At 54.5% G+C, this 70518-nt stretch overlaps 1 protein-coding gene across 1 annotated transcript; it reads right to left on the minus strand.

Moving 5' to 3' along the window:
• Positions 1-20217: 20217 nt before the first annotated feature.
• On the minus strand, positions 20218-36671 carry LINGO1 (leucine rich repeat and Ig domain containing 1). Its single transcript, XM_084213596.1, has 2 exons — positions 36562-36671; positions 20218-22278 (listed from the first exon to the last, which is right to left on the minus strand). Exons 1-2 carry the CDS (start codon positions 36565-36567, stop codon positions 20425-20427), a joined length of 1860 nt encoding a protein of 619 aa, XP_084069722.1. The 5' UTR covers positions 36568-36671; the 3' UTR covers positions 20218-20424.
• Positions 36672-70518: the final 33847 nt, after the last annotated feature.

The following is a 70518-nucleotide window of genomic DNA, read 5'->3' on the forward strand; positions in this document are numbered from 1 at the left end:
TTGAGGCTGTGAACATCCTTGCTCTTCTCGGGGATGCATTCCACTGGGAAGCTGCAGTTGGAGCAGTGAGGCCTGTGCAGGGGTAGAATTCAGGCCCAGGAGATGCTCGTCCTCATGCTGGTGTGTGTTCAAAACACGCCTTCAGGCACTGTGCAAAGCCAAAACCTGCTCAGTGACAGGTAAGTAACTTCCTCCCTGGCTATAATGCCCAATTTTTCATCTTTGTGCTGTTATTCTCCATTCTTTTGTACTGGCTTCTGTTTTCTCTGCTCAGCACCATGCTGCCTGATAGCTGCATGAAGCTGTGCTGTGGGCTGGGGGCAGGCAGAGAACAACTGTAGTGTCCCTTGGGATGGGGCTAGGGAGCTGTGTGCCACATCCTCCACTGCTACCCAGTAAATCTGGGCCCTGGCTCTCCTCTGCTCCCTGCCTGAGAGGCTGGTTCGCTGCTCTGATAGCTGCTGTGTGCCCCAGGCTGCCCAAGGGATTGATGGGGACTGTGGAGTGATCTCATAAATATGGGATTGGGAGGAAAGAACAAGTGAGGGAGCTCAGCTTGTAGCGGGTGTGTGACGGGGAGCAGGTTCACCCAGTCAGCAGTAGCCTGAGGAAGGCGTCCAAGTGTCAATTCCAGCAGCAGGGCAGCTGTGATAAGCCACAGAGATAGGAGCAGAGGAGGAAAGCTCTGAATCTCACCAGGCTTTACTGAAACAGAGGTAGCAGGGCCAAGGCTTTAAGATCCTGAAAAGCTCTGGGAAATGCTCCCCAATTTGGATAGCCTTAAATTTTGGCATTTCTATCAGAGGCCCATCCTAGCAATGCATGCTGAGTGAGACCTGCACATGTGCCACCTGCCCTGAGGATAGGATGTCATGTACCCTGCTCTGAGCAGCCACGGTGGCACCAGGAGAGCTGCTGACACTGCTGGGTACCTGAGGGACTGACTAAGGGGAGCTCTGGTAGATATAAAGTGCCTCAAGTGGGAGGCTGCTGGAAAAAGAGCCCCAGCCCCTTGGCATGTATTGTGTGTATTACTGCCTCCATAATCCTGAGGTGATGCTGTGCAGGATGTGGGGCTGGGCTGGCTGTGATCATTCTAGTGATGGCACCTTTCCTCTAAGGTGTTTTTAAACATCTCCTCCTTCCTCATGAAAAGTCTTTCCTTATAATCTATTCCTGTCCTTCTCTTATTTAAGTTCATTCCTTCTTGTAATGCATCATCCTTGGTCAGCCTTAAAGGTTGGCAAAGCCTGAGGGAAGAGAGGAAAGAGTTATAATGTCTGAGGGACTAAAGGTTTGATTTGGATGCAACCACATTTATTCAGCAGCAAATTACATCTTCAATCAAACCAATGCAAATCAGGCTCCCAGTTCAGTCTATTTGTTTGGACTTAGTGAGTGCAGGGGAAATAATTATTTCCTGTGCTTCCCCCATCCCTTTAAGTTCCCGTGTGCTTGTCCAGACCTGTGCACACTTGCCTGTAAAACCCTCTGGCCCCAGGGTGCTGTGCTGTTGGGAATAGGTACATGATGATCTCTGGGTTTGGTAGAGCCTGTATCCCTTGGGAAAGCAGTCGAAAAACAGCAGTTTGCACCCAGTGTGGTGCTGTACCAGGGAAGGGAAGGGTGCCTCGGAGCTGCAATTAGAGCTCTCTGAATAATTCAGTTTTTCAGTGTGGTGTCTGAAGTAGAACAGTTAAAAGAATGTCTCTGGGAGACTGACAGTGATCCCTTTCTCCTCACACACACCCTGAGGAAGAAACAAACCATGAAAATCCATTTCATTTGTTTGGGGTCATTTCATTTTCCTTCTTGTTTGTGCATGTCTGCTCACTTCCTCAGTGAAAAGTCCTCTATTTTAGAAACGTCCAGGAAAAATAAGTCAGGGCTGAAATTTTCATTTTCACTTCTTTTTTCTGAAGTTTGTCTCCAAATTTGACCTGTATGTCTTTGTTTGAAACCTGCATTTTAAGGTGGAGAGGTGAGAAAAGGTAAATCCATCGCTTTTATGAACAATTTCCCTTGCTTTCATCTTAGTCTGCCCTGGACATCAATGTGTCTGTTCCTGCCTGAGTCTGCTGAGCCACCCCTGTAAGTCCTTCTTGTGCACTTCATGCCCTACAAAAGGGATGGGGACTTGTCCAAGCCCTGAGTGGGGCCATGGGCAAGCCATCCATGCCATGGGCAAGCCTTCCATGCCATGGGCAAGCCGTCCATGCCATGGGCAAGCCACCCATGCCATGGGCAAGCCATCCATGCTATGGGCAAGCCTTCCATGCCATGGGCAAGCCTTCCATGCCATGGGCAAGCCATCCATGCTATGGGCAAGCCTTCCATGCCATGGGCAAGCCTTCCATGCCATGGGCAAGCCACCCATGCCATGGGCAAGCCTTCCATGCCATGGGCAAGCCTTCCATGCCATGGGCAAGCCATCCATGCCATGCTGCAGCTATGCTGACTTGGGAGGCATGGGCTCCCAGGATGTGGGTAGGACACAACCCAAATGTGAAACAGTGATCTGATTTCCCCTGGGAGGCTTCTTCCCTTGTAATTGTCCCTTGTTTCTGGAAAGGCCATGGCAAGTGTTTTCAGAGAAGAACCCATTTGTGGGTTTGTGCTAGATCTGCCCCAACCCACCAGGGGAGGTGAGCTGGGTGCCTGCTGTGTCCTGCAGTGCTCCCCAGCTCCTGGGTGTATGTGTTCCTCTCCAAAGCCCTAATCCTGTACTGGCCCACGCTGCCAGATTCAACAAAACTTGACCAGGAAGGCTCAGGAGAAGGCTGCAAGGTCTGCACTGAAAGTGGTAAATCCTTTGAGGCTGGGGGTGTCTTTATGCTGTATGTGTGTCATGAGGGATTTTTGTTCCTGCTTGCAGCCTCCTGTTATCCTTGCCTACCAAGTCCAATCTGGATTCACTGCACAGAACGTTTTGAGCTGAAAACAGCTCAAAGCACCTCCTGGAAATGCTAGGAAAAATTTCCATACGGGGGATAATGAGCGGTGAGTGCAGAGGAGGGACACAGCGGGAATTCCTTACTCCTAGAAAGTTGCTCTGAGCCTGAATTTCAGTGCCACAGAAACCTTGGAGGATTTAATACATGGGTCTGGGTTTGTTGTTTTTGTTCACTCCTGAAATGGGTCAAAAAGCTTTGCATTTTTTCACGGATCCAAAATCACGCTCTGTATTCTCTGAGAAACACTGCAGCTGCTGTGTGCCTGGTGCTTTCCCGGCTGCCAGGGCTGCTCACGGCTTTGAGACCGGTTCCTTGGGGTTGGTGTTGTCTGGCAACGACGAGTTTCTCCAAGATGTGCTCAAGTAGTGCCAGGGAGGCTGGAGGCAGGGACACTCCTAACAAGTACAGCACACATGAGGCTGAGATGTTTGCCCTCTCCTGCAGCTGAAGCCTGCTGGTACGAGCAGGGTGGTGGGTTGATCAAGCCTGGCTTTCATGGGTGAGCACAGAGCTCCAGCTGCTGCACCTTGGTTCCTCCATCATCGCCAGGTTGTCTCCTGGCAGAAGCAGAGCTGAGGTCACCCCCTGACTGTCAGCAAAGCCCACTGTGAACATCAGGTCCTGCATGCAGCCAGCTCCAAGCTGGCCTGTGGCAGCAGAGAAAAGATCTCAAAAGCACCAAATGAGTGCCTGTGCTTTCAGAGGGGCACGTGGCTCCCAGTGTCAGCTGGTTGTCCAAGTCCCTGGACCCATCCATCTTTCCCAGGGACCTTGCTTACGCTGGGCAGGAGGGGCTCTCCAAACGCCTTGTCTCTGTCCCAAGCAGCCTGGAAGTTGTTTATCTTTTGTAGATTCTCTGCCCTGTAAATATTTGCATGTAAAGCCGGAGTTATAGACCGTGTTATTTATGTGGAGGAAATGGATATTTAAGGCTGTTCCTCTTTGTTATTGCCCACATTATTTTCAGGATGCCAGACCCCTTTTTATAGGGGAGCTACTGCTGTGATCAGCATTTCAGAGCTGGCTGGTTTAGAGCTTTAGCTGCTGATGCCTCTCTCCTGGTGCCTGTGGGAGACCTGGCTGAGCTTGCAGAGGGGGTGCAGTGACTTTTTCCATTCACTGGAATTCCCTACCTCTTTTCCCTTTGATCTTCCCTTCCCAGACAGGCTTGGGTTTTTTCCCCTTTTACCTTACACCCTGTCAGCTCTCACACACCCCTTTTTTCCCCTCAGTTCCTGTAGGTTTTTGGATGTGCTGTCAGTGACTGGTGGCCATTTCTGGTTCTCTGGTTCCAGCACAGGGCTGGCCCTGTGCCCTGCTTTCCCTGATACTGATAAGCTCTCCTTGGCAACAGCTCCACACTGGCAAAATACTTCCCTCATCCTGCAGACCTCTTGAAGACCTGTCCTCCCTTGGTAACTCAGATCATCTTTCCTGGTTTTCTGTGTACCTCTTCCTTAGACTTGTCTGTCTGAGGACCCTTTTAAGGCCAGTAAGATGGTTTGGGGCAGGGGCTGAGAGCCCATCCTCTGCCTGGGCTGGGCTCTCAGCATCAGTGTGTGTTTATTTTCTGAGACCCCCGATGAAGGGAGGAATGATGCATCTGACTCCATGTTCTTAGAAGGCTAATTTATTATTTTATGATCTATATTGTATTAAAGAATACTAAACTAAACTATACTAAAGAATACAGAAAGGATACTGACAGAAGGCTAAAAAGATACTAATGAAAACTCATGGCTGTCTCCTCAGAGTCCTGACACAGCCTGACCGTGATTGGTCATTAAGTCAAAACAATTCACAGCAGAAACGAATGAAACAATCACCTGCTGGTAAACAATGCCCAAACACATTCCAAAGCAGCAAAACACAGGAGAAACAAATCAGATAATTACCGTTTTCATTTTTGTCTGAGGCTTCCCAGGAGAATATCCTGGGCAAAGAGATTTTTCAGAAAATATCATGGTGACACATGTGCAAGCACCCCGTGGGTACCTGAGGGTTACCCCTCTCCCAAGGGCCAGCAAAGTGTTGTCTGTGGAGGGGGCTGTGCTGGCCTGCCTCATTCCCTCACCTCAGGTTGCCAAGGTACAGCTAAAACTCTCATCCAGAGTGTCATCATCTCACGGCTCAATTCCTTCAACATCCTTTTCTCTGGCCTTGACAAATGCAATCTTCTCCCACTCCTGCCTGTTCAGAGCTCTGCTGCAAGGATCATTTTCTGCGCCTGTCATTTTGCTCATGTCACCCATGCTTTACTTGCTTTTGCTGATTCCTGCTGGCAAACAGCAGTTACCTGTATCTGCTCTCCAGCCCTTTCACAGCTTTCTTTGCTGTTAACCTTGTAGTCCCTTTCCACACGTGGTTTCTCACTGTCACTCACCCTCTGGTGACAGCCTCTGCCAGCACTCGCTGTTGTCTCCCAGCTCTCTGCTTTCTGCTCTGGTGCCTCTGGGAGCTCCTATTCGAGCAAGAAGAGCCCCTCATTTGCCAGCTTCTGTCCCAAACTGGTGACAATGGCTCAGATGCAGGTGTGGCAACCGCCTATCTAGGAGGCAGTGATCCTAGCTTTTTGTGCTGTTCTTCCATCACCTGCTTAGGCAGGACCTTTCTTTAGCGGTGTTTGCCTAAAGAAGTGCAAGCTTGCAAGACCCTTCTGGCTTTGTGCCTGTGTGAAGTGTGCCTGTCCTGCTGCTGTGTCCATGCTTGTGGAAGCAGTGGTGAATTCAAGCTGAGTTTGGCAGGCTGGGTGGAGATGTTATGTCCTTCCAGGTTATGTCTAGATACTGGAGAGGGACCTTCTCTGGGCAGGCAGGGTATGGAAGCTGGGTTGGTGCTGGGCTTGTACAGCTCAGTGCTGATGCAGAGCAGGCTGAGTCCCTGCCCCATCTTGCTTGATGCCTGCTCCACTGTGCTTGGTGGTGGCCCAGGGGAGCTTTCCTGGTCCTGAGCCTTGCTAGGGAGCCCTGTACACCTCAAGGCAGCATTTGCTGTTGCAGTCCAAGTCTGACCCCAGACACAATGTACCTGGACTGCTCTGGAGCAGGGGCAGGGTCAGGGTGATCCTGAGCAGCACACAAAGCCCTGCTCTGTACTGCAAGTGCAGGAGGGAGAAAAAAATGCATCAGTGCCTTCATCTGCCCTTATGGATTTTTCCACCATATTTTATAAATGTTCATTTTTATTTATGTGAGGTTAAAGTCAGTCCAATTTGGAAATCAACTTGTCTAAGGAGCTCCCCTCAGATCCTATTAGCTTCATGTTGTATTCCTATTCATTTTTGCTAATGCCATTCACCAGGCTGGCTGCGGTGGCGGCTGCAGGAGCTGATAACTCTCTCCTTGCCAAGCTGCTGGGGCCATGTGCTGGTGGCTTTGGGGACAGCAGGATCTGGCCATGCAGTGAAGGGCTGGAGCTCCCAGGTTTCCAGCTTATAATAGCATGGGGAGTCAGTTTCTGTCCTCTCCTTGCTGCACCCAGCATCGCCAGGAGCCCACCTATCACTGCAGGCATGGAGGGCACTTTACCTGAAAATCAGTGGCTGGTTTGGACAGAGAAGAGTTAAGAAGTGCTTGGGCTATCCTTGTAATTAGAGAAATTCCTGGAAGAAAATAAAAATAAATCCATTGAAAGCTTTTAAAGGAGAGATAGGATGCCTAACTCAGGAAGTCTGTCAGCCGCAGATTGCCGGCGGCTGGAGGAGCGTCCTGGGGAGGTATCAGTGCACGCTTGGCCAGCTTTCACACCCATCCCCTGGCATCCACTGCTGGCCCTTGCCAGGGAGGGATTGGCAGGATGGATCTCTGCACTGGAGCTGGATAAGCACCGTGTTCTTTCCAGAGGCCACATTCCGGTAACCCCAAATCAGCTGCCAGGATTGCAGCATGGAGGTGAGGGTCAGCACCCAGCAGGAGCAAGGGTGGCTGCCAGGATGGGATGCATCCCTTCTTTCCATTCCTATTTCTCCTTGCAGGTAGCACAGCCCACCTCTCCTGAAGCATCCTGTCTGCCCTGTCTCCCCCCTGCCTTTAATTATTTATTGAAGTGGTCTGATACCAGGCGACTGTAATTAAAAGAAGAAAAATACACACAATAAAATGATTTCTAAAATGGCAACACACTGGATGCAGTGAAGCAAGCAATGTATTAAATATTTATAGCCGCTGGTCTGCTGGGGGGTAAAATTAAAATTATTTAGCCTGAGAAAAACATTTTAATTATTTAATTTGAGGGGAAACCTCCCCCACAGCCCTCCTTAGTAGTAAGCCCCAGACAAATGACAGCATAATGTAAGGTTTGATTAAAATCTGGGTGGTATGAGGGCCTGGAGATTGGAACAAGGAGATAGGGAGCCACGTGGTTATCACAAGAGGCAGAGGTCTCCTTACTGTGCTGTGGCAGTTCTGTCTGTGTGATCCTGCATCTTGCAGGGGAATTCTTCCTCTCCAGCTGTGGGCCATGCTTGGCAGCAGTTAGCCAGGTGTTTGCTCTGTATGTGGGGCCTGGGAGCTGGGCAGGAGTGCAGGGGCAGGGTGAACCGTCATGGGGTAGGACATGGAAGTGAACTGCTGTGACCCACGCCTGCTGCAGGAACTCTGTGCCCATGGGTTGTTCTGAAATACCTTGCTGGGCCAGGAGCTCTGCTGTGCCTGTCCCAGCAGTCCAGCTGCACCAGGCAGGTTCTGCTGGGCTCACCCTACACCAGGCATGTGGCACAGGGCTGCCTGAATCCCCAGCTCTCGTGGCATTTTCACACTGCGTGTGTGCAGCTTTTCCTGGGAATCTCTGTGCCCCTCTGCAGGAATGCTGCTGGGGCTGGCATCCCTTTGGCACCTCCAGTCGAGGCTGGAGCAAAGGATCTCCCAGCTGCATATCAAACATTGAGAAGAGCAAAGCGTGGGGTCTGGCAGAGGCTGACTGTTTGCTGAGAGAGGAGGGGCTGCAATCTTTTCCCTTGTGCCTCCAGACTGACAGTCTCTCATTATTAGCCCCTTAGAAACAGGCACTTTGACTGAAAGAGCCATCCCAGCCTTCACTGTAACAATCAAAGCGGCTCAAGAATAAACATGGCTTGGCAAGAATAAACACAAATTGCTGTGCTTGCTGTGAACAGCGATATCCAAGGGAGCAAACATCAAATGAAGGATTATCCCTGTTTGCAAGGAAGCTCTTTGAGAAAGAGATTGAATAAGGACCATCTGCAGCCCAGAGCAAAGGGACTACCAGGAGAACCTGCTTGTGCCACCAGGAGCTCTCCCCTTTGAAGCCCACATGGTCTCCTTTAGGCACTGTCTGGTTTAACTTCATATGCTCTGTCAGCTGCTGGAGCCCTGAGCTCTTGCAGCTACCTCCAGCTTGCAGACAGTGTGGACAAGCCCAGAAAGCACAAGGAGGGGAGTTGAGAGCATCAGAGAGGACGAGGAGAGCTTCCCTGATGTGGGCAGGTACTGGACTTGACGGAGACAGCCTGTGGGAAAAATGCAAAGCACCTGTAGGAGCTGGAGGGAGATCACATCAGCCAAATCCTGTGGGAAGCTCTGCTCTCTGCCCTGACACTAATACTGCCAGTCTTAGAGGAGGAGCCCTAAAGGCAGCTCTCAAGCAGTGACTTTCCCCTCACTGCCCATGGGAAGTGAGCACGAGCAAGCCCTGCTCCCCAAACCCTTGCTGAGAGGCAGCCCGCATGGCATAAATCAAATTTGGAGGCACAGAGGTTCCATAAACAAGCTTATTTTCTGAAGCCGGGTCCCATTATGTTATCTGTCACTTTATTGGGGTTTCTGAGCCGTTTATTTTTATGTATATACATCAGAGCTGGTGAGCTGGCGTTGGCCTCAGAGTATAAAGCTGACAAGACACAGTAGCAGCGTGTGAAACCTGTCAGCAGAGCAGCCGCCTGTGAAATGAACACGGGAGCTGATGCAGATGATTTTATTTATGGGGATTCTTGGGTAGTGCATGCTGGAGTGCTGGTGCTGTCCCTGGCCCTCTGAGGGGGACCGGTACCAGACCCATTGCTGGCAGGAATAATGGCTCCAGGCAGCTGGAAATTAGATTTTCTTCTTAAGGAATGTCTTAAGCTGCTGAAATACTTTGGTAGCTCAGAATCTGTATAAACAGACAGATTTTCTTGGGATGGAAGGTTTTACAACACTTTATTTTCTGGTGTTGTTCATCTTGGTAATTGTTCTCTTAATGTTTTGTTTGTTTCCTTGTATTTAAGATAAACTCCAATTCAAGGTAAGGATTTGTTCTGAAATAGAAAAACTGAAGTTTCTATATCTTAAAAAAAAAAAAAAAAAAAAGAAGAAAAATGTAGGGTTTTGAATAGTTTTTGAAACTTTTTTCCCATTTTTTTGCCCCTGGAGCGACATTTTGCCAAACTCAATAGTCTTTGCAAAAGCCAAAATGAGTAATTGTTTCTGTCATGTTCCAGGAAAAAAGTATTTAGATCAGCAATTTTTCCTCTCAGTCAGAGCAAGCATTTCGGGTGTGAGATAGTTTTATGGGTCATTGAAAACCCTACAGAATTATCTGGATTGTTATCAGGGCGATGGTACAAAACACGGACCCTGCTCTCAGAGGCTGTTGTGACCTTGGTCTGAGTCCTCTACTTTAGCACAGAGAGGATGTTGCTGTCATGGTCTGGTCCTTCTGCAGGAAAGGAGGGCTCAGTGCACTTGGAAAAATCACCAGAGGTTGTCAGTGCTGTGTTGCACATGGAAGTTGGTGCTTCCTGCCTGCTCTTGCCAAATGTTCAGCCTGGATGAATAATTTGGGCTTGCCCTGTGCCACGTGCCAGCCCCACTGCCCAGGGAGAGCAGGGACCCTGTGGGGCTGCTCCTGCCTGAGGATGTCATAGGTGCATAAAACCTGGATACATTCCGTTTGGCAGGAATAATGCTTAAAATCTTAATCTAGACTCCAGTCTGTTGTCATGGTTCACAAGCAGTAGCAATGCTACTGGAGCAATTTCTAGAACTGTCCAGGGAAATACCTCTGGATTGGCTGTGTGTCCCATGGCTGCCCTTGGAGAAGGCATGGGTTAGATGGTGGCATGTTTCTTCCTAAAAGCTGCAACCCCTGACTCTTCAGTAGGAAAACTGAAACTTCAGTAGGAAGATTCTGGTACTGCTGTATTGCCTGCTGAAAAACAAGTGGTATTATTTTAATCCTCAGCTCTCTGCTTTGTGTGAGGAGCACGTTTCCTTCCCTGGTTTCACTCACAGCCTGTTTCACCAGCGTATCTCCTGCTGGCCAGATGCAGGAAAGGCCTCTTCACCCTTCTCCATGAGTGAGACAGGGAGCTCTGGCTGATTGATCTGCTGCCTTCCAGCCCGGATCATTCCTCTGCAGGTCTGTCTCTCACCTGCCTGGGCACTGCTAAATCTTCCCTGGAAGGAAGAACTATTTGTCAAGTGAAATAGGAAGGTTTGAGTCTCATGTTCCCCAAGGCCACTTAGCAGGGCTCTGGCTGCTCTCTGGACACTCTCTTTGCTGTGCTGGATTGGCATGAGCAGGAATGAATGCCAGAGGCTTTTCTGCCTGCTGTCAGCACTGCTCCTGTGAGCCCTCCTGGCGAGCACTGTGTGTGTCTTGTCTTCCCCAGCCTGTGAAGGTGCAGCATGCCTCGGCTTTGCCCACTGTGGAGCAACGTCTGTGGTCTGCACGTCATCCTTTGTGCTTCTCTGCACCATCCCACTTATTGACTAGGAGTGTAATTGTGCTGCATCATGTCTAATTGGTTTGCTCTGTCTCTCTCCATTTGCTTTCCCTGCTGCCCCCCCGCTCCCTCCGTCAGCGCAGCGAGCTGTGAGCGTGAGCAGGGCACAAGGCCACGCTCCTGATTGCTGCAGGAAAACAAGGCACCCAACTTCCTCCTTTCTTCTCCTAAATTCAAATGACAAGAAACAGAGGCAAACAATTTTGCCAACCCTTGGCAGAGGGCCAGCGCTGATAAAGAGCCGTAATTAATCTCCCCAGCTTTATTAGAATATCATTACAATTAACTCGGCAATCTTCTGTTGATCAAAGCCATTGTTCCCTGCAGAGCAGAAGAAGCCAGCGTGAGCCTGGATTGTGCTGTGCTTAAAAGCACCTAGAGCTGGATCATTCCTGCCAGGCCAACGGCAGCTCCATCCCTCTGGCTGGCAGCACAAGGGCCGGCAGAGCTGTGGGCACAGACCTCTGTCCTCAGCCGGCCCCTTGAGCCTCTTGCAGCTTTGATTTATTTTTTTTAGCTTCTCTCCTTTGTTGAGCTATTATAGCCCAGATCCTTTGCAGGCACCTGTGAGTCCCTGATTCCCTGTGTAGATGTTTTTGGGTCCAGCCTTCTAAGCACCAGGTTGATTCCTTTGTGTGTGTTCATAGAGCTCTTAGCATGCTTGCTTCTTAGGCTCAGCTGGAGCTACAGCGACTGCTGCAATAACAGAGGCAGAGCGGGCAAAGAAACCGGGGGAAACATTTGTAGAAGCCACATCTGAAGGAAAGGAGAGCTGTCAGAATGAAGCTCCATAAGCTCTACAGTTAAATAGCCCAAGATGTGTGCTGTAGAAAAGCAGGGGAAATGAGCACTGTTAAACTTTCCTCCCTTTCCAACTGTTCTTTTAATATCGGGTAGTTATCTGTAATTTAAGCCTGTGATTAGTTTTATCAAAAAGATAGTTCTGAGGCAGAGATCTTAAAAATGATTAGGTGTGTGTTTGAAAGACAAGAACAGCTCTGCTTGCACTGCAGGATAAAGATGTCTGTCTGTTTGCTGCCTTGAGTGTCCATCTGTGAGGGCCTTGTGCCAGAAGAAACCTCCGGTTCCACACAGATCCCAACTCATCTCAGACTTTCAGGGCACTTCTCATCCTCCTTAAAAGATGCCAGAGCAGGATCCTTCTGGCACTGGGCAAGATTGTCTCAGGTGATTTTATGTCTCTTCTTTCTCTCTTCAGCTTTTGAAGAATGCTCTCAGCTTTGGTGCTGTTGCTGTGGTCCTGACAGCACAACCTTGCTGAATGCTCAGTCCCCTGCACCTGGAGCCACCAGCAATGTGGAGACACTGGCAGGTTGGCTTCCAGAGCATCCTGTCAGAGGGGGCTACTCTAGAGGGGGCTGGAGCACCTGCAGCCCATTCCCCATCCACTCCTGCACCTGGGAGCCCTCTGCCAGGCTGGAACAATGCCCAGGGACTCCTCTGCTGCAGAACCAAGGGAGTTTGCTCCAGAGCAAACAGCCTGGCCCTGCCTCTGTGCTCAGCCTGATGTAAGATGGCTTGGGTGGAGGTTTTATCCCAAAACTGACTCTGCCACAGAGGATTTACATGCTGTGAGCAGTCTCAGTGGGTGTGAAAACATGCTATTCAGGTACACAGAGAGAAAAGCAGGGGAATTTAAAAAGCTCTGGGTCTCTTCCCCTGTGGTTTGTGGAGCAGTTTGCAGAGGGCCAGTGAGCTGTTGTGGAGCAGGCAATGCTGAGCTGCTTTGCCAGCCAGCCTGGGAAGCATTCTTAGGTGAAGGTGTTTGAATCTCTCTTGCTTTTTGTCCTGAATTCTCAGCCCTTTGAATAGTCAACACTTGTGGGCCCTTGGAAAAAGAGACCAGAAAGAAAAGGCAGGTCCAGGGTTGGGTCTAATTGACCTTGGCATTGTCCCTTTAAGCAGCCACCCAGGAGAAGGGAGCAGCTGCTCCAGTCCATTTGAAGGTGCAGATATAGCATATCCAACCTTGCCTGTACTGCCTGGCTTCACCTGCTCTCTGCAAATCCTTAACCCTTCAGGGCTGGAGAAAAGGGAGCTGTATTTGCAGTGTAATTTTATACTCACAGTGCTGGGTGTGCTGAGTAAATGCACCTCACTGGTGGCAGCAAGCAGGATCTGGGGGTGGCACCCACTGCCACAATTCCTGCTGCAGGCAGGGGCATGAGTACATTACAGAATGCAATCACATGAGGGTTGGTTTGATGTAGGCTGCCAAGTTAGAACCCTCTTCCCACTTCTCCTTCCCTGCCCCTTCTGTGGCTGGGGATCTGAGGCACTAGAAAACCCTAAGAAGAACAACCCAAACCCAAGAGGCCATAAGACCTCTGATGGAAGGGGTTGTGGCTCTGTGTGAAGTGCCAGAGTATTCATGAGGTACTTTGGTGGTTGGTCCCTAAGGAGAGAACTTGTTCTTTTGGCCACCTGCATTCCTCACCAGAGGTGAGGGCAGGAGGGGCTGCTCAGCCTGCATTGAGTAGGTTCAAAGGGAGCAGAAACTGGAGAGGCTCTTCCAAAGAAAGGGCTTAAAGCAAGGTTTGTCTCCCCATGCCCTGCTGCACCTTCCCCTGCTCCTCCACAAATGGCTGAGGATATTATCAGGTTCCCTCAGGTCTCTGGGTAAGATGCAGGGGCTGAGTGTCAGGTTGTTATTAAATGTCATTAGTAAGTGCCAAAATTGTGTGTAGCTCCTCAGGCACAGACAGTGACTGGAGGAGGGATGGTTCACGGTGCCAGGAGATGAGTGAATGCTGAAGGTCAGGGACACCTCAGTCTGGGCTGCCTTCAACTCATTACCTGCTCATTACCTGCTCGAGGCAGGAGGGAGGGTGTGTGTCACCAGGGACTTCCTTGTGCTCACATGGGGAATCCCCAGCATGGTCTGTGTGTGAGGAAGAAGGACCTGTGCTGATGGACCTGTGCAGCCCCCAAATCCTCCTCTTGCATCACCGTGGTCTGCAGGGGCTCCAATATGGGGCAGGGCAGGCTCTTGCCCATCACAGTGGAGCTGCCCAGGGGAAAGACTGTTTTAGCCTCTCTTCTACCAGCAGAGGCAACTAAAAGAGAAATTTTGCAAATGGTTTTCTTGCTATTTTCCATGCTTGGCTCTATCTTTTCCCCCAGAGAGAGCTGGAGCTGGTGCACTGTTGAGGAGGCAGCACCAGCATCGCCAGGAAAGCTGCCTGCTTGCTTTGGTGCCTGGCTAGCTGTGGAGATCTGGGGAGGAGCTGGCTTTAGGTGCAGGGACACGAGCCAAAAAACCCAGAAAGCACCTGCCTAAAGGGTGAGATGGAGGCAGAGGCAGCTCTGGTGAGCGTGCCTGGGGCGGGAGCCGAGGGACGGTGAGTCGGTAATCGTGTGCCCGCAGCAATCGCGGCCGTCAGCAGCACAGAGACGCTCGCTCGGTTTATTTAAGGCGGGATGCCCTAGTTCTGTGCTTGCCGTGGAGTCCCTAATTATTCCTCAATCTTTGTAGCGAGCTAATTAGTTTCTCAGCACTCAAGGCTGGGGAACACTGATAGGCTTGGAAAGCACAAGCTGAAGTGATGATGAGGAGAAGAGAGCTGGTGGGAAATGGCTGACTGGCAGATGGGAATGGCTGAGAGCAGGGCAGGGTTTGGAGAGCTGATGGAGGATGGTCTGGGAGGATGATGAGGAGGGAAGAGCCATAATCTCTCCAGGCAGGGTCTGCAGCATGACAATAGGGAAACAGTGATGAAATGCAGGGGGTAATTGAGGGGGGCTGGGGGTGGGCAGGGAGTGAGAGGGATGGCCTGGGCAGAGCAGCCACAAAGGGCAGGGTTCAGGGCTGTGGAGGGGAGCACGGCACGGCACCGGGCAGGGCAGCAGCTTCCCCCTTACCTGGGTACTTCCTTGGGCAGCTGCCTTTCCCAGGGAGCTGCCTGCAGGACCAGCAGCTTTTCCTGCCTGTCCCATAATTTTGCTAGCTTGGTGGTGACACCGAAGAGCTTTGCTGGGAGAGGCCAGCCTGGTCTCCAAGCTGGATGCTCACTGTTCTGCTTGATCAGAGCTGCTTCTTTCAGAGAGAGCCACCAGAGATAAGGTAGCCTGCACTGATACCCAGGTCCCCAATGTTTCTATGTAGGCATTCTCTGGCTGCTCTGTGTGCATGGATGCCTCGTTGCTCTGACACAGGGCTGTGCTCCAGAGCCCTACATCTGCACCCTGAGCCCCAGGAGCACAAAGGTCTCATTCCAGAGAATGGAACTTCCCAATGACTCTGACTGTCATTGGGAAGTTCCCAGTGGCCAGCGAGTGCTGTGTGTGACAACTCTGAAGTGCCCAGGTGGCCACAGATTTATTAGGGTATTATTCTACTAGTGCTGCAAATGGTGTCATCTGTCTTCTAAACTTTGCACTTTATTTCAGGGAGAGAATTTAGTATATCCAGGCAATATGCTGTAGCTATAGCATATGATAAAGCCCTGCTGGGAAGTGTAGTTTAATTGATTTTGTTATTAAAGTGCCACTGGAATAAATTTGCTCATTTGAATGAAATGTCTTATTACCTGGATTGTAACAGGCACATGATGAAATCTCCAGAGGGGCTGGAGCTACCACTGCCTCGTGGTAGAAGCTGACATGGAGCAGCTGATGGGGACCCACATCTGCCACCCTCTTCACTGCAGGCTGGTCACCCTGAGACCCTCAGCACCCACCCAAATCTGCAGGGAAACTCTGCTTGGAAACCTCAGGATGGGAACAAACCACAGTGGCAGGGCAAAGAGTGTTTTAGTCACAGTTTGTGTTGTTCCTCTAATCCTTTTCTCAGGTAAGGATGTTGTTTTAAAGGGACACGAGGAAAAAATCTCTTTCACAGGACAGTGTTTCTTCAGTACCACCAATAATGGGGGTGGATTGAGAAATGAACCATTCCCCATTACACTGGGACTAACAGCATAGCCCATGCTTTCCAGTTAAAATTTGATTGCCTTGAATCCTGAGGATTATGGAAAATAAGAAAAAGGCCTAGTAAAATTTATGGGTTTTAATCATAAACTGATAGAATCACAGTAAATCTATCATAAGCATGCAGATACAGATCCAGGAAAAAGAGGGGAAAGCAATAGGCTTTTTCTTAGAGGAGTTATGAGTACCTTGGCAGGGCCAGGGAGAGGGGAAGCAGAGCTGCTCCCCCAGCCATCTCCTCTGGGGCTTTGTGCCCCTGCACCTCAAATCCCTTCTCCTCTGCTGGGTCCTGCAAAAGCCTGGAAGCAGGGATTGCACTGCAGTGTCCCTGCCCTGTCTCATGGCAAACTGGCTGGGCAGGGCTGGAGAGCCCATGTGGAGGTGCAAAAAGAGGGACAAGGCAGGAGATGGAGGGAAAAGGAGAAAGGGAATCAAAGCCCAAAGATCTTTTTTCCCTCCACCTCTCTGTGTGCTGCTCGCTGTGGTGGAAGCAGGATGAGACCCTGCCAGGGGAGGAGGGAGGCAGAAGTGTGGGGGAGAAACCTGTGAGCAGAGGGGACTGAAGGAAGCACAGCCGTGGTGCAGACAGGAGAGCTCTTGACAGAGAGAAATGGCAGGAGAGCGAGGGAGCAGCACAGAAGGCAGAAAGTATTTAAAAAAAAAAAAAAAGACCGATAAGGAAGAAAAAGGGAGAGAGTAAAATATTGGCTCTGAAGCTGAGATAAGAGAGAGAGGGCAGTTAGTGAGAGAAGGAGTAAAATTAAGTGTGATAAGGTCTGATAGAAGTAGGGGAAGGCAGCAAGCCCAGGCAGAGAGCCAGGGGGCTGCAGGCAGAGCTGGGGGGCTGTGGGCAGGGCTGGGGGGCTGTGGGCAGAGCTGGGGGGCTGTGGGCAGGGCTGGGGGGCTGCGGGCAGAGCAGAGGGGCTGTGGGCAGAGCTGGGGGGCTGCGGGCAGGGCTGGGGGCTGTGGGCAGAGCAGAGGGGCTGTGGGCAGAGCAGAGGGGCTGTGGGCAGAGCTGGGGGGCTGTGGGCAGAGCTGGGGGGCTGCGGGCAGAGCAGAGGGGCTGTGGGCAGAGCTGGGGGGCTGTGGGCAGGGCAGAGGGGCTGTGGGCAGGGCTGGGGGGGCTGTGGGCAGAGCTGGGGGGCTGCGGGCAGAGCAGAGGGGGTTGTGGGTAGAGCTGGGGGGCTGTGGGCAGAGCTGGGGGGGCTGCGGGCAGAGCTGGGGGGCTCTGGGCAGGGCTGGGGGCTGTGAGCAGGGCTGGGGGGCTCTGGGCAGGGCTGGGGGGCTGCGGGCAGAGCTGTGGGCACAGGAAGGTGAAGGGCCAGCCTGACCCCTCTTCTCTGGTCACTCTTACCCCTGTACATCCTCTGTGTACCTCTGTTCATCCATGGAGAGGAGCTGATTGGGGGCAGAGATTGCTGGGGAGGGTCAGGGAGTCAGTGGGTGTGAATGTGTCCTGCAGGGTGCTCATAACCCTGCTCCTGCCTCGGAGGCAGGGGGGAGAGCTGTCACCTGCCTGCCAGGCACCTGCCAGCCACGGCCCCGCAGTGGGGGAACACATGGAGGGAAGGTGAGGAGGGAAGGACCGGGGTGGGTGATGTTCCCAGGCTGGAAGTGCTGTGTAACCACTCACCCTCCTCCCTGCTGTGTCCCCACACATGCTGCCTGTCAGGAAGATCCCCATGGGACTCCCAGTCTAGGAAGCAGAGGAGGTAAGGCACGTTTGCCCTCCATGCCCTAAGCACAACTCCCTGATTTTTTTGCTGCCTCTTTTAAACTGTTTTATAAAGTGCTTTGTATTTATTGTGATTCAGAAGAAGCAAGTGGAAACTGCTGTCTGGCTCTGACACATGGGCCATGGTTCCCTGAAGAGCAGTGATGGAATCCAGCCTCTGCTTTCTCTCCCCTGATTAAACTGCAATAGAAACAGACTGTAAATTTCAGCAAAGGAGAGAAAGAGAGTCTATTCTTTGGGTTTGGTTTTTTCCCTCGTTTTTACCAGCTATGAAAATGGCTGAGCTTAGTTGCTGGCCACTCTGAGATGCTTTTCTTCTGCTCCATCCATCTGTTTCAATCACATGGTGACTGGAAAAAAAATTATCTAGTTCACAAAGCATCGAAGATTAAAAAATCAGTGTGGGTAACAAAGTGTGTGGCAGTGCCACAGAGCATCAGGCATACTCACTAATGAGGGATTTGAGCTGCAGCTTGGGATTTAGGGCAGCAGTGGGGCCTCCCCCAGGAGGGTTTGGGCAGCACAGGTGGTGAGGCTGGGGACAGGTGTGGGGCTCTGTGACAGGGCTGGGCTGGGCAAGTTCCTGAGATGTTCTATGGAAAAGAAATCATTTGCTCTCTCTTTTTTTTTTTTTTTAAACTTTTTTTGACAGTGAAAGACTTGGTTCCCCCCTTTGATTGCTGGGGCTCTATAATGTGTTGCAAATTCCTCATTGGACTTGGTTATTAGTATTTTTTAAAATCTATGTGTGTTGAATCAACTCTTTTCATTACAGCAATAAAAGTGATAACTGGAGCCACTTAAGCAGCTCTTTTGGATGGCCAGTGCCTGTAGCTGTCCAGGGTCATGGAGACCCACCTTCCCCCTCTCTGCTGAGCCACTGGTTGAGTTTGTGTCAGTCCTGACAATCAGGCTCAGACTGAGCTTTCTGTTCCTGAAGTTCTTTCTTGCTTGGCTCCACTTGGCTTGGCATCATCCTCCAAGGGCTGAGCTCCTTGTGCATCCCTGCCTGTGCCAGGGGAGTGCTGCTCTGAGCCCCTGGAGCAGGATCTGCAGTCTCTGGAGCCTGCCTTCAGCTCACCCCTAGGTTTGTGTGTTGCTGTTGGCAGTTTTGTGTTTAGCTAGCTGGAAATATTGGTTAAACACTGGTGGGAGGGGATGCTCATGAAGAGCATTTTGCTTTGGCTCTTTTAAAAAGCAAAACAAAGCCAAAGGCTTTTTAAAAATGTATTGGTTTCAAAGTTACAAAGGAAGGATGTGTTGGAGATGAGGAAAGAACAAATCAAAGCTTCTGAAACTTGCTGGAGAAAGAAACATAAAATGTTTTGTTTGAAGATGAACAGAAAGCTGAAATCAGCAAAAACTCCCCCTCCCCGCAGCACAGATCTTCAGGTTGGTTCCTCAAGGATGGCAGAGTGCTGAAAGAAAAGCAAATCCATTCTTTCCCCTCTTAGGGCCCCAGGTTCCTGACACTTACATTTTACCATCTTGTAGTGACTTTAATTCCTGGAGACTCCTTAGGTGCCTTACAAATCAAGAATGAAAATCTGGGCTCTGCCTGAGAAGTGTCACTGAGGCTGGATGGGCCAGGGGCATCAGTGGGGTGCCACCCTCTTGGTGGCAGCTGGGAAGGTTGGGAAGCACCTGCTGATTGAGTAAGGATGATAAAACCTTCAGTGCCCATATTGACACCATATTTACAGGGATGTTTTGTGCTTCCAGCCCTGGAAGCCCAGTGGCCAATTTAACCCCTATTTCTCTCCCCTTTTCTTGTGGAGATGAGATGGTCCTTAAAGTCTTTTTCAACCCAACCCAATCCATGGTTCTGTGAGGGAGCACAGCCCTTCCAGACCTGATCCAAGTCCCAGAGCAGAGCAAAGGCAGGATGTGGCTGTGACCAGACCCCATGGTGATGGGCTCACTGCTGCTGGGCAAGGGCAGTGTGTCACAGCCTTTGCCTGTGTTTATAGACCTATGGAATTCCATTTTCAGACAAGATCTCCTGTGAGCCTGGAAGCTGAATTCCCTTGGATGTGCCTGAGGGTGCCTGAGAGTCTGGCTGCCAGTGATCAGGACCTGCACTACAGGCAGGGGGGGAGCAGTGCTGGAGCTGCTCTATGCACCAGTTGCTGGAGGCACCCAGTGGTGCTGCCAACGGATGTTTCACATCCCATGGGCACAGCTGTGCAGGGCACAGGAACCAGCTTGTCCCCTGTAGGAGAGGAGACACCCTGGTACTGCTGCAAAGGCTGGCAGAAGATCCTCTCCCATGGAAGAAGCAGTAGGATCCCCAGCCCTGCAGTGGGGCTCTGCATCTTCCTCCCACAGAGAGGGCAGGAAAGCACAGCCCTGCTCCATACTGCTTATGGACATCAGGGTCACAGTCCTGCTCCACAGGCTTTGGGGATGGGCAGGGGAACTGAGTATAAAACCAGGAAAAATAGTCAGATCTGCCTTGGTGCCACAGGGCACTGCGGGAAGTGCCTTTGATGTCAGCAGGAGACTCGCCCTGGCCTGGGGCTGCTCTTGGCAAGGCATCTGGGAAGTGCCTCTGAGGCAAGAAAGCAAGCACTTGCCAGGTACAGAACTGGACAGATCAAGAAGTCAAAATTTTTCATTCCAACTATCTATAGGAAATAGGGTTTTTTTATTATTTCAAGTTTTCATAAAAATCCATAATTATTGAAATCAAAGTTACAGAAGAAAGTTTGTAACTTTTTTATTGATTTTATTTCTTTTTTCTTTCTTTTTCCCACCCCCCCCTGTTGTTTTTCCCCTCTCAGAGTTATATCTGACACCAGAGTCCATCAGACAAAGTCCTTACAAACACAGGAGTCCTGAAGACATCGGCTGAATGTTTTCCTGGTATAAAGAAGAGGAGGAGGAGGTGGTGACAGTGCGGGCGCAGTGGGTTTGGACAGGGGCAGAGGGCACGGTGGAAGGAGAGAGGTCGGTATGTTTGTAGCAATGTTTGTTAATTATTTTTTATTTGTTCATTTGTTCTTTTTTTTTAAAAAAACAAAACAAAACAACACCATTATTATTTGCAAATTGTCGCCTGGTTAAATCATTTTCATATTAAACTTGCGCGGCGCGTCGGCGGAGCTGATGCCCGCGTCAGACTTCCGTGGCACGTACTCGATTTCAATATTGTGCTTGGTGTTGCCTTTCCCGCGGCTCCAGAGGAAGAGGAGCACCAGACAGAAGAGCACGACGCCCAGGAAGGAGATGAAGCCCATGGTGGTGGCGATGATGAGAGTCTTGATGTCAAAGGGGAAAGGCACGGTGGCGCGCGTGCTGTTGGCATCGCTCTCGTTGGGCTGGTTGGAGATGAACGCGAAGGTCTTGTTGGGCTGGTGGGGCCAGTCTGGGGAGTAGCTGCGCACGTGCAGGTGGGCCAGCATGGTGTCGTTGCCACCCGCGTTGCTGGCGATGCATAGGTAGGTGCCATTGTCCTGGATCTGGGCGTAGCGCACCTCCAGCGTGCCGTCAGGGAAGACAGTGAGCCGCCCGTTGGTTTTGGTAGAGATGAGGTGCTTCCGGGGAGACAGCCACATGATGGTGGGCGGCGGGTCCCCATCTGCCCGGCAGACAAAATGCACCGTGTGGCCTTCGTCCACGAAGATCTGCTGAGGTTTGCGGTCCCGTATCCGTGCTCGGCGGCAGGTGAAGTAGTTGGGCAGGAGGACGTCGGGGAAGTCCTTGAACTCCTTGCCCTGGACGAATTCGGGGGTGGAGCAGGTGGGCTGCTGCTTGTTGAAGTTCAACCTCCATCGCCGCCGGAAAACCCAGAGCAGCCGACAGTCGCAGGCTAAGGGGTTGTTGTCGAGGATGAGCGTCTCCAGGTTGCCCACCGAGTGGAAAGCCGACTCCTCCAGGGTGGTCAGCAGGTTCCCTGACACGTTCAGGATGCGCAGGTAATTGAGGCCGCGGAAGGCGAAGGGCTCGACCGTGGTGAGCTGCCCTCCCACCAGCTGGATCTCCTGGAGCCTGAGCAGGTCATGGAGCATTGAGCCCTCGATGGTGACGATGGGGTTGTAGGACAGGTTCAGGAACCGGAGGTAAACCAAGTGCCTCACCGACACGTACGGGATGGACGTCAGGTTGCAGTGGGTGATGGACAAGGAGGTCAGGTTCAACCCATAGAGGCAGTTGGATGTCATGGTATCCAGGTAGGGCCAGTGTGAGATCTCGAGGACCTTGAGCCGGTACAGCCTCTTGAATGAGTAATCCCGGATGGTGTTGATGTTCAGATGGCGCAGCCGCAGCACGATCAAGCCGTGAAGGTGAGACAGGGCCTCCGTGGGGATGGAGGTCAGGTTGCATTTCTCCAGGGTCAGCTGCTCCAGGCTGTTGAGGCCACTGAAGGCCCGGTGGGAGATGTAGACGAGGTCGTTGTCACCCACCTCCAAAGACTTCAGGTTGTACAAGTCCTGGAACATGTAATCTAGGAGGATCACAATTTTATTCTCACTAATGTCTAGCTTGGTAAGGTTGCTGAGTCCAGTAAACACCCCCAAAGGGATCAGCTTGAGTCTGTTACTCCTGAGCCCCAGCGTCCTGAGGTTGAAGAGGTTGTTGAAAGCCCCAGGTTCAATGGCACTGATAATGTTCTCGTTTAGCTCCAGCTCCTCCAGGTGAGGGTAGTTGGCAAATTCATCCTGGTTGAGCGTCTTGATGCGGTTCTTGCCCAAGTCCAGCAGCCTGGTCTCGGTGGGGATCCCCTCTGGCACGACCATGAATCGCTTGCGGTGGCACAGGACGGCGCGCTCCTGGGCAGAGCACTCGCAGCGCGGCGGGCAGCCCGTGGCGGAGCCGGACAGGATGGATCCCAGCATCAGGAGGAGAATCGGCTGCCAGCAGGCCAGGATTGGGCTGCGCATACTCGCCTCCCCAGCTACCATCCTATCTCTCACCTGCAGGTAACAGCGGGAGAAAGAGCAAGGGGCACGTGAGCAAACAACGGGCACAGCCAAGGCAAAAGGTCTGGTGTCCTGGCAGAGGTGACGGGAAGGCAAAAGGCACCCCCGATGCACAGCAGAGGGTCTCATTTTCCAGCCGAAATGCAGCCCTTTGCCTTCAAGACCCTCTCTCCTCCCCAGTCCCTGACTTTCCACTTGATGGTTGAACGTGCACAGACTTTTGAGTGGAAGGCCTTGAGGAATCTGTGTCATACAGCTTCCTCTGCTTCTTAAAAAAATAATTTAATACGAAACACATCTATCTACATCCTATTTTAAGCTCTTGAAATTATTCTGTTCCCTGTAGATGGAGCCTGAATATAAAGGCTGCTTTGCAAACAGAGGAGCTGAGCAGAGGATGGAGCATCTGGGGGAGCCCCACTTGGGGCGAGCAACACTGACAGCTCAGTGGAAGCCAGCTCCCTCCTTCTGTGCTCCCCCATGCCCCAGCTGCTCCCAGTGTGTCCCCAGGGCCAGTTCCTTGCCTCCCACCATGCCAGCCTGCAAGGGCAGACCTAAACCATTTTCCCCCCACCCAGAAACAGCAACTGGGCAGACACTGCCTACAAGAGCAAGCTGTAGCCTCAAGTCAGGTCCAGAGGGGCTCTGGATATTGAGGGAGCTGCCTGGTGTCAGCTGGGAAAGACCCAGACTCCTGCTGATGTCCCTAGGGAGGGCTGGGAGACCTCCCTGGGGGCTCATGGTCTGGGTGGTGCCCCAGCCCAGAGCCATCCTGGCCCGGCAGAAGCGGATGCTCCTTGTCACACTGCCTTTGTTGCATTTATTTCCTTGTTCAGGCTGTTAGGAGGAATCAAATCATATCAATATTGCATATTAGATCTCTGGCTACTCCAGCCCTTGTTTATATCTATTGTTATGTTACTCTCTGCACTACTCCCACTAATGCTATTTATGGCTATCACCAAACACACCCAATCCATTACTTCCATTGGCTCTGTTTGTATCCATCACTGTATATCCTGTCCATTACTTTCCCTGTCCTACCACTATTTATGGGGCTGGTACACGTTCTGCACATTCCTGCCATTGCATCTGCTCATATTCATCATTTCATACAGATATATGACCTAAGGATCACTTTTGTTCCCAAAAAATTATTCAAAATTTCTTTGTAAGATACAAGGGTGGGAGATGATGGACTGGCCATAAAAATGTCCGCCAGCACCATCTTGGAAACCACCAGCCTAGGCACAGCCAGTGCTGGGCCATGAGGGCTTAGAGTGTCCCCAGAGGAACCTCTGTGGTTTCCTCCCATCTCACTGTCCTCTTCCACCCCCCCCACCCCCCCTTTCCCTGCTCCCTCTGCAGTGGGGCTGCTCAATGGGGATCACACTGAACACATCCCCCCCCAGTGAAGGGGTGCAGGGATGGGAGCCGGTCCTGCTGAGCTCCCCTGGCTGTGATGCTGAGCTCCCTCCTGCTGGCCCTGGGCCAGCATGTCCTAGTCCAGTGGAAATATTTCCAGTGGGAGTGCCTGGGCCCCAGCCAGGCTGCAAAGAGCCATTTGCTGGGTATTTACAATCCATCATCTCCCATGTCAGCACCTCCCTGGTGCTGGGCAGCAGTACAGATACAAGGGGGCTGCTGCTACCACTGCCATGCTGCTGGGGTGGGGTTGGGACTGGGGCTGGTGGCCTGGAGCCAGGCTGGCCCCCAGGTTGGCATGGCCCAGGCTGCATATAGATTTTTTCCCCAGGCTCGTGGTGCAGCCCTGGCTGGGGCTGGGCTGCCAGTGGGTGCCCATGGCCAGGAGCCTCTTGGGCACTGCCCTCCCACCACACGCTCGTTACTGAGCGCTGCCTCGCCTGCAGCCTTTTTTCTCAGAAACCAATTCCTGCTCCTCAAAGCCGTGCTGAGAAAGCCATCAAAGACAGCAAAACACGGCATGCAAAACAAAATACAGTCTGAGGGGCTTAATTATAGCAGGACTGAAAACACTCAGCTCATTAAGAGTGCCAGGCACCAGCCTTGTTTGTGTGCCGGGCCAAAAGCTCCACTCTGCCTGCATGTGCTGCTCTGTTCTGGTCCCTGCTGGGCATGGGGAGGGGGCAGAGCTGAATCCTGCAGACCAACTTCCCCCAGGCTCAATCCTGCCTCTCCAGCAGCAGGGAGGGTTTGCACCTCCAAAGCACCTTGTCCAGCGCTGTCATCCCCAGTGCAGCCTCAGCAGAGCCAGAGCTGTGCGGTATCAATGAGTAAAAAATCAGCAAAGAGGCCAGAGATGAATGAAGCAGAATCTGTGTGGCGTTACCGATGAGCACAGCCCAGAATTAAAGTCTAGACACACCTCACATGTTATTAGTTCTCAGCTAAATTTAAATCCATGATAAATACAACCCCTGACAAAAACATCCGTAATCTTAATAGCCAGAGTCACAGAAGAGCTTTGGGAGAAAGACAATAAATAAGCTGGAAAATTCTGAGCTAAGATGAGCTTTAAATCACTTCTGGCTCCCATTTACCTCTGCCTGATTCGGAGAGAAATAGTTGTGCCTCAAGGTGATGTGGATATTAAGAGATGCCCTTCTAAAAACGACTCAAACTGTGATTTTTGTGTGAGCTGTGGGCCAGCAATGCATGCATGGCTTTACAGCCCCTGCACAACTGCTACCTGCAGGAAGGGCTTTCCACAAAGCCCTCCCAGATTTACTCTGAGGAAGACCCTGAAAAATGGCCAAGCTCCCCTCCAGGGTGCCAGCCATGGCACAGCAGGAGCTGCCAGGCAGGAGCAGAGGATCGGGCCATGGCCGTGATGCACAGCCTGGCCCTTGGCATGAGCGTGGTTCTCCTTCAACCACAAAAAAAGAATCGACAAAAAAAGCAGCAGCTGCCAGATTCGCTGCCTTTAGGTGACAGCAAACCCAGTGCAAGCCAAAGCAAAACTCATGCTCAGAGCCATGGCAGCCACTGACCCCTGTCCTCACCACCTGCTGCCCAGGGCTGAGGGCTCTCAGTACAGTCCCTTCCCGTGGGAAGGTCCCGGCCTCGGCCCAAGAGGCGCAGATGGACTCACCAGAGCACTGCCCTGGTGCTAAATACAGCAGGGCCTGCCCAGTGTCTCTGCCCGGGCTCAGTGCTGGGAGGAAAGATGCCATTCTGGGCCTGTGCCTGGAAATGCAGCCCGGGGCCAGACTGAAGCGCTGATGTGCGTGGGGTTTGCTCCAGTGTGACAGGCACAGGCTGCCCTGGAGGAACAGCCCCAGAAAGACAAACTTGGGCGATGACCCAAAAGGGAGCCCAGGCTCTGCCCCTGAGTGTGCTCCTGAGGATGCCCCAAGGGGTGGGCAGCTGCCTGGCCATGCCCACCACTGTCACCACTGTCCCTGGGCTGTCCCCCGCTCCCCACCCCGCCGAGCAGGGAGCGATCTGCTGTGCTGACAGGGAGTGAGCAGGAGGCAAAAATCCCCGAGTCAGCTCTAAGCCCACCTGGCAGCCATAAATTACGGGCTGGGAGATGTTCACCCTTGAACCAGATGCTTCTGAGAGCATCGAGCCACAACAGGCAATTTAGGAGACAAAGCGAGCCATACCCCAGCAGGGAGGGGGGCCCACGGTGCTCTGGGGGCACAGTGTCCCCCCCCTGTCTCTGCAGCAGCCAACCTGCTGCTCCCAGCTGTGCACAGAAGGGAGTTAGACAGTGCTGGGCATCCTCACTGGGCTGCAGTCGGGGGGTGAGTTCAGCCATGGGCTCACCCCATCTCTGCCATGATGGCTTCGTACAAAGCCAACAAGACACAGCTCCCTGAGTCCATGCTCCTGTCTCCTCTCGGCTGCTCCAGCTAAATCAAATTTTATTGAATTTCACTACATTTTAGAGACAAAGACTCCAGGTTTACAAATAAATATTTAACAATCTTTCCTGCTGCTTGAGGACTCTCTTACCCAGACCCCGGGCTCTGCACTGTTTCTGTAGCTATCTGCAAAGCAGCAAAACAAAGGGACCAGCTGTAATTTGCCAAACACGTTTGTGCCCATTTCCTCCTCTCATCATTTCCCCTGTGTTCAACGTGCATTTGTGGGCCCTTTTGCTTTGTCTCTCCCACCCTATCTGCTCTCTCCTCCTCCTCTTTTCCCACCCAGTTCCAGAGTGCAGGCATTGGCAGTAACCGCCCTTCTGCCCCCTGCTCAAGGATGGGCAGCAATGGGTGGGAGCATGAGGCTTCCCTTCTGGAATCACCATGCTTCACATGGGGAAGAAGAAATCGAAGAGGGAAAGCATAAAGTGATTCCTGAGTGCTGTAGGGCTGACTGGTGGGCACAGCCAGGGTGGCACAGCACTGGTCTGGGCGATGGAGACCTGCCACCACACTCCTCTGTACCTTCATTAATGGATGGACTGCTAACAAAGGGTTAGAGGGCTGTACTGTATCCTGGCCTGGCCCCAAAATCATCCAGGAGCAGCACAGGAGGGTGAAAGACTTGGGGAGAAACGGGCAGAGGACGAGAAGGACCCCTCAGGGTGGTGGGGACACACAAGCAAGTTGTGCCAGTTAAGCAAGTGAGCCAAGGCAGGTCAGCCAGAGGAGAGCCCACCCCCAGCCCACCAGGCACCAGCTGCCAGGGTCACCGCTCCCCTTCCCACAGGAAGGCACAGCTCTCCAGCTGGGAGCTCTTGCTCAGCCTCCTGGAGTATCTGCTTTCAGCAGCTCCGAGGTGGGAGCCTGGAATAGGTGTGAGGCAACCTGATCTGCTCTGGCAGCTGCTCTGGAGCTGTAAAAGAGCACGAAGAAGAATTGAAGATGCAAATCCCCTTCCGGCACTGACACCGCCCGGCTGGCACCAGATTTCAGCCATGGCTGGCCCATGGGAGCACCCTGCAAAGGCATTTCCTCACGGGAACAGGCCCTGCCACCCAAAATGTGGTGTCCCCAGCACTGCAGTCAGTCAGGAAAGCACCAAGCCAGAGAGCAAAAAGAGCAGAAAAAACAGAGATGCCCAGGGGAGGAGAACAGCTCTAACATGGGCTGAGGGGCTGGAATGCTGGAAAGGGGAGGCTTTGGCCCAGCTGCCTACTGGTTTAAAGCTGGGCTGTGGATCTACCTGACCCCATGCAGGGACAGCTGTGTACAGAGAGGGACAGCCAGCAGTGGCCCAGAGCCAACCTGGAGAGTGGCTTTTATTTTCAGTGGGTTATTGGAGCAGGATGACGGGAAGGAAATCCTGCTTGTCTCTGCAGGACACTGAAGCTCAGAGCAGTTTTTGCTGAGGCTGTTTCTTGCTGTGATCACATCTGTGCAAGAGCTCCTCACCCTCCTCCTACCTTCGTTTTGAACATCTTTTCTCTCTCTGGCTGCACATGCCTCAGCTCCCCATCAGCAGAGAAAACATCCTGACAAGGGATCAATAAGTAATTGCAAAGGCAGCTGTGGATGTCAGGGGGTGTAAAGCCCTGAGCCAGCATAAGATACAAACAAGGGGGGGTGAGGGTGCAGTGCAGAGTGGGGTTGGGGCTTAGGGCCAGCCATGCTCCACCCTCATAGGTGGAGGTGGCCAGGACATGGACTGGTCACTGCTGTCACAGCCACTGCCTGAACTGGTGGTCCTGTGAGGTGAGCCTGGAGAAGGCTCGTTTTTTATTACTTATGTAAGCCAAAGAGCAGGAGAGTTGTGTTTGCCAAGGGAATAGCTCCCAAGGGTTGGCTGGAGACTTCTACGGCTGGGTCAGGAAGAGATGGCTGGAGGCTGGTGGGCACTGGGAAGGACATGCACAATTTGAATGGGGATTCTCCTTCTTCTTCCTTTATTCCTTGGGATTGCTACCTCTGTGGATATGGGCTAGGTTACCAGGATGTTTTAAGTGCTCACGGAAGGCAGGCAGCTCACCTTGCACTCTGATCAGTGAGCACTGTGTACAGGAGGCTCCAGTGTAGCATGAGGGTCTCCCTAGATGGTTCTTTTTCCCTGTCTGTAGCTGGGAGAGGGGGATGGAAAAACCCCAGGCTCTTCTCTGGGCAATGGAAACACTTGCCCTGAAGAGGTGAAAGAAAGTCCAAGGAGTGTTCCTGCTGGGAGAGTGCCAGGGTCACAATGACATTGCAAAGGCATCCCCTGCGACGTGCCCATGGCCCAAACGTCTTCTGTGCTTCCTTGAGCTGCCCTGAGCTGCCCTGCACGGGCAGGCAGGGCTGGGGCTGGAGGATGGGCACAGCCCTCCCTCCCAGCACACCCCAGAGCTGCTGAATCAGCCAGAGCCCAGCTGCACAGAGCCTGAGCTGGACCCACGTGCAGGGCAGGACAGCACCTGACATGGCAGAAAAGCAGCTGGAACAAAGTCACCCCACTGCCAGAGCGCCTCTCGGCCCCGCCAGGAGCAGATGGCATCGCTGTGGGGGCTTGCCTTGAGGGCTGGGCAGGGGACAGGGGCTCCCTGCTCCCCCAGACCCAGGCTCCAGCCTGGGCCATGGGCAGTGCCCCAGCAGGGAGGAGGACACAGCTCTGCCAGCCTGAGACACAGCTCCTGGCCACCCACAAACCACGCCTGGGGGCACCAGGAAAGACGAGCTGCTCCCTCCTCTTGCTCCCTGCCTGGGAACACCCAATCCTCTCCAACTACCAAAAGGCAGCCCATGGCTCTACAGCTCCCTAGAGCTCTGCTCAGTGCCCACAGAAGGGCTGGGGCACCAGCAGCTCCAGCAGCACAAAGCCAGGCCTAGCAGGCAGAGCTGGGGGAGCCCCACCAGTGCCTCCTGCCCTCATTTACCCAGGGCTGCCTCAGCACAGCAGAGGCCAAACCAGCCCAACACCCTGGTCCTAGGCTTTGGGATGTGACCCCCTCTAAATGCCACCACTCCAAACCACTGTGTCCCTACTGCATCCCTGCCACTGCTCAAAGGTTGAAACCCCAGATCAAAGTCCCAAAGGCTGGGGAACAGCAGGTCCAGGGACCAGTCATATTCCTTACATTTAATTTAAGCTAAGACTGTACTTACATCATCACTTTGGTTCCCAGGGCACGTCCCTTGAATCCCCCTACAACCAGCACAGGATACCAAAAAAAGTACAAGGGCTGCTCCTTTCCTCTGGAAACCTTTGGGATAGTGGCAAGAGAACTTCAAAGCACATAGGACATGAAGCAGTCAGCTTTGCTGACCTCAGGGAAACCTGCTGATTTACCCCCCTTCAGGACCAGCCCTGGTATTTTTATACTGCTGCCTAAAATAAGTGGCCTAGGAAGCCTTTGGGAGAAGCCAAGCGCAGCCCAGCCCAGCAGAGCTGGCTCTGGGATCACCCAGCAGTGAGACAAGTGGCAAGGGTCAAGGGACTGTGTGTGCCACGCTGCCAGGGCTCCCGTGAGCACGGGTGGCACCAGCAGAGCTGTCCTTGCTGCACATCCCCAGGGACACGGGGCACAGCAGGGGCCGTGCTTCAAGGCACTGTGAGCGATGGAAGCCCCAGCTCACTCCATCCACCTCATTTCCCCACTCTTTCCCGCAAGCCACATCTCTCTCGCGCTCCCCCTCCCATTTATTATTAAGTTTTGTTCACATAATCACAAATTTGGTGCCGCAGGAAATTCCAGAGAGAGAAATGGAGAAAAAAGGGAGGCAAAGAAAGCATGAGCAATAGCAAGTGCAGAGGGAAGATTCCTCTTCTCAGCCTGGTTTTCTCTGGGCTGGTTTTACATGTATAATTCCTTTTTCTTTTCCCCTCTCTCACTTGTTTGATTTTTGCATTATTTATGGCTTGTCTTCAGGGCCTGTATTTGCTGTTATTGTTTCATTCAACAATAAAATGGATTAGATAAAAACAAACTGTGCCGAGCCGCGGCTGAGCCTGCCCGTCCCGCCTCCAGCTGAACCCACACGGCCAGGCAGGGCGGGCAAGGGGCTACCAGCCCTTCCCAGCCCAAATCCTGCAGGAAGGAAGGTGCTGTGGGATGTGGCCTGGCCAGGGTTGGGCTGATAGAAATCCTTGGCAGGTATGGGGCTGTGCAAGGCCCAGTTGTTGTAATGCCCATGACGAGGGGCAGGCTCGGCCATGCCATTCCTCAGCCTTTCCAGCACACGCTGAGCCCGTGGGCATAGACAAAAAGAGGGACCCACCACGGGGATGGAGCAGCTCCCTCAAAAGAAGGCAGCTGCGGGGTGGGTTTGCTGTGTTCTGCCTGAGCTGCAGCAACGCTTTCTGCCCTCTCTCCTCTCCCTGCACTGTGGATAATGACACGGAGCCTGCGCTCTGGGATGTACGTGAGAACAAAAGTAATCACGGGGAAATCCAGTGCACGGGAATGCAGTCGGAAACGCGAGGCCAGGGTTTCCATTTCGCTGCCGCTCCGGTGCCGTTCCCCATTGAGGAGGATAAACAGGCTGAGCACAAATCAGTTTAATGGCAGCACCTAATGGCAGCGCAATTCCGCGGCTCCCGGAGCGAGCCGTAGCTCAGGCCCCAAGTGGCAGGGAGATGCCAGCTCTGCGGGACGGGCACCCCATGGCACAGCCCCAGACAAGCACTGGGGGCCCCCCAGGACTGGCTGCCCTGGGCAGCAGCACTGAGACTGCCCCATCCACCATGGCACAAGGGGACTGGTGTCCCTCTGCAGCCTTGGGGATGTCCATGGACTGTTGTCTGCCCGATTCCCAGCAGAAAAGAGGTGTCCCTGTGGGTGTCCCTCACATCCCCAAGGTGCCCAGACCCACGGGGGGCCGGTGGAGTGCCGTGCCTTGCTCTGTGCTAGAGCACACAAAGCACTGGCCAGCAGAACAAGGCACCAGGCCAGTGCTTACTGTGATGCCACCCCGGCTCCTCAGGCTCACATTTTGGGTAGACCAGATGGATCTGGCTCTCTGTGACTATTCCCAATCCAAAGGAGGGGTGGAGAAAGGCTGGGTCTGGGTATGGGAGGGAGAGGTTTGGCTGCTGGAGGGTGAGAAGTACCTCTGGAATGCTCAGGCTTTGCTCACCACCCCCAGGTTGCCTCTGAGGTCTAAATTGGTTGTTTCCCATTTCACACTCGACATCTCAAATCCAAACAAAGAGCTGAAAGAATAGATCACGTCAAAATATTTCTGCTTCTCCCTCCTACGAGAATTCCCCATCAGAGACCAATCCAATTAAGGTGCAGGTTATGAAATTAACCATAATTACCAGAGCGATATTTAATGTTTTGCATTCTGATGAAGAAACAGAATGGAAATGACAAAAAAATTGAGTAATTGTGGGTCCTACTGATATAACTAAGAGCAATATGGGGGGGGAGGGGAAGGGCTGCCAGGGAAGTGAGGGCTGTGTGGGGTGGCAGGGGCTGGGCTGCTTCAGGAACCTTACATCCCCAAGGGCAGGGCTGGGTGCTCAGAGGCACATCCCCCAGGGAGCCATGGCCAGCCTGACTCCCAGAGCAGAGGTCAGCCCAGTCTGATGGCAACCAAAGGCATTTTGCTATTTGAGCATCCCTTGGACAATGCTGGAGCACAGGAATCACATCCCAGAAGGCACAGCCCAGCCCTGCACCTCCTCACTCTGTCCCTGCTGCCTGTGGGGACCCTCCAGCTCACCCAAGGACTGTCCCCACCTCAGGACAATGACCACAGCCCTGAGACAAAGGACATGAGTGCTTCAGTGGGGAAAGCCTTTGGCCTCTGCCAGGACACTCCTGTGGAGCCCAGGAGAGGAAAGCTCACTGTACACACGCCCATTGCAGGATGCCAAGGCACTGACCAGCACTGACATGTGAGTAAAATGATGGAAAAAACCATGCAGGATGGTTAAACAGAACCATGTCTGTGCTTCACCATGAGAATGAGCAAAACAAAGCCAAGCTCCCCAGCCCCTGTGACAGGGACACTGACCTGCTGCCCTGCCTGATCCTTACTCAGGCAGGAGATGCTGTCTGGAGGGGGCATGGGAGGGGCAAGGGATGGTGGCCAAGATGTTGGTGAGGCCAGAGGGAGGACTGAGCCACTGGTGGGGCTCATGGCAGGCCTCCCCCAACACGGCCATGCTACACCAGTACACTCCATGCATCCCAGAGAGGTCCTGTTGGCCATTCCTGATTGCTGCTCCTGAAGGTGGGAATCACCCAGGATCCACCCCAGCACAATGCTTGGGGTCTCTGGTCAAGGCTGAGTGCTCCCCTCACTGTCCCCCCTTCCCAAGCCACACTGATGTGACCTCCTGCCCCCAGGGATGCAGAGAGCCACACACTCCCTGCCTGGGCTGAAGGGGAGATGATGATGATGTCACCCTCGGTGACATTTATCAGCATTTATTCAATTGCCCGGGTCAAGCTGACAATTAACGCTGCTCAGACACAGACACCTCTGTGCCACCCAGCCTTCTCCTGGTGACAAGGGGACAGAGGCCACACCATGCTGCTGACAGTGCCTGGGGGCTGGGAAGGGGGGACTCTGGCTGGTGTTTGTTCCCTTCCCCAAGTAAGCCTCATCCCCAACCCTGTCCCCCTCTGTATCACACATGCCCTGGCACTGCCCAACAGGCAGCAGCTTCTAACAGCCACCACTGGCTGTGACTAAGGCATGTCCCTAGGCAGGGTCACAGGGTGCAGAGGCACAGAGATCTCTCTCCTCGCAGCCATTCCCTGCCAAAAGCTCCCATTTTTACTCTCCTGGATGGAAAGAAAGTGGAAAGAATTGACTAAGAAGAAAATTGAGGTCATGGCCTTCCTTTCTTTCTCCCTTTGTTTTTCTTGGGTTGTTTGATTTGAGTTAAGCATTTGGAGCCCTTTTCTCTCTCATCCCAGCCTTCCCTGCTACCTGAAAAGCTCTTCTGGCTCTTTTCCCACCAAAAGCCATTTCTGCTTGAACCCTCCTGAGGCTCAGCAGAGAACAAAGGAGAGCTGCTGACTCAGTGCACTGGGTGTGTTGGAGAGACCAAACACCCACCCTGGCCAAGCTGGGAACATTCAGGTGTTTTCCACCCAAATGTTCACAGAGATCTGCCCATTGCCAACTCTGCCTCCAAGGACAGGGCCCACCAAACAGCAGCACCCAGTGGTCATCCAATGTACCTCATTGAGCCCCAACAGGTTGTGTTGTGTTTTATAATTCAACAACTGTAATTACGCTGTAATTGCGGTGTTATTATAAAGTGATTTATCAACCCCTGAATTAAAGCCTCAAGTTAGAGGATTTTATACTTGTCACTTACATGGAGCAGCACTAACTTCAGCAGTGCTACTGTGGCTATGCGAAGCAGGACACTAAAGGAAACAGAGTCCTTCAGTGATGCTGTTAACCTTCCAGGAAACAGTGGTAATTAGAGGTACCACACAGTAATTACATTACAGGTGTAGAGTAACTGCAGCACAGTACGGTGTTACAGTGGTACAGCCATTTGTTGAGTAATTAATCCGTCCACAAGAAGGCCTGGAAAACCTGATGCTTCCCCAGGATCTGTCAAAGCAGCTCCACTGTCTCCTCCAGTCACCTCCTGCCCGTTCCACGGGACCCAGCGAGAGCTGGGGCTGCCTGAGCCCTGGAGCAGGCAGCTGCTATGGGGAAAACTCTCTGTGGGAAGACGTGGAGGCTTTAGCCCAGGGGCTCATCTCCCTCTTGGCTTTGCTCATCGTGAGAGCTCCAGAGGCCCCCTCTCCTCCATGGCATCCAGCAGCCGTGCCAGTGGGACCCAGGAGGGAGCCGGGAGCAGCAGGTGAGCAGGCACAGCCAGCCCAGACAGTCCCACCGTGCCCCAGCCCACCCTGCAGGGAGAGGAGCTGGCCCTGCCCCTGGCACCTGGGACAGGCACGGCTGCTCCGGCCACCTGACCTGCAAGAGGTGCAGGACAGGGACACAGCGTGCCCTTGGACCAGGGGAACAGACAGGGAAGAGGCAGGGGGAAGAAAGGGCAGTGATGCTGGCAGGGATAGCTGGTGTTAGGGTGGGTAAAGGCTGGGATAGGTGCTGTGGGATGGGGACAGGCTGGGATAGCAGCTGTAAGGTGCAAATGGGCTGGGGCAGCTGTCATGGGGTGGGGGTGGGCTGCTCTGAGATAGAGATGGGCTGGGATAGGGGCTGGGATAGTGCCTTTGGGTGGGGATGGGCTGGGATAGGGGCTGGGATAGCTGCCTTTGGGTGGGGATGGGCTGGGAAAGGGGCTGGGATAGTGCCTTTGGGTGGGAATGGGCTGGGATAGGGGCTGGGATAGTGCCTTTGGGTGGGGATGGACTGGGATAGGGGCTGGGATAGTGCCTTTGGGTGGGGATGGGCTGGGATAGGGGCTGGGATAGCTGTCTTTGGGTGGGGATGGGCTGGGATAGTGCCTTTGGTGGGGATGGGCTGGGATAGGGGCTGGGATAGCTGCCTTTGGGTGGGGATGGGCTGGGATAGCTGCCTTTGGGTGGGAATGGGCTGGGATAGTGCCTTTGGTGGGGATGGGCTGGGATAGGGGCTGGGATAGCTGCCTTTGGGTGGGGATGGGCTGGGATAGCTGCCTTTGGGTGGGAATGGGCTGGGATAGTGCCTTTGGGTGGGGATGGGCTGGGATAGTGCCTTTGGGTGGGAATGGGCTGGGATAGTGCCTTTGGGTGGGGATGGGCTCGGCAGTCCTGTAGGTCGGTGCAGCCCCCGTGCTGGAGGAGATGGCCGGAGGCACGGCCACACTGCTGCTGCTCCAGAGCCGTCTCCAGCGTGCGTGAAGGTCAGGTCAGGGCTGCTGCAAGGTGCAGAGCAGTGAGGAGAGGGTTAAGGCTGGCAGGAGGGCTGGGATGGGGCTGTGGAAGGGGTATCGTTTCAGAGCCACAGCCGGGCTCTGGGAGGTGGTGCAGAGGAAGGGAGATGGAGGGACATCCATAGAGTGGGGCTCTTCCCGGAATGCCTGAACTTCCCCCCGCGAGTCGGGACCCCGGAGAGCAGCAGGGCTGTCACACCGATCCCCTGCTGCCGGCCAGCGGCCACAGTCGCTTGTGCTGGAGAAGGCGTTTGCTGGGAAGGAGCGCGGATGGCGATTGCTGGGCGGCAGCTGGGGCAGGGACAGGCAGGGACAGGCAGCAGAGCCTCGGCGACGCCAACCAGCCCGAGCAGACCCGATCGCACCCGTGCCCACGCTCGCCCGCTGTCCCTCCCTTCCTCCTCGTGCAAATCCCTTCCGCGGCACCAACGCTCCCCTCCCTTCTCGGAGGTGGCATCTCCAGCACCTGGATCGAGTCGTGCCTCTCCCCATCACTCGGGCTATTTATACACCAAGGCGCAAGGTGAAAAATCCAATAACCTACACAAAGTAACGGAGAGCAACAAGCACCGGCACCGCCCGGGAGGGCTCCCAGCGCCCTTCTGCCAAGCAGGCTCCTGGGCATCCCCGCAATCCCCACTGCCCTGTGGAGCTCCTTTAACATTAACTACTTCTTTTTTCTGCCAGACACAAACCGAGAGCGGAGCCCGCACCCCGGCCCAGCATCTCAGGTTCTCTGGGTTGGCTCCTGGCTCCGGGGTGTGGAGCTGAGCCTAGGCAGGGGGACCCTTCAGAGCCCCCCGAGCCCTCCCGGAGCCTGAGCAATCACCCCACTCGGCATTAGCTCCCCACGTCCCCGACTCACCTATCTCCAGGCTGGGGGGCTGGTGACAGAGAGGTGAAAACCCCTGCCCTGAAAAATACCCCTTCCCCATGACTCCTGCTTCCAATCTCAGGGCTGGAGATTGGCCGTCTTTAACCCTTAATGCCTCTGCTTTGGGGATGGGCAGAGGAACAATTCCTCCTCTCGAGTTAACCCTTGCTGGGCAGGAGATGGGCACAGCCAGCTTGAGGCTGATCCCCGCTCCCCCGCCAGTCCCGGAGGGTAGCGCTGTCCAGACTATCCGTTCCCTACCTGAACACGGCATCTGCTCCAGGCCGCCCAATTCACCCGGGAACTACCGGGAGAAGAGGAGGATACTCCCCATCAGGATACAGCCTCAGTCCCGCCGAGCCCCAGCCCGCCCGCTGGGACCCCGGCCCCGAACCCCGACCCCGCCCGGTTCGTAGCTCCCGCAGGGGCTGCGCCGAGGCTGCGGGAACGGTGCGGGGAGGAGACGGGCAGATGGGAGCGCCCGGGCAGAGCGGGGCGAGGAGGCGGCAGCATCCGCACCGGCGGGGCTGGAGGGCGGCAGCTCCCGGAGCACACGGCTCCCCGCAGCCCCGGGGCACGCACCGAGTTCCAGCCCCGCGCCCTCCGCACCGGCGCGGCTCCGGCCCCGGGGCACGCGGCGGCGCCGTCCCGGGGCCACGGAGCCCCCCACCCCGCCGGTCCCGCCAGCGCCGTGCCCCGCTCCGCTCCCCGGTCCCGCTTACCCGCATCTCATCCTCGCCGGCGATCTCCTTCGGTCAGAAATGGCATCTCCCCCGGCCCCCCCGCCAAACCTCCACCTGCAGTAGCGCAGCTCCCCCTCTCCGCAGCGACAGCACACGGAGCGGCGGCGGCGGCGCTCCCGGGGCCGGGCCGCCCCCCAGTCCCGCGCCCGGGGGAGGGAGGGCCGGGCCTGGCCGGGCTGGGCACGGGGCCCCGCCGGGGCCGCCCTAGGGCCGCGCGGCCGGCGGCTCCCTGCCCTCCGCGCCCGGGCGGCCGGCGGCGCTTCGGGGCGGCGGCATCGCCCCCGCGGGCGGGCGGGCGGCTGGCTCAGCCCGGGCTCCGCACGCCCGCTCCGCCGGCCGGGTCTGCCGCGGCGGGGCCGGGCCGGGTGCCGCCGGCCCCCGCCTCCCCTCCGGGAGGAGCCGCCGGCGGGTGCGGGGCGGTGCGCGGAGCGGCGAGCGCGGCAGCGGCGGCCGCGGCCGGTCCCTCCTCCCGCCGCCGCCCCCGCTCCGCGCGGGGGGTGCGGGTCCCCGGGGCTGCGGGGCGGGGGGAGCGGGGATGGCTCCTCCGCCAACCGGGGCCGCTCGATGGATGGGGGCCCTCGCAGCCCCCGCCCCGCCGCCGCCGCCGGTGCAGCCTCGCTGCCCGCAGAGGACGGACCAACGGAGCGCTGCCCGTCACCGTCGCGTCGGTGCCCAGCCCTCCCCGCGCCCGCCGGGAGACGGAGCCGGGCTACCCTGAGGATTCCGGAGGGTCCGTCCTACAGCAGCTACCTCAGCACTGCGCTGTGCTCCTCTTTACACTGTCCCCCCTCCCCGGCACATAAGAGGCAAAGGGCTGCAAGCGCTGAGGGGCGCCTCCGAGGACAGGTCTGGGACCTGGTGATCCCAAAGCACCCTCGGAGGGTCCGGCGCATGCTGAGCCCATGGCCTCTCATTCAGGATAATGCACGACTTCCCGAGCACTGCCCACCTCTCCCCCCTTCCATAATGGACACTCTTCATCCAGCAGCGTTAGATTTGCCCAGCGCTGGCTCTCGCAGCTGAGGCTGGTTTCTCCAGCAGTAATGGACACAAACTTTGCTTGTAATGTGCACTTTCCTTTCCTGCTTCCTCTGGGCTGGGCTCTCCTGGGGTGCTTGCTGCTCTGTCCTGCCTCTCCCCAGCTGTCCCTGGCCGCCGGCCAAGGCGGACCCAAGGCAGGGGCACCAGGGCGCTCCGCAGTAGCACGGGCTGGGGCCACGAGTCTCTTCATTGCGTCCCACGAGCCTTCCCCCGAACGACTCTTTGAGCAAGTGAGAGCTTCTGAGCTGGCCCCAGGCCTCTCCTGTGCGATGGCCTCCCCCAGCCTGCCATGGAGCACAGGAGAGGCCATCCCAATCTCACGGGATGCTCATAGTCCCTGCAGTGAGCTACAAGCAAGCCCCAGGAAGCCCGAGTCCCTCCTGGCACTCAGGCAGAGGCTGCTGTCTCCCCGGAGCCCCGTTATGGGTAACGTTATCCCCGTTATCCTCCCGCTTGGCACAGGCGAGCTTCTGAGCAGAGGAGGAATAAACAAAGGGTGGGCACGGTGAACTCGCCAGCTGAATCACTGCGGCTCGCTGCTCCCGCTCCTGCCCACCGCTCAGCTCCCACGGGCACAGCCCCCGGCTCGGCTGGCAGGGCGGGTTCCCGTCAGGTGTGTCCCTGCGTGGGCTCGGGCACAGCCTCCCCGTGGCAAGAAACACCGTGGGGGGACAAGGCGTGTGTTCGTGCACGAGCTCTCCTCCTGCCACCAAGGAAACTCAGCCTGGCCGCTCTCAGCGCTCCTCAGACCTTTACTCGGTGCGGATCGATGCCTCTCATTGTTACGGCTATGGCAGCAATGCCATCGATGTTAATAGCACTTCACAAACACAGACAAAGCCGGCAATCTGAATGCGGCCAGAAAAAAACAAACAGAGGACAAAAGACAGGCTAAGAGCTCTGAATGCCGTTTCTAATGCTTCCGTTCCCCCCGCCCCGTTAAAGCCCCACTAAAGTGCAGGGCACCGCGTATTCAGCAGTAACGCTCGGGAATAATTCCTGGAATTGTTGGTGTGTCAGGGAGGAAATTTCACCTCAGCCCTTCCACAAAGACACGGCAAGTACGCCATGCACGCAGCACTGGTGGCGTGTGAGAGTGATGCTATGCACTGCCTGGAAGCAGGGGGCCTTCCAAGACCGTCTTTCCCACCTCGGCTCCGACGGCCATCCCCGCCCTGGGAGCGAGCCGAGCGGCACAGGACGGGGCACTGCGTGGGCACAGCAGGGATGAGCTTCTGGGCCGAGAGGGCATCCGTGCACACCTCTGCTACAGAACCCTGCAAACCCTGCCCTTTGTGTACCCTCAGCGTGAGATTCCCTTCCCTGGAAGTGTCCAAAGCCAGCTTGGATGGGGCCCCGAGTAACCTGGCCTAAGTGGAAGGTGTCCCTGCTCATGGCAGGAGTTTGGAACTAGAGGATCTTTGAGACCTCTTCCAATGCAAACCATTCTATGGCTCCATGATTTTGGACCTGGGTGGAGGGACCAGGGGCAGCAGGAGAGGTGAGGACACAGGAATGGCAGCAGGGCACAGCCCTGGTTTGCTTTGACAGCTACACTGTGCATTTTGGCCAGCAGTGGGGAGAGGTGATGGGAAGGATGGAGAGTGCAGGGAGAAAAAAAACCCTCACCTAAGAGCTGCTCTCTCAGCTGGAGCCCCAAGGCCCTTGCCCACAGTGCCAGAGTGTAAGAGCAGGCAGTGCAACCAGCCTGCCCAAGGAGCAGCACTGCCAATTGGCCTTTTCTCTCTTTAATTCTCAGCCCACCTCATGGGCAACACTTCCTCACCCCAGCAGCCTCAGGGACACTTTGGGCAAAGGCAGATGCTGGCAGCAGTGAACCCTGCTGGTCTCTGCTGGAGGAACTGCACTGGCCCCTGCTCAGAAGCCCCAAAGGCACCGATGTTCTGCATTTATTGACCCATCACGACTGCTGAGCTTACTGTTAATGTCCCTGAGGTGTTGTAGCGTGGGTGACAGTGTGCTGGGGACAGCCACAAGCCCACAAGCAAGCCTCACTGGAAGCACCATGCCCTCCTGTCCCCAGTAACAGCCCATAGCTTTGTGCAGCTGACAGCTTTGCAGCTAACATGCCTTTCTTCCCTCTCCCACCACCTTTCTGGCCTCCCCCATGTTGTAGAGACCAACTCCAGCTGTTTTGGGTCAACCCCTCAACTGGGTCAGCCTCCTTTTGGCAACACAGAGTGCCCCACAGTGCCCCTGCCCTCCAGGTGCCACTACCCTGTGCTGACCTGTGTGCAGCCCTGGATGCTGCAGAGCAGCTCAGCTCACACACCCTCATTGAACACGTTCCTCTTTAAAACCTGCAGGGAATGGCAAGAACATTTGGGTGTCCATCTGCAGGGGCTTGTCCCTCAGACAGATGCTCCAGCTCTTTGCCACTGCCATCCTGGGATGATAACAGGCTGTGGCAGATGGTTCCCTTCTGCTGGCATGAGGCAGGAGTTTATCCCTGCTCTCAGCTCCCTCCTGGAGAGGCAGCACCTGCCCACAGCTGAGGGACCTGGGCAGTGGGAACAGAGCTGCCCCTCAGGGGAGGCACTCGGGACCTGCTCTCTCCTTTGGTTTCAGTGCACGTGTCCAGGAATGCCACAAGAGGTCTAGAAAGGGCCGAGCTGGCAGGAGGGGGGTGGATTTTAATTACTCCCATTATTATTATTATCATTCCTTTTCTTTCAGATTTTCACACTTTTGTCGTAACAAGCTGAGCTGAGAAAATACATGCAAATGCCAGGCAGAGATAAGATGTACCACACCTTGAAGTACTGCCAGCGCTGGCTCTGGGAACGACAGATCGGCTGTCTGCCCCTCCAGCCTCCTCCCGCCGGCAGCAGGGACGGGGGAGGGAGGGGCTGTCCCTGCTCTGCCCCTCACATCCGGAGAGGAGGGTCCTCACATGGCCCTGGGCTCCACCAGCAGCCAGCTCCTTCCTCCTGCCCAGTCCCAACCAGTCCCTGCAGAAAGCACCATAAACTCCTGGCTGCTTGGGACAGGGAGGAAAGGCCACCCTGATTCTTGTGTGTGCTTTGCACATCACATGGACACAGACCTCCCTGCCCTCCTCAGCACTGCTGGCAGCAGGACCTGTTCCTGAGGAACTCCTGTTCCTGAGGAACCCCCATTCCTGAGGAACCCCTTTTCCTAAGGAACCCCCATTCCTGAGGAACCCCTGTTCCTGAGGAACCCCCATTCCTGAGGAACTCCTGTTCCTGACGAACCCCCATTCCTGAGGAACCCCTGTTCCTGAGGAACCCCTGTTCCTAAGGAACCCCCATTCCTGAGGATGGCTGTTCCTGAGGATGGCTGTTCCTGAGGAACCCCTGTTCCTGAGGATGGCTGTTCCTGAGGAACCCCTGTTCCCAAGGAATCCCTGTTCCTGAGGATGGCTGCTCCTGAGGAACCCCTGTTCCTGAGGATGGCTGCTCCTGAGGAACCCCTGTTCCTGAGGATGGCTGTTCCCAAGGAACCCCTGTTCCTGAGGATGGCTGTTCCTGAGGAACCCTTGTTCCCAAGAAACCCCTGTTCCTGAGGATGGCTGTTCCTGAGGATGGCTGCTCCTGAGGAACCCCTGTTCCTGAGGAACCCCTGTTCCTGAGGATGGCTGTTCCTGAGGAACCCCTGTTCCTGAGGATGGCTGCTCCTGAGGAACCCCTGTTCCTGAGGATGGCTGTTCCCAAGGAACCCTGTTCCTGAGGATGGCTGTTCCACCGGGCCCCTGCGGATGCAGTCAGGGAGAAACGTGCTCCCAGATCACGTTCTCCCTTGGAGGTGGTGACATTTCAGGGTGTGTGGGGGGAGTGGGATGAAGAGGCAAGGCAGGATATTCCTGCTCCCCCGTCCCCATGGCCATCTGGATGTGTGCTGATGCCTCCTCACAGCAGGCTGAGTCAGTCCAGTGGCTTCTCATTATCAGCTGGAGGGAATCCAAATTCCACATTGTATGGCTGCTCCTCAGTGAAACTGAGGATCCTTATCAAGTATTATCATAATGCTGTCTCTGTACTGCCTTGTACTGCTCCCTGCTCTGGTCAGCTTATTGATTTGGAGCAGAATGACCCAAAAACTCTTTGACCACCAGCCATTCACTTGGGAGAGCAGTGGCAGGAGCCACAGAATGTCCCCCTGGACATGGGCTGGGGCTGTGAGGCCGTGGAGGGGATCCCTCCACTGTCCCCACCACAGCCTCACTTGCTGGAGGCTGCAGGTGGGTGGCTGGACCCATCCCCAGCTCTCTGTCCAACTGAAAGCGAGGTGAGAGGTAGGAGATGCTGTGCTCATGCCTTGCACATCTCAAATCATGACATGACCTCCATGAAGCTCTGGAGAACAGGGATAAAGAGGAGAAAAAAGCCTTTCTGTAGCCCCCCTCAGCAAGGGCTACTGAAGATTGGGTGAGCTGCTGATACACAGGGTCTGCCCCAGCTCAGCTCATCCAGGTCTCTGCCAGGGCACTGTCACCACCCTGACCCACTGGAATTCTGGGTGTGGAAATGAGGCCTTTCTATGCAATGTCCTGGAATGGAGAGAGGCCACATGTCCTCATGTCAGCCCGAGTCAAGCACTGATAACTTGACTGCTCTGTCAAGCAGCCCAAACACGTGGCATGAAGGGCTGAGGGAAAAGGCTCCATTAAGTTCTTAAGCCCATTGACACATATATAGAAGGTATTAATAATATCAAGCACCTCAGTGCCTATTGTTGCCCACGTTCAGGAGATGAAAGATAATTTCTGGGACAAGGAATTTATGACAGTGACAGCTTTTTAACAGCTTGGTGTAAGAATAGGAGCTGCACAACAGGACAAAGAGCAATGATTAAAGAATTTGGCATAAAGGAAAGAGGGCTTGGAGAGAGCTGTGAGTGTGGAGGACAGGAGAGTCCTGTCAATTGCCCACACTGAAAAAGCAAAGGCTGTGCTGGGCACGGAGGATGGGGAGGTGATGTGGGCACCATTCTGCTGGGGCTGACTCACAAATACTTGGCAACTAAGAGAAGGGGGTCAGGGTGCCTGAGGGGGATGAAATGGGCTCCTCATCTTAATGTTCAAAAGACGTTTGGCCCCTGCCTGGTGTGGCAGGCTGAGATGGGCAGGGCTCAGCTGGGGCTGCATGGGGAGCTGGGCTGCCCTGCTGGGCACAGGCCAGGGAGCAAACACGGCAGCCAGGGAAGGGGGATCCGGCACGTGGCAAGGTAAGGAGGGAGCTCTGCTCCCTGAAGGCCAAGCTGGAGAAGCAGCAGTAGCAGACCCAGCAGCAGGACACTCTCAGGGTGCAATTATTCCTAATATCCTCAGTGTTCCTTTGCACACATACGTGCTCCCCTAATGTACACTGCACATGTAAACAGCCTCCTAGTGACATTTGCATGCCCAATTACATCTGCATGTAATTGATTTGCATGCACAGTTGGAGGGTGTTTAAAACACTGGAGCCTGCTCTGCACTTTCCCACAGCCCCCTCCCTGAAGCCATGTGGAGGAAAAGCCCCTCATGCTGGGGCCAAACCCCATCCCAGCCCCACAGGGGCCGTTTGTGTCCCTCCCTGCAGGGTGTGCCCCGTGCCCAGCAGGATGGGCTCACAGCCATGGCCCTTCTGCATCTCCATCATCTGCAGTGACCCCAAACCAACCCCAAACCCAGCCACAGTGTTTGCTGTTTGCTCAGCTCCTCTTATAAGTGACTGGCACCATTCCAAAAAGGATTAAAAGCAGGGAGTGAGAAACATAAAAGCTCATGTAATTACGTGCAAAAAAGCCCCTTAATAATTTATAGAGGGAGAGGGTAAATATCTTCGTGTGTTATTCAAGTGTAGCTCATTGTCCCGTCTGGCTAATACCCAGCGTACACGCATCACAGCCTTTATCCGGGAGGCTGTTTTGCCTTTAATACCTTTCATAAATTATTGAATTTATAAAGAGGAAAGCAGGTGTCATGTCACTCCTATAAACAGCTCGTTAGTTAAAGCTAACGAAGTTGGGGAGCAACAGTTTCCTCCTGGCTTGTCTACCTCCCACCTCGCTGTCTGTGCTGTCACCTGTGACGCCGCACAGACCCTGCGCTGGGGCAGGCCTAAATTTGGCTTTAAAAAAAAAATCTGGCAGCAGATAGATGGTCTGTGGCAGCCCTATCCTCTGGCTTTCTGAGCCCTGCTTGTGCCCTCGTGGAGGTGTGAGGATGCAGCTATGGAGAGGATCCTTTTTTCCATTCCCAGCTTGCCTGCTGCAGCATCACCCCTTCCATGTCACCCATGGTCTTCCAGGTGCAGCAATGGACCATCAGCTCCTGGGGGTACCTGAGGATGCTCTGGGCACTGCTCCCAGCAGGAGGGCTACATGAGGGTGAACTCTGAGGGCAGGACAGGGCAGGAGGCAGAGATGTCTATGGCAGGAGGGCTGAGCACAGACCTTTCTCAATCCAAAACCCACGCCTGCCCCATTTCCAGCAGCAGAGGGCCAGGACGAGCAGCCCGAGAGTGTCTCCTGAGCGCAGGGGATGTGTTTTCAGGCTGGCTGGGGGAAGCACAGCATCTCCCTGGTTTCTGCTGAACGAGGCAGGGTGTTAGAAGGCCACCTCTAAAAACAGCAGAGGTGTGACTGAGTCAGCAGCACGTGTCTGTGCGAGGGAGTCAGTCCAAGCTCAGGAGAAGCAGCGTGCGAGCGTGGCCACGCAGCCCCCGCCGGGCAGCCGGGCACCCCCAGGCTGTGCCCCCCATGCCTGCGCTGCGGGACGGAGCTGCTCAGGGAGGAGCAGCTGCTTCGGAGGCTCTGCTTTTGCTTTCACACCCAGGAGAGAGTCACCAAACCCCCACACGCAGCCTCTCCAAATAGAATACATATGCATTAAAGAACAGAAAGGGGAGCCATCAGAAGTATTTTAGACAGTTTCGAGCGAGTGCCAAATCTGGATGAATAAGCTGAACGCAAAAGGACCCACGCGGAAAACGCTGCCGGCAGTGCCGGCATCACGACGGGCACAGCACGGAGACGGGGACGCACGGAGCAGCCCAAGCACTGAGGCACGTCCCAGCCTCATGATGAATGCTGGCCCCCGAAGAACACCCAGTAGGGCCTTGTGGGCATGAGGAGAGGGAACTCAAACTATTGATAATCAATTAACTCCTTCAATTACAGCAGCCTAATGAGGTAGCACCAAGTCAACTCTAATGAACATCAGTTTAATAGAGGCAGTTCCTCGGGCGTTGGTTTTTGACTCGATCTCTACAAGGTAGGGAACACTGCAAAAGTATCGAGCAATTAATGTCACCAAATGAACACGCTCTGCTCTCTGCAGAGCCCACAGCTCCCGGGGGGCTGTGGTAGCATGGGGTGCCCTGACCCCTGGGAAGGTCCTGGCTGTGCCCAGCAGGACCCCAGCAGGGGGACAGCGATGGCAGCACAGAGCTCGTTTGTCCCGGCACAGAGCACACGGTTCCTGGGCACGCTGCCGGCTGCGTTAGCTGCTGTGAGATGAAGCGAATGTCACCGGGCCCAGCTCCCCTAGAGGCAGCTATTTTTTAGGGTTTCTTGGTGACGACAGCATAAGTGACAAAACAAATGTCACTGCCCGCTGGCCCCAGCGCTTCCCTGGAAACCTGCCGGGTCCCATGTAGGAGAAGGGGGAGTGGAGGAGGGGTGCAAAGCACCATCCCTAACACGTGCCTGTCACGGGGGCTGTGCCAGCACCCTGCTGCACCACGGCTCACAAGCAGGGCCCGGGGAAGCCCTGCCCAGCGGGACACTGCTGAGCAGGGGCTGGGGTGGGGATGCCCAGGAACGCCGGGATCCCGGAGGTGCCATCCCTTCGGAAGCACCGTGCCGCACCGACCGTGCGGGGAGGGATTTACATACTAAGGAGCCTTCCGCGCAGTAAAGAAAACCTGACATCTATTTTGGGTCTCAAAGCCAAAGGCTGTATTTCAAATCCACTAATCAGGTGAGAATACAGCAAACCCATGCCGAGCAGAGCAGGGAAGGAGGGGGAGCCTCTGGCTCCTGGCAGCATTCCTCACTCCTCAGCAAGGGCCCCATGGTCCCCAGCGCCCCATCAGCACCCACCAAACTGGGCTCCCAGGAGAAGGGACCCCTTGTTCTTGTGGGTGCTGAACCCCAAACTGCACTGGGTCTGTACAGAGGGGCCCTTTCAGCACCTGAACCTCCATGGGCAGGGACTGCCAGGGCCCTGCCTTCAGCCAAGGCTGTCCAGAGCTGAACTGAGCTGCTGGAGGGGCACTGGTGGCGCAGCCCCACTCCCCACAGATGGAGCAGATGGAGGACACAGGCTGGCTCCCTGAGCCCAGGTGTGTGGTGCAGGGGCTGCCTGTGCCTCTGGATGCCATGGCAGATGGAGGTGGACCTAGACTGCCTGTGCTGCTGCCTGCTGGGACCACACAGGGGCTTGGCCACAGCCTCCCTTCCCTGCTGATGGGCTTGGAAGCAGGCTAGGGGCACAGAGGATGGCTGGAAGGGCTCAAATGACAGCAGAGGCACAGGTGAGGTAATTCACCCACATGGATGTGTTTGTAAAAGCTTCGGGGTCTGAGCACCATTCCCAGGGGTGCAGTGCATGGGTAGATGACCTTTGGTGCAGCCTGGGGAGGGTAAAGGGAGAAGAAGACATTTCTGCTCTCTCTGCCATTCCTGGGCAGAGCTGGGCCACACTTGCATGGGGAGTAGGACCCAGGAGACCCAGGATCACTGCAGGTGGCCAGGATGAGCCAGAAGGGAAGTGCAAGGCAGAGGACTGGAGGGAGAAGGAGAGACATGAGTAGATACACAGGGAAGGTAACAGCCCTGCACACCTGGTAGACCCACACAAAAAACTGAATCTGAGCATCTCCAGTTCCCAAGAGCAATTTATCTGACACCAGTGTAACCAGTAACAGCCCCCAGCTCTTCCCAGTCTGACAGCACTGACTGCAGATGCCAACCTTCCTGTGCCCACAGGATCTGCACAGATCCCCCTGGCTCTGTCAGCCTCTGGGTGAGCAGGGGGTGCTCATCCCTTCCAGTCCTCCCAGCGCCCATTCTCCCTGCACTGTGGAGGGGACACAGGGTGCTGGCTGTGGCTGGTCTGCCCCAGACCCCTTTGTCACCGTTCCTAAGGGCCTGAAAAGCTGCTGAGAGTATCCTGGGAGTGTGAAACACCGGGAGAGATGGGAGCAGCTCTGAGGATGCTCCCAGAGCTGCTTTAATGAAACAGCCACACAGCTCCAGGCACCGGAGATTATTCTCGTCTCTTTTCTTGTTTGGTCGACTTATTCAAAGACTATTAGTGGATTAACTAAAATTCTTATGATGCTGGAGCAGCATCTTGGCAGGGGTTTAGGGAGGTGGAAGGGGCAGTTTTCATGGGCAGCTCTCATGTTAGCCTGGAGCAAGTCTGCAGCTGGGAGGGCTTGCCAGAGGAACAAGAGTCCTGGCAGCAGTCGCTCTCTTCTCCAAGCTGGCAGTGCTGTAGAGGAATTGTCTGGAGGGCAGCAGTGGCTGGCAAGCCCTGTGGTCCCTCCTGCTCTCTCATGATTGTCTTGCAGCTTCTGGGCTCCATTTCACAGGGAGGGTTCAGGGACACAGGGGACTGAACCCAGGGATGGGGGAAGTCTCTCCACACCTTCTGTAGCTCCATCCTCCTTCCCACAGGTAACTCCCCCACTGGGGCTGTTGCTCTTACAAGCTCTGCTTCCTTGTCCAGAAGGTCCCAGGGCCGTGCCCTGGTATCCCCACAGCCCACAGACAAACGACCTCACAGCATCCCCTGTTTTCCCAGGCTGCCTCAGCGCGTGTGGCAGAGTCTTCCCCCTTCCCACCCCCTCCTCATCAACTGGCAAAGCCCCAGCGGTTTCCCCCAGAGAGCGCGCGGTGAGACACAGCATGAAACAACTGCACATAATTAGAGGATTGAATGGGGAATGGGAGCAGAGCAGGGAGCTTGCAACATCCATAAATAGCTCGTCTTGCCGAGCTGCTTAACTCCTTGCTTGTTCTTGCCAAAGTGCAGACCCCAAAGGGATGGTGCCTGTGTGTGAATAGGGGTGGAAAGTTCAGAAGTGTATTTTTAAACCATTCAAGCTGTACTCGAGCTGAGTGATACGTTATTGTCTCTGTGTGTCACTTGAAATGTCTTATGAATGCAAGAAATATAAAAAAAAAAAGCCACCATTTTGCCTCTCTACACTCCCACCCCTCTGCTTCTACCCAAATAATGTCAGGCTAGAGCTGACAGGCAAAAGGAAAGCACCACAGGCTAAGGCTGCTTAAAAGCAGCCTGAAAAGCTCCTCTGGCAGGAGGAGCCCCGGCTGGCGGGGCCGGTGGGCAGAGGAACCAGTGCCAGGCACAGGCACCCGCAGGCAGCAGTGTGCCAGAGCCTGCCAGGACAACACTGGGGTCCCCAAAGAGTCCCCAGCAAGGACAGCAGGGCTGTGTGCCTAGCAGCAGGAGGTCAGGGTGGATATCAGGGAAATGTCCTTCAGCCAGAGGGTGGCTGGTCACTGGTACGGGCTCACCAGGGAAGTGCTCACAGCTCCAAGCCTGACAGAGTTCAGAAGTGTTTGGACAACGCCCTCGGGCATCTGGTGTGACTCTTGGGGATGGTCCTGTGCAGGGCCAGGAGCTGGACTCAATGATCCTTGTGGGTCCCTCTCAACTCAGCATATTTTGTGGCTCTGTGACTGTGGGCCAACCAGTGTTGACTATTGTCCCATAAAAACAAGGGACCTTCCCCTGGTATCCCACCCAGGGTCAGTGTAGATGGCATCACCTCAGTTCTGCCCATCCTGAGCTCTGAGGTCCCTCTGGGTGGCTGGCACTTGGTGACAGTGACAGTCCTCAGTTCCTGGGGCAGGCAGCCAGCCTCAAGCTGTGGTTGGAGACAGAGATCCCAAAGAGCCTGACAAACAGCTGGAGCCATGGTGAGATACAGCGGGACAGAGGGAAAACAAACCAGAAACTCACTGGGAAATCATTTTTCTCCTAAATGGGGCAGATATAATTAAGCAGCACGGGCTTTATGAATGATACCAGCTCTGCCTTGAAACACATCATTACCCCTCTCTGTTAGAGCAGTGGTTTTAAATACATATTTCCTCTTCCAGTGCTAGAGGAGAAGGCTCTGTGGCTGGGATGCTGGGAGCTTTTGCTAATCACCTCTTATTTCACCTAGTGGCAGGGAAGTGCTGAGCTCTGGCTTTCCTGTGCACACATCTCTGCTCCAAATCACTGCTGGCCACTGTCCCCTTCCTCTCCTCTGCCACTGTGGACACCAGAGGGGAGGACAGCGCTGAACCTGCATCCTCCAGCCCCAGAGGGTTTGAGCCTCCCTGTGCCAAACCTGCCTGGGATCCCAGTGCCAGAGGTCACCCCAAACCCCTCTACCCAAGCTATGTGAGCCCCTCACCATATTCTTTCCTTGTTTTACAAAAGCTGGGGCTCCAGGGGATGAGATATTTCACTGACTGTTGACCCAAGCTGGTTTCCCCCATCTGGCACCCTCTGTGCCCAGCAGGGTCTGGGTGTTCTCCTCAGCTTGGTGCAATTTGGGCCTCTCAGTTCCCAGACGAGTCCCCAAGCCCATGCCATGTCTGCCATGAGTGCTCACTGCAATGGATTAGAGAGACCCGAGCAAGAACGAAGGGCTTTTGTACTAGAAATTGAAAGTTGATGGAGTGTGTCATAGGAAAATGACAACAACCTACTGTACCTCGAAAGACAATTATTTTTCCCTCATTGGAAGTGATTGAATTTTTCCATCAGTGACACCACCAACATCAGTGACACCAATGGCTCTCTTATGGAAAGGCTCTTTCCCAGCTGCACACCCGAATTTTCTTACACCTGCCCACTCCTTCCTTGCCTGCTCTGCTTCCTGTGCTTTGGCAGGACATGCTCAGGTCACAGCCAGTACAGAGACCACCCTCAGCTGGGTGTGCACTCCCTCCCCATCCCTGCACTCCTGCAGACCCTTCTTCCCTCAGCTCTGCTCCTCTGAAGTAATTCTGACTATTCTGTTCTTCTGTGAATATGCCAGGGCTGGAAACCACACAATTAAATCATGTTGCTTCACTGTGACCAGCCATGGTAGCAGGACCTGCATCAAAGCTGTGCTCGGTGTCTGATGTAGGTACTCACACTGGCAAAAAGGAAGAGCTGGGAGACATGGTGACCTCTCTAGAGATGGGGAAAAGGGTCAGGCAGCACCTCGATCTGCTGTAGGATTGGAGGGCTGGACAGCACCCTGGAGAGCCTGCTCTCCCTGCAGAGCACTGTGTCCTGCAGCCACATCTCACCCCAGGGTGAAAGGTACAGCCAGAAGCCCCTTTCCTGAGTGATTTTGGCCCAGAATCTGGAGTAGCACAATCCCCAAGGGCTTTGGGATAGGTTCATGTGTGTGCTTGGGGCCCAGCTGTGCTTTCCACAGGCTCCTTCCCATTCCCAAGGCGCTTCCCCCACAACCCAGCCTGGGTTGCTCCCCGCTGGCAGAGGGCCAAGCCGGTTGATTAAGACACATGAACTAATGAAGGTGCCAGAGTGCAGCACCGGGAGCCTGCCACACCCCACTGCACCCACCTGCACCGGGAGCTTGGCAGGGCTCCTCCCAGCACAGAGCAAACCCTGGAAGCCGGGGAGCACAGGAGGGTTTGGGGACAGCGGTGACGCCTCCACGCCGTGCAGGGTGCCAATCCCAGCGGGAAGGATCGGGGAGCAGGGGCAGGTCGGGATGGGGGGCGAGGCTGGCACAGGCAGGATGTCACCCCGCCCGCCCCGTGGGTGTCACACACGCCGGGGCTGAGGGAGGCACAGGCTCCAGCGGCGCTCAGAGCCCCATCTGCTGTGTGGGCTGGGAGCACATATGTTAGATACACACACATCTACGTGTGCCTGCGTATATATACACACACACATACATGAGAGAGACTATTATAGACACACATTTACATAGACAGTCAACACCAGCAATTACTGCGGGATTTTGAAGGCAGCAGAACGAGCCCCAGATATCAGAACATGCCCATCTTTATCCCTGCCCTCTGAGCCTGCTCCTTTGGTCAGGCTGGTGAATGCCACGTGCCAGGGCCCCAGCTGGGCAGGGTGCTGGGGGGAAGCAGGGCTGCCCATCTCCTACACCTGCACTCTGCCCCAGGAAGGAGCAAAGCATCTTCCCTGGCCGTGCACAAATCCTACAGCCCGGCAGGGATCCAGGGGGATACATCTGCCCATACACAGCCTGCATCCGTGGACAAGCTGGATGAACTACTGGATGGCTAATGGAGAGAAAAGGCCTCTCAGGGGCAGGATTAATCTCCTTCTAAGGTGGCTGCCTGAGAAAGGTCAGATGAATTTTGCCTGGACGTGCCTTTTTTCTCCCTGCTGACTATAAATGTCATCCAGCCAGTGGGCTCCAAGGCAGGTACCTACAGAGAGGCCACATGCAGACAAGTAACAGGGATTCAAGTACATAGTTGCTGCCCTGGATCAACCCTGGTGCTGCACGGATCCACAGGCAGGAGAGACAAACCCAGCTCAGGATTTGAGACCCTGAGATTTCTCCCAGACACACGGCTCAGCTGGTAAAAAGTTCATCTTGGTAAGTGAAACTTTTCCATTCATCGTCTGCCGTAGCCCCAAGCAGCATCACCCAGCTGTAAAGTACCTCAGAGTTGACTCAATGTCACATTTAAGTGCTTGAGGCATCAGAATTCAGGATGCTTCAGAAAGGTTATGTAAACCATTACATCAAATCCTGGGAGAGTTATTAAGGTGAGCGGTGGAGCATAGGAGAATGGGTGATTATCTCACAGCAGTGCTGTGGAACCACACCAGCCACGGCCAACAGAAGGATGTAACTCATCCTCCTTACAAGCCCAGTTTTGTTTCCCCCTAATGTGTCTTTAAAAAAAAAAAAAAAATCTGTCCACCAAAGAATTCTCTACTCTGGGATATAATTATTTGAGAGAGTCTCCAATGAAGCAGCTAAGGCACTGGGGAGATAAGGTATAAAAGGGAAAGTTTCTAACTGTTGGACAAGTCTTCTGTTCCCCCTCCCCATTTTAGAAATGTCGTATTTCAAATTCAGTGTGGTCTATTAACTCCAAATTTATTTTATTCATCCAAACTTGTGCCTTTGAGGCTTGGGGGAGGCCTGCATGGTTAATTTTGGAGTTATTTGCTATGGACTTTTGAACCTCTAAGAAGTGTGTGGGCTCCCCAGGGAGGTTCTCCAGTTGGCAGAACTTGTCCTTAAGGACATAGATACATCTGCAGGGGCCTGCAATTTTTCAGAGTTTGGAATGGACCCAGCCAGACTGAAAGACATTTAGAAATCTTCAGGATCAGCAAATGTATTTTGTAAAGCACAGAGCTGACCTGTTTGGGTTAAATAATGGTAAGAATTTTGTGGGGGCAACACAACTGGGAATTGCAGGTCCAAAGCAGCCAGCTGAAGGACTAACATTAAGTCAGGAGTCATCACACTGAAAACCTGTGGTGCTGGTGGCATAGAGCAGCCAAGAAATGCTAATTATAACAATATCCCTGATGGACATCCTGCAGCATCCTGCCCTAAGTGCTCTCACATGGCAATGCTGCCTCCTCCTCCGAAAAGCCACAGAAACCACAGGGAGACAGCCAGAATTGTCTTGTAGAACTCCTAATCCCACAGGATTTATCCCACAGGATTAACACACCTCATCTCCATGCCAGCAGCCTTCATCCTCCAGGTGAGCCACTAGGATGCTGCTGAGTGACACAAGGAGCAGATCCTGTGGCAGACTGATCCATCCCTAGCACACAGCCCCAGTCCAGAAGCTTTCACACTGGAGTCTGGGAATGCAGGGAAGCCCAGACACACTGGGGTCTGCACACAGGAGTGGGGACGGGGTGGGTGCTGCAGGCACTGCAATCCTGGCAGCATCTCCTGCACAAAAGGAGCCCTGACTCTTGGGCTACCAGCTGGCACCTTTCACTGTGCTATGCTGTGATGCTAACATTCATTTAAGAAAAATTACAAATACCCCCAACATGGGCTAATTAGCTAATGACATTATTTTGGCCTGATGCGCCATATAATTAAACAACTAATAAACGGCAAGAGTCCTGTGTTGCTGAGGCTCCTGAGTCAATACCATGCTATTACCATGGTGTAATTGAGTTTACTGAGAACCTCAGCACAGACATCCCAGAGCCCATGCAGGAATGGTATTGAAACAGCCACCAGAGACCCACCTGCTGGATAAAGGAGAAAGACAAATCTTTTAATCTACAATACAGCCCGGAGTCACACACAGAGAAGACAAGTTTGTGCTTCACACTGTGGTAAATGCATTTGCTAGAGGAAGGTACATGCCTCCCAAGAGGGGCTACCTGTGCAAGAGCAGCTCAGGCAGCACAAGAGGCTTCCAGACCTCCAGGGAGGGTGGGATGAAATGTAGCTTGTCCTCACTTCCAGACTTCTAGAAACCTATTTCTATTTCATTTTTCTCCATCAAAAAGGTGCCTTTTTGGATGGATTTCTGATGACAGAACCAAAGGGTGCTCCGGGGCTACTGGAAGGTCTCAGAGGTGGCTCAAAGCTTCTTTCTGCAGCCCTGACCTTTGTAGACCCAAGTGCCCCAACCTAATACTCTGCTGGCAGGCTGCAAATGGGCCAGGAGCTGGATTTAGGGCTGCAAAACCCTCTCTGGGTTATTCTAGTGCTAGCAGGGAAGAAGGAGAGGAGTAGGCTGGCAACCAAGCTCTCCTTTGAGTCATGAAGCATCTACAGATGTCTCAGTATAATTTGCTGTCCCTGGGGTGGGGAGGGTGATTTTGAGGCGCTCAGAGGTGATTTTGCTATATGGACACGTTGTCAGGCAATGACCACACGACCTTTGTGCACACACACACACACACACACACACCTGAGTCCAAGCCCCGCTCCCATGCGCTCCCCTCCCCGCAGCCCTGCTGTCGTGTCCCCAGATGCACCCGTGCTCCAGCTCACCCTCCTCTTTCTCCTCACCTCCCTTCCCTGGCAGTACCAGGCAAGAGCTCCTTCCACTCCAGGAAGGGCCTGGAAGCTTTGCTGGGGCACGGCAGCGTCTGTCATCCAAAGGCAGAGGCAGGAGGCTCTCGGCCCAGGCTGCTGTCAGGTCCCTGCATGGCAGCAGTGGGCCGAGTCCTGCTGGCAGGCTGAGGGCTCGCTGGCCCCGTGGTGGCATCTCCTGGTGACAGTGCAACAGGAGGACAGGCCACTAGAAGGGATGGATGCGGGGCTGCATAGCCAGGAGCCACAGCAGGGCTGGGGATCTGCACTCTTCACACGGGGAGGGACAGTGCCTGCAGCTCGGTAGGTGCAGCTCACATCCAGCACCTGCATCCCACACTGGATGAACTAAATGCAGCCCAGAGGAGCAGGAGCCTGGGCAGGCAGCCCCATCCCAGGGGTTGCAGCCACAGTTGGTACAGCCTCAGCGCTCCTGGAGAGTTTCTGGGGGTGTGAGCAGGACTGACAGACTGCAGCTGATGGGCTGGGTGGGCAGCACTGCTGTGAGCAGGGCCCTGGCTCTTCTGCCACCTGCATTCCACTATGGACCTGCTCTGGTAGCTCATCCTCACCCCACAGAGCTCCTCAAGAGAAGAGGGCTAGAGACAGAGAGATGAGAGCCCAGAGAGACCACTCTCAGCCTATACTCCCAGCTCTTGCTTAGCACAAACTGCACCATCCCCAAGGAGCTCCACAGCAAATCCATAAGGGTTCTCGCTTCACCCGCTGCCAGTATTTAAAGCAGACAACCTCAGGAGTGAGGCTGGAAGCAGACCAAGCCTTGATCCTGGTGCAGGAGGAGCTCCCCAGGACAGTGGGAGAGGGATGATGGCTGGGGGATGGTGAGCAACGGGACTACATCAAAAGAGGGGCAAAACTTGAGCTGGCAGGAGGGCAGGGAGCGGGTGCCTGGCAGCACCATGGCTGCAGGCAGCAATGCGAGAGGCGCCAGGAGCAGAGGCTGCTGGAGCCGCCTGCAGCTCCGGGGAAGAGGTGGGTGTGCAAAGGCTCAGCGACAGCAGAGCTGCTGCTGACAGTGAGAGGCAGCTCCTGTCATGAGCGTGAGCCAGGCTCTGCCAACACAAACACCCAGACTGCTGAAAACAAGATGTGCGGCCACGCGTCCTGGCTGTCAGTCAGCAGCACGCAGGGAGCGCCGCGGCTGACACGGGGGAGGGCTCGTGCTCTCCCTGAAATGCCTCCCTGGTGGTCGTGGGCAGCCCCACCAGGCTCTGGCCAGGAGATAACGACTGTGCCCAGAGGGCAGGAATGGTCTCCATCCTCCTCACTGGTCAGGGAAGTCCTCCCAGCTCCCTGGCTGCAGCTCGGCCGTTTTCCTCCCATGCCACAGCTCAGGAGGGAGCGAGGAGGAGCATGGAACACCTGCTGCTGCTTTGGAGAGGTGCTTGTGTGGAGAGTGATTCCTGCAATCGAGAATCACTCACAGAGCACTCCAAAGCCACGCCGAGGGCAGGCAGGGTGTACCTGCACTGACAGGAGCCCACCACCGTGGGGCCACTGCCTGCCACTCCCAGTGGCTGCAGCACAGCCTTGTCCTGCCAGAGCAAAGAGGCTCAGGGCGTCCAGGGCTGCTTCCTCACATGCCAGAGGAGCACCAAGTGAATGGAGACCTCCCCCAGTGCTGGGGTGGACACCTGGTGTGACCCCAGGGACCCACCTGTGCCGAACACGAGGAGTTCAGCTCACGGCAGGAGAAGACACCCAGACTCTAACCCACTGGGATGGAGCCTGGGGAACACAGAAGAGCAGGCAGTTTGCACACCAGTGCTGGCTGGAAGTCACCACTGGGTGTGCACCCACCACAGGGCAGCATCCAGACCCCTGAGGCACCACCAACCCCCCCAGATGGCCTGCCCATGGCTGAGCTCCAGTTCCTTCCCTCTGAGCCACACCACTCTGCTTTGCCGTGAATGCAAAGTTTAAGCAGCCCTTGTGTCTTCCCTTTTATCTTTCATTTCTATGCTGACATTTTGAAGGAAATTTGTTCTCCTACTTGAAGTACGGAAATCCATGTCCAAGAGTGCTCAGGCCCAAAAAGCTGGGAAGATAAACATATTTGGACGTGTGATTTCACAGTGGCTTCGTTGATAGCTTTCGGAGGTCGGGTCCTGTCCATCAATTACCCACAATGTGCATCCAGACGTGATAGGGGAGAACAAAACCCAACTCATTAGACGGGAAGAGAGGGGAGTGAACACCGAGCCTGGTTAGAGAGAGCAGCACATATCTCAAGGAGTAAAGGGAGGAACTTTTCTCCTGCTGTTTTCTCCCCCTCCAGCACAGCACAGCCTGCACAAGCCCACCATTGCCCCACAGAGCATTGCCATGTGGCATCAGCATGACACAGAAGACACTGGCAGAGCTGACTTTTGGTCATGAGACGTGGCATGGAACAGAATTTGCAGAAGAGACTTTGAAATGGAAACATTTAGAATGGGATTTTTAAAGATATTCAAGCCCCTCTCTCTCTTCCCTCTGGCCTGCAGGTACTTAGGAACGCTTTGCACATAAAGAATTATTTGTCTAATATATCACGTTAGAATGCGAGATGACATATCCAGGACAGACTTTTGTACAAAGCAGACTTTTAAAAGCAGAATTTTAGCAGTCCCAGGCGGGACCAGGGCATATAAAGCATGCAGTAGGACGAGCAGTGATTTCTCTTTAGCCCAGGCAAGGATTTTTGTTTGAATTCTCTGTCCCCAGGAAAGACAATTATCACTGGCACCTCTGAGCCCAGTGCAGCCCCAGAGGAGGCTGCAGAGAGCTGTGGTGGGTGATGGGGTGGTCCCATGGGGTCACAGCAAGGTAGGGAGAACTGGATGATAATTTCAACACTTTACAGATGGGAGCAGTAGGCAGGGAGTAATGGAAGCTGGCTCTGGTCCTCCAAGCCCCTTGCCTCCCCTTTGGCTTCCAAGATTCAAGCGCTAACCTGACAGTAGGATTAAGCAAAAAGAATAATCAGAGTCTCAGCCTCATCACTTTTCCCTGGGGATGCGACAGGTGATGCAGGACAGACCACCCTGTGCAAAACAGCCCCACAGAGTGTGGGTGGGGCTGCCTGGCTTGGGGACTCCCCAGGGAGGGGAACCTTCCCTTCCCCCCTGTGCTTCTGCACCATCCCACCTGTGCATTGGCATCCCACACCCGGGGCCAACACGGCTCCCCCCCTGCAGGTCTCTCCTCCTGCCCTGCTCCCTCTTTCTCCTCTCCCACGAGTGCTTCTCAGGGTGTAATTTCCTTTCTAGTATGCTAATCCCTCTCCTGAGTACAAACTGCTGCAGTCTTCAGAGGGACAGGGAAATATTTCTGTTCTGCATACTCCACAGATCCTCCTCTGCATGGAAACGGACACTATCATTATTGGGATTTCTCTTTTTTACATCTTGGCTGAGGAAACTCTTTGTCCTACTGAGCCTTTGCTAAGCAGAAATGAGGGAGAAGAGGTGTAAACCAGCCAGGCTCCTGCAGTGAATCTCTCTTTCCTGCCACTCCATAGGGAGTCTCCACTGCTTTCAAGGTGGAATTCTATACTGGAGGTGGCATGTGACATGCCCTAGGGCCCCTGACCTTGTGTGGGGACAGTGTGGACAGAGGACACGAAGTGCCCAGGATGCTGTGGCAGGGCAGGGAGGCTCCAGAGCCCTGCCATGACCCCAGCTCCTCAGGGAGAGTTGGAGGCTGGGATCTTGCCTGCAGACCCTCAGTGCAAGGTGCAAGGGGTCCTGACAATGACACCAGCAGCCCCTCAGAGTGGGGGCAAAGGCTGCCCTGCTTTAACAACCATGGCACCAACCTATATTAAAACTAATTCATCAGAAAATGGACTAATTGGTTGAGGAGGAATTAAAATGAAGCAACATTGAGGCTCACACATTGAGGCTCAAGGGCCAAGGGTCAGGCAGTGCTGAATGGTTTTGCCCATTCTGGACCTGCATGGATTACCCTGGTCAGTGTGGGGATGGATTTACTGGAAGAACACCCAGATCCCCACCTGGCAGGGAGTGTTTTGCAGGGATGGCAGTGCCTGCAGATAGGCAGGTGGCTGGTTTGAAGTTTTGAGCTTCTCAGGTAGAGGATCATATTACTCTGGAAATGGAGGATCAAATTATTCCATTATTCCCCAGGGAGGGGATTAAATTACCCTGGAATTAGAGGATTAAATTACTCACCAAGGGAGAGGATTGAATTACTTTCTGAGTTGTGGGATTAAAACACTCTGCAGGTGGCAAGCTCAAAATAGACCTTCACACAGAAGGCAGGATTAAATTATTCTATGGCTGGTCAGGGAAAAAAACCCCAAACCGCCATACTCTGGAGGAAGCCATATTAAATTATTTCTGGAGATTAAATTGCTCCACAGGCTTGCTGGATCCCAGTGCTGTGGAGCAGACCATCTGCTTGGGAAGGTGTGTGGATAGCCAAGCATGAACAGCCATATGATGGGGTCCCGCTGGTGGTACCCGAGCGCTCCTGGCACGGCGGCACCCGGCGCCTGACAGTTTTGACTATATTTACTTGCACGTCAAGGTTGGGAGCCTGGCAGGGCTGGGCTCTGCTCCCCCGCACCATCCGGGAAATCCAGGGGGATCCCAGGTCAGCTGGGAGCACGAGGCAGACCTGGGGAATTGAGCCAAATCTTCCTTTGCTTTCTTAAGGGAGGCTTTATCTTTTCCTTTTTGCATTGATGACTGCCTTGAGCAACGGCACCAAAGCCCTCCTTGCCACCAGCCAGGACCAGCTCTCCTCCCCGGATTCCTCACTTGCAGCCATCACCTCCTCTCCCCTCTCATCCGTGGGCTCAGCTCTCCACCTGGCATCTCCCACGGGAGCCGGTCAGCGGTGGCTGGAGCGTGCCGGCGCTGTCAGCCCTGACTCACTCTGCTGTGTCTCCTTCCCTGGTGCCTGTCACTGCCTGTTCCCAGTGATGGTGACAAATTGGCATTTGAAACTTGTATTGGTATTTTTTTATGCTGATTTCTTTCTGAGGCTCCACTGCTGAGAGTTCGAGAGAGAGAAAGAGAATGAGCATTTTAGGATAATCTTAAAAGCAGAAAAATTATTACATGTCAAACACCGAATGGGGACTTTAAAAGGCTCCCAGGTGGGCTGCAGAATTAAATGTTTGGAGGCTTTTTTCCCCCAGTGAGGTAAGAAATGGCAATGTCACCATAGCAACTGCAGGGCACATTCTGGGCAGCAGCTCAGGCATCTTCAGGAGCTGGGGCTGCCCCAGCCCCTCTGCACAGGCTGTGGGGTGCAAGGGGTTGGGATGGCTCCAACCCTCATACACCTGAGCCCGGCAGCCAAGGTGCCTTGGGAGCCTGCAGAGTGACTGGCATGAGAATCAATGGTCAAAGGCTCCCAGGGACCCATGGGATGGTGTCTGTGCTCCTGGTGAAGGACCCTCCTGACCACCTAAACCCCTCCTGGCTTCTCCATCCCACCTGTCCTGTTCCCTTGCACCAGGGCTGGATGCTCCCTGCATCCATCTGGCTGGGTTCTTCTAGGGGATAGAGAGGCAGCTGGACCTGACTCAAAGAGGGGCTCCAAGGTGCCCCAAGCCACCAGGGAAAAGCACCTGAAGAGCTCAGGTGTGTGGCCTGGGATCCCGTGGCTTTGTGGCTTTCAAACCTCACAGGAAAGCTGTCACCTCCCCAGCTGCACAAGAGGCTCATCTGCCTCCTGCCTGCCACTGTTTCCCTGTTGAATTTCTGATGCTGCTGTGAACAGGGGAAATCATCACGAGCAACCAGGGGTTAATTGAGTGTTAGTTAACTCCTGGTGCTCTCACCAGGCCTACCAGGGTTGTGGTAATTAGCACAACCTGAGCTGGCTCATTAACGAGCTTTGCAGGAGAGTCACAGGTAGCAGGGGGGTTAAACTGCCTTGATTACTTCTCTTCTCCATTAGTAGCAGCCACTGAGAAAGGATTTGTGGGAGGGAAACAGGTTTCTCTCTGGATGAAGCAGGATATACCCTGGGAACAAGGCTAATCCCATGGGAAGGGACAGGGACAGCAAAGTTTGCCCATGGCAGGTGAGGAGGGCTCAAGACCAGCTCAGCTCTGGGCTGAAAACTGCAGTGATCCTGTCAGAGCCACAGTTTAGCTGCAAATGATGATGATGATGATGGTGATGAAGGGAAATGTTCAGCAGCTAGGAAGGGCTGTCATTTTCCAGGGGCTCCAACTTGATTTGTGATGTACATCCAGGAGCTCCCATGCCAACAGCAGCCTCGGTGGGTCTGACCATGGCAGTCCCTCAGACAGAGGGATCACTGCCAGAGATCACCCTGACATCCAGCTGGTGGCCACCACGTGAGGAAGGTGGCCCAGGGCTCCCCAGCTGGTGGCCTCCATCACCACCTTCCTTCTCCCCCCAAAACACATGGCTCCACAGGCTCCCTGGGAAGCTGGATTCCAACTCCTCTTCTGCCTGCCTTGGAGTCAGATTTCCCATCTGCTGAACTCTGGGTCCTGTGGGGCATCCAAAGGCACGCTGGATATCCCAGACTCACTGGATCCATCACCTGGCCCCAGCAGCTGCTCCCCAGATCCCACATCAGTTCCTCTACTCTCCTGCCCTGCTGCTGCACACCCTGGCAGGGTTCACTGACCCCAGGAGGAAGCTCCCCAAGCAGCACAGGGAGTGTGGCAGAGCTGGGAGCCAGCAGGGCAAGCTGCAAAGCCAAATGCTGCCCAGCAGAGGCAGGGAGTGATTAAAGCCCTCCTTCCCTTGCAGGTGGCTGGGCTGGCCAAGTCATGCAGGATGGATGCTGCTGTCTAAAGACACAGGGAAGGTTCCCCTCGGCAACAGATTTATAGAGAGGCTGTAGATCAATAATCAGCAGCCTCTGACCTTGAAAGCAGAAGCACAGAGGGCTGTACAGTGTTTCCCTCCTTTTTCTGGGCAGGAGGTGCCCATTTGGGAGGTGATAATCCATGGGAGGGCTGCCAACAGGAGCCCCACAATCTCTGGAGGGCATGCACACAGAGAAGAGGTTTCCCCACATGCTACACACATACACTTCTCCTTCTGGCACCCCTGTACCCTTGTTTTCCTTCTCTCTCATGCACCCAAATACACAGACTGGCCCCACATCCCAGGCAGGGGCAGGAATCCAGCTCCTGAGCCTGTTGCAAAGCACCTGACTGAATGAAGTGGCACACAAAGAGATGAGGGAGGAGGCAGAGAGAATCCAGCTTGGCTCTACCTTCCCTGAACTTGTTGTAGATGCCAATGAAACCTGGTTTTTGGAAGGGGGTAGAGTTCCAGGAAGTCCAGGGATATACCTGATGAAAAGGGGACAATTTGATTTTGTGAAGACTCGTCCTAGGGTGAAACAGTAACCAGTGTTTCAGACAGCAAGCACTGGCCTTGGTGCCAGCAATGGGCAGCTCCTGCCTCCAAGAGCACGGTGGAAGCACAGAGGTGGGCATCTTCTTGTATGGATGGTGGGAATGCCATCCCTTCTGCCAGCTGAAGGAGGGCATATGGCACCCAGCTCTCCCCCCCTCCACCTTCTCAAACACTGGGGCCTCAGCTCAGAGGGCGCTTTTTTTTTTTCTCTCATGGGCAAACAAAGTGGAAAATGAATTCCTTTAGATAGCAAATGAGTTTAATAGAAATGGTGATGGAGTTACGCTGTGCCAGGAATGTTAATCCCAGACCCGATGTGGCCGGACTCTCAAGCAAGGCAGGGTGGGAGGAGGAAGCTTGCAATTAAGAGCAGAAACATGAGGTCTGTGTCCAGAGAGTACCTCCAGCTGCTGGCCACACCTTGGCAGGTCCTGGGGAACACCAAGCAGGATGGGACCCAGCTCTCCAGCCATTCCTCCTCCACCAAGGCCCAATACACTGAGACAAGGGGTGACAGCTCGTTGGTCCTTGCCTGACATCAGTGAATTTTGTATGGAAGGGTCCAGAAGAGAAGAAAGTCCCAGAAGAGAAGCACAGCAGGAGGGACACAGGGCAGGCTGGGAACTGGTCCTGGCAGAGCCTGTGCTTCCAAAGCCTGGGGCTGCTGGGTCACCAGGGAGGGGACTTGTGTGCTAAGTGGGAAAACCCACTGTGTGGAGCACAGCAGCTCTGCCAGCTCACAGACAGCTCTGGAGAGCATCCAGATCCACCCCAGGGCAGCTGAGATTTCAACGGAGGTCTGTGTAAACAGACTAACACAAAAACAGGATGTGAATGTCCCTACTTCTGCTGCTCACTGAGAGGCGACCCGAGGCCAAGGCTGAGCACAGCCCCAGGGCTGTGGAGCTGGCCAGGCACTACACATCCCCTGGATCCCCTTTGGGAAACCACTCTGCAAACCATCACCTGAGAGCAGCCTCCAGCCTCACCTCTGTCCTGGCACAGACAGATAACCTCAACCCTCTGCTCCTCCTGCAACAGCCCTGCCCTGCTCCAGTCCCAGCCCAGGAGTGGGGACACCAGGGAGTGCTCCCCTTTCCCCTGCAGCTTCTGCTGCCAAGGTGACACGTGTCCACATTCAATAAAGCCTTTCAAAGGTGGGCTGCCAGTTCTCTGCACATGGGTTTTTTTCCTCATCTTTTTCATCTGGGTAATTTATTCCCTCTTTCCCCAACACAGCTTTAATTGAGCTCACAGCAGGATCTCGGCTCTGGAGCAAAGAACCGAACACCACCAGCTTCCCCAGGCAGGGACCCCACAGAGAGCTACTGGGCAAGTGCTGTGCCTGGCCACATCCTGGCTCCTTGTGTGCCACTGGGCATCTGCTGCCTCTCCTGGCAGCCCCCCCAGGCAGGGCAGGAGCCACTCCAGCTGCCAGGGCTGTTGACACACAGACCTGGTGAGCCCCAGTTCCCCCCCACACTGCTTGGGATCAGGCCAAGCACAGCCACCCACATCACCCCTTTTCCAAGCAGCCCTCCAGGGAGCAGGAGCCTAGGGCAGGACACCCTCATGCAGCAGGGCATGGAGGAGCAGGAGCTGCTGCTGCTTTCCTCTCTGCTCAGAGTCACCAGGAAAAGCCCACGCTTCTGCTGACAGAGTATATTTGATTCTTCTGCTAACCTGACCTTATTTAGTTCATTATAAACCCCCAGGACATTGCAACTGTAACTTAAAAAGAAAAAGAAAAAAAAATAGCCTAACAAAAACACAAACCTTTCCTCTGATCAATAGTGCAGGCAACTGGAAAAGGTATAATTCAATTTGTCAGCACACAGTTATTAGTTACTGTGATGGAGCCCTTCCTCCCAGCCCCACTTCCCTTTTGGCTCCTAATGCTGCTGTCCCCGGGGCAGGGGAGCAGCCCCTGATGTGACTCGGGGAGGGCTGAGACCCAGCACAGCCACAGAGGAGCTAAGGGAGCTGTGCCCTGGGAGCTGAGGCTTCACTGCACCTGGGAAAAGGCAAGGAGACAGAAGCTCCTGCGTGAAAGGCAGTGCTGACTGTTCTCATTCTTCCATCGGCTTTGCAAAGTCCCCTCCTGGGGAGTTTTTAGGGGTTCCCACACACCCATGCTAGCCTTTAAATCCACTCTTGTTCCCAAGTGTCAGTTGTCCCCTGCTTCACCCCTTTGTGATGCTAATAAAGCCACATCATCCTCATGAAGAACCATGCAGGTCCTGTGCAAGGACTCTAAAGCTCCCCTCTTCCTTTTTCCAAGGGGTGGCAGGGGCAGGAGCCAAAAGGGGGAGAGAGCCAGGGTGCCCACATGGCTCTGCTGTGGACCAGCTTGTGGCCAGTGAGAGACCAGCAGGAAGGGAAACATGCCAGAGCATGCATGGCCTCAGAGGAAATCAATTACCACATGAAACAAGGGGCCAGAGGCCTTGGGGAGCCTTATCATACACCTTCCACAGCTCTCCATCACAGCCTAGCCTGAAACCACCTCCCCTCGCTCCTGAGACCAGCGAAAGCGGAGGGCAAAGATGCAGAGCCATGGGTAGCTGTGAATACCAATGCCTTCTGATCATGCTGATCCACCCCCTGGCACGGTGCCTCCTGAACCACCAGTCCCACGAGGCCACCAGGGAGCCGAGCGTGGCCATGGGTCCCCGCGGCCCCACCTGAACCCTGAGCCAGAGGCACTTCCAGCAACGCTCGGCTCAGCTCCCTCCCCCACCTCCTTCACCAGGGAAACCTCCAGATATGCATCCAGAGATGTCTCTTTCCATTTGTTGATGTCGACAGGCGTATCACACACACATTCATTATTTAATCTACCTTTGAATTGGGCTAAATAGTTCTAAGGATAATTACAGAGCATTTGTATTTATAGAAAAGCGTCGTGCTCGATCTGCGTGCGCACGGATAGCGCCGCTGCCATCTATAAATACGGAAGGGATGCTGTGGGAAGGCAGACGACGCTTCCAGGCGCCATGAAATGCAAAATGCACGGATGGCCCCGCACACAGGGAGCTGTTACGGTTCCTCTCCCTCAGAGCACGCCACGAACGGAGCTGAGCAGCCACACAGCATGGAAGGGACGGGGAAGGGAGCAGGAGCACACTGCCATGGGGCAGCAGAAGACCCAGGGATGCAGGGCAGGGAGGGGATCAAAGGGAGCAGGAGCACAGGGAAATGGGATGCACTCAGTGCTGCCTGGCACAAAGGCTCAGAGCCCTGGAGGGTGAGCAGAGCCAGAGTTGGGGAGCGGCATGGAAGGAGAGAAGGGAGAGAGGGAGGATTCACTGTTCTTCTTGCCACAGCAATAAAAGTTTTACAGCAGCATAGCCAGCACTTATGATTTTATTGCCAGCATTACAGAGGTAGAGCTTCTCCAAGCCCCAGCCCCTGGAGTCAAGTTAAGACACAGGAAGCTTGGATTTCATAAGAAACCAATGGAAGAGGAGAGAGGCCACTGCAGGAACACTGGGGAACGTGCAAACACCCAGCTCCAACTCCAGGCAGCAAATAAAAGGAAGGCATTATTTTGAAATTTATTTGTTTGTAAAATAATTTTATGCCCCTGGAGTGAAGGCATGCAAAGAGCAGGGAGCTGGACAGTCCTGTGCTTTGGGAGGACTCGCAAGAGGCAGCGGTAGCACTACCTTGGTGAGAGGCTGTGCACATCCCTGTGGCCCATGTCCACCCTCCTAACCTCAAAATCTTTTGGCATTCTCAGGCTTTAATTCCCTGCTGGCAGGGAGGCCCAGCTCAGGTGTGATGCAGAGACACCCCAAATGAGCCATGAAGCCATTTCACAGGTGAGCTCCAGAAGGGCAGGACCATATGGAATGCTGCTCAGCACCAGATCAGGTACACTGCCTGCGCCCACACAGGCACACACACAAATTACGAGTACTTCTATTGCATTAGTGCCTGCAAATTTCATTCCAGTCATATCCCATTCAGTGAGATACTGCACAGATACGAGACCAAGCAGCATTTTTTTACCTAGAGAGGAAAGCTGTTTTTCTCTGCATATTGGTTTAAAGCAAACACAGCCAGAGGCTGCACATGCCTGAGTAATGGCCCGTGACTGTGCCAGTGAGGAGGGGAGAGATGACAGTGCCGTGCCCAGGCTCATTGGCTTTGAGATCTCCTCGTGCTACCCCCACAACGGATACACCCAACCCTGCTCTGCAGAGACCGTCCTGCACAGCAGAAAGAGTCCAATCCAGGCCCTGGGTTTCTCCAGTGTAGGGCTTTGCCTCTCCTGTTTCCCATTGCTAATTTCTAAGCAAATATTTGGCCATCTGGCAGCCCTGTCCAGCGGGCAGCAAAGCGAGCGCTCGGCGCTGCTGCGGAAAGGGCGAAGCTGACATTAAACGTCCATCCCCGAATGCTGGGCACCCCCTTCCGACACGGCTTCCACCATTTGGCAAACCGCTCCTCGCCATCTGCCTGGAGAGCTCTCCAAAGGGCATGGAGCCTGCTAAATATAGCCCAGGAGCTCAGCAAACATTTGCAGCCAGTCTGAGGAGACTTCTCTCAAAGTTACATCTCCCCCGGCCCATCTCCCTTGCCTGTGACGTCTCAGATATCCTTAAACCACCTCTGCGTTTTTTAGTCCCATTTCCTCTTTGGAGCCTTTTCCTTCCCCGTTCCCTTCTCACAACCACTCCTCACCTCTACTTTTACAGTTGAATTCTCCTAACACTTTCCTTCACGCTCAGAGGAGGGCTCTAGATGATGCCAATGCTCCTTTCCCAGCCCACGGATCCTCAGATGCAGTGGGAGATTGCAAAGCCTGTGGGCTGACTCTGCATTCGCTTTTCCAGGTCCAACTTCTGCAAGCAGCACCCCAACTTTCCCTGATGGCCCCATACAACTGACACAAGGTGCACACCATGTTGGCATGGGCACCCCTCTCTCTGGTGGCCCAGCCAGCAGCAGGCTGATGTTCCCACCTCTGCCTCAGTAGCTCGCCTTCTGTCTGACATGGAGTGCCACAAGCCCTGACCTTCACATCCATCCACAGCTTAGCAGCCTCTGACTCCTTTTTTGCCAGGCAAGCACAGGCCCAGCTGTCTCCTCTCTGGCCCAATTTTAACCTTTCCCACCAAGAAGAGGGACCAGGAGCAGTATCCCTTATACCACTGCTGACCTGCTAAGAATGAGGAAACCTGTTGTAGTGTTGGGCTGAACTGCACTTCCAGACTTCAGGCAGCTTGATCCCATCGTATCTGCTCCCTAGAAAAGGAAGAGCCATCTACTTGTATTTTATCATGGCAAACAAACTAAGCACAGAGGAAAAAACAAGCGCCCATCATCCTGGGCACGGACAAACTCGGCATGAAGACAGCCCTTGCTGTTGCATGGGGTTGTTAACAGTGCAGCACCTGGAGTTTCCTCCTTGGGGAAGTGGAGAAAGGGAAAAAACCCACAAGAAAACAAACCCCCTTTAACAATGAACTCTCGTGCTCAGTCATACGTGAAAGACAGGAGAAGGGGGGAGGAGAGAGAGTGAAAGGGAAGGAGGAGAGACAACAGAAGACAGAGTACTATTTCTTCTTCAAATATTTATTTTCAGGTCTGCCTTGGAGTGCTGCTTATTGAGACACAGAGCCTTGCTGTGCTGCAGCTTGTAAGCTCCTGCTGTACACGTTCATGGCACTGCTTTAACTGGAGCTGGAACCACTGGGAATTCCCATCACCCAGTGCCAGAGCCCACAGAGGGCAGCTCTCCTTTGGGTCCCACTCACCCCCAGGCATCTGACCATGCTCTCCATCCTGAGCCCAGCACCACGGGTCTTCACCTCTTCCAGCACTGTGCTTCACTGAGAGCTCAGAACACACAGCTCAGTTCCTACCCTCGCTGTCTGGCCAAGGCACAAGGCTTGGAGTTGGGGCCTTCACCTGGCACTCCTCAGTTTTTTGAGCTCCTTCAATCCTCACCACTGCCTTCAGGGGCAGCAGAGGTGATCTGAAGGGAGATGAGAAATTCTCCAGCCAGTTATTCAGGTGAGCTGAAAACAGTGACCAAAGCAAGGTGGCAGTGAGCACCAGCCTGCTGGAAGTGACAGATCTTGGAGGAGAGCCAGAGCTGACATCCAGATCACAGATAGCAATTAAGAAATTAAGCTATCAGAGAGGCTTTTTGGAAGGGGTGAGTGTCTGTGATTTGGTCAGATGCCAGAGCAGGTCAGTAACATTTGTCCTTCCCACTGCAGATGGAGATCCTCCTCCACCCCTGATCCCGACACGGTGGCACAGCTCCCTCCTCCCACCACACTCCATGGAGGAGCAGAGAGGGAGAACACCAGAACTCTGCAAAGCAGTGACAGAGGGGAAAGAGGCTGGACAGAAACCACCTGGAGAACTCAGACCTGGCAAAAAGAGCTTCACCTGTCCCTGAACTACAGCCCCAGCTGTAGATCCCTTCTGCAGGGAAGGATGGGAATCTTCAGCAGTGCTCCCAGAGCAGACATCAGGGGCCATTCACCATACAGCCCATGTCCTCTGGGCAAGAGAGACGCCATGGACAAGGACAGCCATGCCCAGATACACCACCACTGGCCACAGAGTGCTGCATGCAGTGCACCCAGATCAATCCTTGGGGTGCACAGCACAAGCACCCCATCCATTCCCTATCTCAACCACTTCCATCCTCCAAATGATGGGCCATGTGGGTCCTTGGGAAAGTCCTTCACTCTGCTAGAATCCCTGATTATTCCCATCTCCAGCACAGCTCAGCTCCACACACCAGGTACCAGAAACCAGGACATGCAGAGCACACCTGCTCTGCAATAATCTTACAGCCTCACACTGGCCACTAAATTACACCTCTTGAAATGGGAAAAACTGTGTTTCCTTCTCTAAAAGACTGTGCTGGGAACCCCATGGAGGGAAGCCCAGCTGTGCCACACACCTGAGTAGGATGGACTCACCCCCACAGCTCTCCTGGAGCAGCACACAGCACTGGCACTGCAAACACCATGCCCTTCTCCCCATCCCAGGTCTCAGCTCTGCCACCCTCCCAGCCCCAGCCCCAGCCTCATGCGTGTGCACATCTGCACTTGCACGCCTGCAGCCACACACAGCCAGCTTCCTCTCTGTGCCAGGCATGAGAAATATTGATTTCTTTCCCCCTGCAATATTTCGCTTGGCTGAGCAGATTTAGAATTGAAGAGTCAGACTCTGCCTAGAGACTAGAACCATATTTAATTCCACGGTTTAAGAAGCCCTAGAGCAGGTTATTCTTATTTTAAACTACTAGTGCATTTAAAAGCAAGTGACATTTCAGGAAGATGGGGTGGGTGATGGCTGGTGGCCTCTGCCTCAGTCCAGCCAGTGCTGGGAAGAATTTTGCAGCTCTGCTGCATCCCCACAGCCCCATCAACTGCTCTGCCTGTGCCAATGAGAGGTGAGGGGTGGTGGTGAGCTACCCAGCAAAGCCCGGGAGACCTGCTTCCATGTCCTCCTAACTGAGGAGAAATCAGGGGGAAAAGAGAGCAGAGAAATGCAAGGTGTGAAAACCTCTGATGAAAATTGCTCGGTGCATTGAGGTTTCAGGATTCATATTGCCTGTTCCTGCACCAGGCTCTGCTCATGGAGGCCTCAGTAAGCAGAAATTTACAGACAGAGAACAAAGACATAGTGCCTTGGCCAGAGGATGATCCCTCACAGGGCCAGATCATGCAGCAGGGCTGCTGGAGGGCAGAGCCACCCCCATCCACCTCCCAGACAAACACAATGCTCTCCCCAGGCACACAGCCTCAGCATGGACTCCAGAGGAAATGCAAGGGAATTTTCAGGGAGAATGGGGAGAACACAAGAGCAAAGGCTTGCCCACAGCATCCCTGAGCCTCTGCCAAGTCCAGGCAGATGGGCACATACACTGCTCCCTCCAAGCCACACAGAGCATGTCTGCTGCCCAGCACAGTGGCAGAAAAAAGCCAAATGTCCCCAGGATGAAGGGTCCAGCTCAACAGGAAGGGGTCCAGGTGAGATAAGCCCTGCCAAGGAATGGGTGAAAGTATTCTGGAGAAGAGGAAGGAAAGTGCAGATCCCCACACACTGCTCATCTCCCCACATCCCTTCTCCAAGGACTCACAGCACAGGTTCAGCTGCACAGCCGTCACCCTGCCCTGGCTAAGGGGGTCTGAGCACCAGAGCATCCACTGTCCCCTCTGCCTAAGGCACCATCTCCTGGTCCCTGCCAGTTCCAGCCAGCCAGTCATCCCCAGTGGCCCCACAACGTGCCCACGGAGCACAGGCAGATTGAGATGCTCTTCACAGCCTCTAAATAATGGAGATGAAGACACTGGGTGCCAGACACCTCAAGGGCGCTCCGGTACGTGTGTGCCCACGTGCACAGCCGTGTTCCTGCGCAGGGAGAGATCCCTGACACAGCACTGCTGCTCCCAGGGCCCTGCAGCGGGCTCAGCTGGGAGCTCCCGGGGCAGCTCCTGCTCCCAGCACTGCAGAGCTGCTCTGCTGGCCGCAGGGGAGCCCGGCAGCGCTGGGGCTGGCAGCCGGGGAGCGCCAGGGAGCCGGGACTCACAGCAGGGCGAGCTGCGGGCCTGGGGGCTGCGGCGGGGCCAGGGGGATGCAGCACCCACTGCAGCAGCCATGCATTAGTGGCTGCAGTCAGGGAGATGCAGCACCCACCGCAGCAGCCATGCATTAGCTCACTGTGGCCAAGGAGATGCAGCACCCACCGCAGCAGCCATGCATTAGTGGCTGCAGTCAGGGAGATGCAGCACCCACCGCAGCAGCCATGCATTGGCTTGCTGGGGTCGGTGAGATGCAGTGCCCACCGCAGCAGCTATGCATTAACTGAATATAGCTGGGGAGATGCAGTGCCCACTGCAGCAGCCATGCATTAGCTGAATGCAGCCAGGGAGATGCAGTGCCTGCTGCAGCAGCCATGCATTAGCTCGCTGTGGCCAGGGAGATGCGGTGCCCACTGCAGCAGCCATGCATTAGCTGAATGCAGCCAGGGAGATGCAGCAGCCATGCATTCGCGGCTGCAGTCGGCCCTGACACTGCACCCTGGTAGCTGTGGCGCTGTATTTTGACTGAAGCAGACAAGCAGGGCGATGGAAACGGATCCTTTTATATAAGCTCCCTGCACACGCTCTAACAGCTCCTGACATCTCTGCCCACTGTGCTCCTGGCTGGTGCTCACGCACAGGCCGAGCCAGGATTGCACAGGGAGGGCAAACTGCTCCCAGCACTGAAAGCATCCCCTGGGCACTGGGCTAACACCCCACGGGCACACAGGTACTGCATGCCTTGCTCAGGAATGGGACAAGAAGCCTGGCTTGGATCTGGTGCCAAAGACTGCCTGGAAGCAGGTACAGCTTAAACTCAGGCTCATCTACCTGGATAACACCAGGCACAGGCAGCTCCAGCAAGACTTGGTGAGTTCAGTACACAACAGGGCCAGGGCTGCTGCAAGTTTGGAGGCAAGGAGG

The sequence above is a fragment of the Fringilla coelebs genome (assembly GCF_963513975.1).
Source record: "Fringilla coelebs genome assembly, chromosome: 12".
Classification (NCBI taxonomy): Eukaryota; Metazoa; Chordata; class Aves; order Passeriformes; family Fringillidae; genus Fringilla; species Fringilla coelebs.